This window comes from Neopelma chrysocephalum, unplaced genomic scaffold (genome assembly GCF_003984885.1).
Source record: "Neopelma chrysocephalum unplaced genomic scaffold, ASM398488v2 Primary Assembly neopelma1_274, whole genome shotgun sequence".
Lineage (NCBI taxonomy): Eukaryota > Metazoa > Chordata > Aves > Passeriformes > Pipridae > Neopelma > Neopelma chrysocephalum.
In genome coordinates, this window is record NW_020897936.1 from 2,196,555 (window position 1) to 2,267,493 (window position 70,939).

Genomic DNA, 70,939 nt, shown 5'->3' on the forward strand with positions numbered 1-70,939 from the left:
TTGGGGAAAACATCTCTTTTTCCTTTGTTTTCCTAAGAGGGAACTGAGAACTGTCGTAGTGATTTATAGCGTTAGAGAGTTCTGTTTATAGCTTCTCTAAAGGCTACAATATTTAAATTAAATTAAAGCAGTAGCTCTTTGTTGTCATTTTGAAGTGCTTCAGTAGCACTATTTATTTTTATAGCGCCTCGTGACATCCCATGGGGAACACAACATAATGAATGTGTAACAAGGCTGCCTCACACCAAGGGATAATTATTAGTGGGGGAGAAAAAAACCAAGATGGGGGAAAGTGTTTATTGAACCGCTCTAGACACCTTGTTCTAGAACACCCACACTGTCAGTGCTGCTCTAGAGCTCCTTGTTCTACAACACCCACATTGTTGGTGCTGCTCTTGAGCAGACACCTTAGAATCATAGAATCACAGAATCAACCAGGTTGGAAAAGGCCTCCGAGACGATCGAGTTCAACCCTTGATCCAACCCCACTGTGGTTCCCAGCCCACGGCACTGATGCCACATCCAGTCTCACCTTATACATCTCCAGGGATGGAGAATCCACCACTTCCCTGGGCAGCCCATTCCAATGGCTGATCACTCTCTCTGTAAAATTTTTTCCTAATATCCAACCTAAACCTCCTCTGGCAGAGCTTAAGACTGTGCCCTCTTGTCCTACTGATAGCTGCCTTGTTCTACAACACCCACACTGTCAGTGCTGCTCTAGAGCTCCTTGTTGTACAACACCCACGTTGTCTGTGCTGCTCTAGATCAGACACGCTGTTCCACAGCCCTGCGTGAGCACAGTTTTTCTGTGCTGTGCACAACAGTTTCTGACTTGCCGTGCCCGAGGCGAGGTGTGAGCGCGTGAGGTCTCACACTGGAGTCGCGTTTGTCCTGTGCTCGCTGGTGACCCGCAGTGTGCTGCCACTATTTAATGTGCCGCTTGGACACATAACTCCATGACTCCTGCTGGTCCCCAAAGGAATCTGGCCGGTGAGAGGCCCCCCGGTCGCGCGGTGCCAGCGCCCAGAACCACATCCCCCGGCGGGCCCGGCGGTTCCGGCGCTCGCTGACGCGGCGCTGCCGCTTCCCGTGCGCGGGCGGTGCCTCCCTCGCTCCTTCCCTCCTCCCTCCCCGCCGGAGTCCCTCCTTCCTTCCCTCCTCCCGCGTTCGCCCCCTCCTGCAGCGGCGGCGAGCCGAGCCCCAGGCGAAGATGGCGAAGACCTACGACTATCTGTTCAAGCTGCTGCTCATCGGCGACTCGGGCGTGGGCAAGACCTGCCTCCTGTTCCGCTTCAGCGAGGACGCCTTCAACACCACCTTCATCTCCACCATCGGTGAGGGGCAGCCGCCATCCCCGCGGGGACAGAAGGGGTCGTGCCCGGGGCCGAGCGGGGAGGGAGGGAAGGGCGGGGGCACCGCCCGTGTCGCCGCGGCCGCGCTGGGGCCGCTCCGTGGGCGGGAGCCCCGCGGCCGTGAGGGCCCCGCGCTGAGGGGGAGCGGGGGCCCGGCCCGGCCTGGCCGGACTCGGGGTTTTGTACCTGTCCCGGGGCCGCGGCCCAGCCGGACCCGCGGGGTTTGTCCCGGTCTCAGGGCCGCGGCCCGGCCGCACTCGGGGGGTTTGTCCGGGGGCCGCGGCCCGGCCGGGCCCGCCCGGTGCGGCCGCTCCCCCTGCGGCAGCAACAGTTGTGTGGGCCCGGGCCCGCCGTGCGAGCGGGGCCCGCCGTGCGAGCGCTGCCCGGGGCTCACGGAGGGCAGCGTTTCGTGCCCTCCGCTTATCGGGCGGCTCGTGTTTGGGTGCAAACCTTCCGAAAGTGGGAGCGCTGGGGCGGCTCGGGCTCGCTGCGGGTTGTGCTGCGCAGTGACAGCGCCCGACCCGCCCTGGGCTGGGAGTTTGACTGCCCTTCTCCCCCCAGCTCCTCCAAATGCGTGTGTGTGTCTGCGTGTGTGCGTGTGTGTGTGTGTGTGTGTGTCTGCGTGTGTGCGTGTGTGTGTGTGTGTCTGTGTGTGTCTGTGTGTGTGTGTGTGTCTGCGTGTGTGCGCTCCTGGACAAGGAGGTCACGTCTGTGAGATTTGGAGGAGTTCCCTTCGAGCTCCTGAGTCGACTTAATTTAGAAGCTCCTTAGTAACTGGAACAACCTCCTCCAAAAAAGTTGGGGTTTGTTGGGTAAATTTGGTTGTGAAAAGGGGTTTCCAAAGCTTCACTAACCTTTTTTAATGACAACGAGATGTCATATATCAAAGCACTGTTGTGACTTGTATCTCTGTCAGTTTTAAAATGCTATTCTGCGGAAATAAACATAAGCAAAATTTTCAAGGTCTTCACCGAGATGTTGAATTGAAATCTCGATCTGGCAAGACTTGAGATTTATGGGTAGTTACTTGTAGCTAAAGCCACTTTTCAAGTGAAGTCTACTGGTTTTGGGATGAAGGGGTGAACTGCAGTGGAGGTTGCTCATGTTTAGGAGGGTAAAACTAATGCTGGCTTTGAAAAATAACACTGAGAGAATGAGTAGAGTTTTTATTGAAAGGAAATGGATTTAAAGATGGAGTGGAATAGCATGTGACTTGTTTTATGTTACCCCAATGCCCTGTCCTCTTCAGACATTTTATTGTGCTGAACTTGGTGCACAAGGAAGAGATAATTTTTATTTAGGCCGATGTGATTGACTAAATGAGGTGTGGCTGGCATTTCTAATGCTTTAAGAACAGTTTTTCTGCATTTTTCTGGCTTATTTCTTTTCTCTTTGCAACCGTTTTCAAAATGCTGTATCAGTAACACCAGCTAATTAAGGCCTGAGTAGCATTTTACCTTAACAGGTATTTTACTCTACTTATTGTAGAATAAAAGGCTTAATAAACGTTTATAAATGCTGTATCATCTAAAAAAAGCCTACGTTGGTACTGTGCTTAATAGAAAATATCTCTTTATACTTCTAAAGAGATCATCTTCCAACGAGTTTCTTGATGTTTCTTGAACTGCTGTAGCACCTTGATATTTTTTTGTCTCACTGATTCACTTTGAAGTCTTGAGGATTGTGAACATGATGCTGTTTTTTCTTACCTTATTCAGTAAACATAGGATTTGCTCTCATTTCCTTCCTTTTTATTTGCTTTCACAAGGGCCTTATTTTCAAAATGAATCAGCTTGAAGAAACTTACTGAGAGCTGGTAGTACTTGTGATTTCACAGATACATTTCCCTTCTTGTCATTTGTTTCCTCCAGTCCCTTTTCATTTTGTAGCAAAGGGCCTCCAAAGAGGGGAGTCGACAATGCAGGAAATAGTGAAACTGTTCATAAAGTGCTGATGTAGCTGGAATAAAAATACTTGGGGTTTTTTCAGCCTTCCTCATGTGTTGCATATATTGCTTTTGGGTCAGTCATGTGGATCTAACCTGTTTGCTCTTGAAGATGTGCTCACATTCCCTTTAGCTTTGGGTGAGTGCATGGGGGTTTTTCAACACTGCTCAGTCTTACAGTCATAACTGGTCCTTCTGATGAGCTGAGGGGATGCCATTTTTGACAACTCTGGTTTTTCCCTTGGCTGATAAAGCGTAGCTAACACGGTGAGGAGGGGTGCAATGCTTTCCCCAAACGGGCTGCCCTGCCAGATCAGTATTCCTCCTTGAGTACACTGAGTTTTCCTGGGCTGTGAGCTGCCAGGCTGCTTTGTTTGTGTGTTCTCCGTAAAGTGGGTTCTGCAATATGGTGGTGCTTATGATGTGTGTTCAATTAACAGTGATTTTAATTAGTATGTGTGATATTGTGTCCCTTAGTTCTCCTCTGGTCTCTCTGCTGACAAGATCAGGCTTGGTTTGACTGCAGAAGTCTGAGAAGGTGTGTGATTTAGATGTGTTGACATGAAATTTTATCAAAGTTTAATCTTATGTACTTACATGCTCTTTTTGAGTGAGGTGAGTAATTTAGAGGGTTTCTTAACTATATGGGGTTAAATTTTTCCCTGTTTCAACTTTTTTCCTGGATTCTACATCCAGAAATAGAAACAAACTTTGTTGCCATGATGGAAGGGTCGACATTGTAGTACCAGATAACTTTCTTATAATGTCCCACTCCTGTTGTTCTTTAGTAGTTTAACCAGGATTAAACTACAACACTTCAGTTACCAGAGCAATGGGAATTCTTTCCAGAAGGAAAAAAATAAACTAGGAGGGAGAGATGGAAATGCTGTTTTATTGTACAATATTTGTTTTACTTCTCCTCAGAGTTGATATTATAGAAGTAAGTCAGTAATGAGTTGTAGTTACTTTGCCATTGTGCATGAGACACTTGTGTGGTACTTTGCAGGTTCCCTTCTGTTCTGTGTCATGCAGAACATGCCTGCAAGGCTCCATCCTTGGAGATTGCTTGGAGGTTGGGAAATGGGCCTTTGACTTTTCTCCTCAAGACTTTGGTCGTGCTGTAATCAACATTGTACTGATTCAGGCAGCAGGGACTTCCAGCCCGTGTCCTGTGGCCAACAGTTGCATAAGAAGTAGGATAAAGGTGCTCTGCATATGTATTGATAATCCATCAGAGTTTTTTTTATTCTTTGTTGGGGTGGCTGTTGGCACAAGAGTTTTTCTGATCTTTGTTTTGACTACCTGGCATAACTAATACCTTCAGCAAACTTTGCTACCCGTTATGAGAAGTGAACCAGGGATCTTTCTCTCAGATGATCCTTTCAGTTGTTCTGAGTGATGTTTTCAACCTGTGAAAGCACAGATTAGCCTTAAGCAGCTTTAGACACAACAGGTCCTTGGCCTTCAGCAACTTTAAATTCACTATACGGGGCTCTGTAGCTGTGTTTGGAGAATTTCTAAAAGGGCTGACGAGTCATAACACCGCTGTGGTCCTTAGTGAGGATCAGCTTTTCACTGTGAACATGGGATCAAACTTTTTTTTTCAATGGGTGTTATGTAAGGTTAGGTTGTTTCATTTGCTTCCTGAGTGGAAACTTCTGCTTTTGCACAGTTCTTTCTACATGGAAAGTAAAATGCAGTTGAGTCAGCTCATTTTGCTTGTTAACAGCTCCTAAAGCAAAACTTAACTTGGAGTATCTCGTGCATTTTGCTCGTAGTTCCATTGTGATATACAAGAATAGGAAGAATTAATGGAGCAATCTCCAAGTATCTTAACTTGCTGTTCAGGTAGTGCTGTCTGGTAAAACTGGATTTGGTTTATCATTAGAAATAATAAGGTTTATTCTTTGCATTCCTTTCAACTTTTTGTATCGACTGGTTTCTGTGAGAGGGAGGTTGACTCTCTTTAGCTGACAGCATTTCTGACTCCATCCAAAGGCTTGCTGACTGGAACAAAATTGGTCGTATTTATTTTTTTAATCCAAGATGATATCAGCGTTTGGCAGGAAGTTGCCCATGAGATAGGACTGGATCTGAGAGCTGAAACCATTTGTTGATTTTTGCAGAAGTAACTTTTCCTTAGCTTACATCTTCCAAAATAGGACACTACTCTGGCAGGCAAGCACGTGTGTGCTGACCTTTGAACACTTAGATGAAAATCCTTTGTCAGGCAAAATTATCAACTTCCCTTTTGCAGTGAAATTTCCATGTCTGTAACGCGTAATGGAAATTGTTTTAGTGTATTCAAGTCAAATTATGCCTCAGTAAATATTTCTACTCTTCTTCCCCACGGTTACTTATTTGTGTGATAGATAAAGGATTGGTTGTTGGGTTGTTGGTTTGGGGTTTTTTTCCACCCTGCCATTAAGGTTCAGCATTCCCTATCCTCATTCACTCGGTTTCTTTGGGCTTCTCCAGATGGTGGGAGCTGTGGAAGAAAACACATCAATGATAGATGAGCAAGGGGAGGGAGGCACCAGGAAGGCATTGTCAGTAATACTTTATTAATGGTCGTTACCACAAACGAGTTGTCAGGGAGACTTTGAAGTGATTGAGATGAGTTTCAATGTCTCAGGTGGCACCATTGTAGGGATCTGTGGAATGGGAGTGTGTGTTTGAGGCTTGTAGGAACTGGGACTGCGGTATCTCTTCAGCACAGAGTGAGGAGGAGGTCAGGGGTTTACAGGGAATAGGGGCACACAGGATTATGGAGGTAAATACCAAACTGGAGCAATGATTCTGTTTTCAGGGGCTGTGGTGGGTGTTCAGCAGGGTTCTGTCCTGATCTTGTAGCTGGAGACATCACAGGTTAAAAGCATTAAAGTTTGTGTTTCTTATGACCTTAAATATGATACTAACACCTGGTTGGTAACAAAGGACATCTTAGACTTTGGTTTTCATCTGCTGCAGAGGTTGTGTTACCCTCTGTGTCCTGCAAGAACGGAAGTGAAATTGTTTGGCTTTTATTAAAAACGCTGCTGCAGCTTCGTGGTGGTGTTGTGTGAAACACTGACAGATGTCTGACTGTTGATGCCCTTCCTAACTGGCAGATGGGGGTCTGTCTTGGTTATGTGTTCCTGGGTATTTGAGTGACAGGAGGGCAGCTTAGAGCTGCTTTTGTGACTTAGTTTGAATGCAAAGTTAAGAGCACAGACAGTGAGTAAGTGTAGGAAGAAATGTGTTGGTTGAAGACAAACAGCTTCTGTTTGGGAATTTTTTGTGTACTTTTTAGGAAGGATTTCCTAGTCCTTTTGGAAAAGGTCATCCTTTTGGTAGAAATACATCTTGAACTGTCTTATTTCAGAATTTAACTGACATTATTAATAATAATAACATATGCAGTATTTATGGTGATGCTTTATTTCATATTTTGTGGTAGAAGGTAGGTGTTTTTAATTTGAAGGATATGATATTGCTTTTTACGTATAATTGGATGTTATGGTAGCTGAAGTACCAAGTCATCAGGCTGACTAGATGTGTAAAATAGATCCAATGCTTTTCTAATGTGAATAAACTATGAATAATAGTAACATTAACAAAGTTGCACTCTGTGAGGCTCTTGCACAGAGTTAGAATCACAGAATATCCTGAGGTGAAAGGGACCCACAAAGATCTTTGAGTCCAACTCTTGGCCCTGCACAGGATACTCCAAGGATCCCACCCTGTCCCTGAGAGCATTGTCCAAACACTTCTTGAACTGTGTCAGGTTTGGTGCTGTGCCCACTGCTCTGGGGAGCTTGTTCAGTGCCTGTTCAGGTGCAAAAACTTTTCCTAATATCCAACCTGAACCTCCTCTGGCACAACTCCAGGCCATTCCCTGGGTCCTGTCCCTGGTCCCAAAGAGGCTCAGGGCCTGCCCTCGTCAGGAAGCTCTAGATTGCTGTGAGGTCTCCCCTCAGTCTCCTCCAGGCTGAAAGAAACCTGCTGCTGACTGTCAGTGGCATTCTCTTTTATGTATGGCAGCATCTGAGAGTGCTTCAAGCAGACTAATCTCTAGTAGGAGTCTGGCACCAAATCTGGAAATTGGGAAAAGCACGTTGAGTGTAAGAAACTGGGCAAAGCTAAAGTGGCTGCCAGCCAGAGAGCTCATACGCTGCTTCCAGCCCCCACACCCCCCCCAAAAATTCTCCTTTCTTTCATCTGCCAGAAAGAAATAGCTTTCCCTTAGTGATTCAAAGTATCTTGCCTGTATGGTGTGACTTCAGATGGGATTAAAGATGAGGTGAGGTGTCTGTGTCAACCCAAGCATGGAAGGAAAGAGGAAGGTACAGTCAGAGTAACTGCCTGGGAGAACTTCTCTGGCTTAGCAGAAGTGACTTAGAGGAGAGTACTGGAGTATGCAATGCAGAAAAATGAGCTGAAGAAATTAAAGAATTAATTCAAGTTAATTCATTAAAAGAACCTTGTGTGATGTAGGAAAAGAAAACTATTATGTGCCAGAAAGACAGGTATGGCCTTTGCTAATAAGTTATGTGGTTTTGCCTCTTAATCCAGGTAGTAAAAACCTTTCAAAAAGACCTATTTCATCATTCATGTAAGAAATTAAACAAAGCAGCCCTTCTTTCCTCATGTCCTTTGCTTCCCAAACAAACAAACAAACAAAATCAAACCAAAACCCCTACGTGCTTACTTACCTCATGTTAAAACATGGGTTTAAAAAAACCATGAGAAAAATTATGTTCTTGGGCTGTTGAGAGTGCTGTCTGTAAAAATAACTTCAGGAACTTTAAACCTTCTGCTTTGACTTTTCAGCCTGATTTTGCTGCCTCACTATGTACCTTCCACACTTGCTTCTAAAACACAACTGTATTTCAGGCTCTAACTGAAATTCCTAGATTAGATTATTTCTCGTAACAAAGATAATTCTTACTGGATGAGACATTTTGATCTCCACAGATAACCAAGATCCTTTTGGACTGAGTACCAAGTTACAGCTGAGAACTGTCTTACTGCCGTTGTATGTGTGCTGGGCTTTTTTGTTGCATTTTTATCCCTGTTTATGTTCCTGGTAATACCCATATTCTCTGTGCTTTTTCTTCCAGTGTTAGCAGGTCTGTGCCCTCTGATATCTCAGCTGTTTAATGAGTGGGGTGTTCCCGCATTCCTGTAAAACTTGCAATAAATTGCTCACTTCTGTCTTTACAGTGGTCGTGTGTAATTTATACCAGCTCTAACATTATCCAGTTTAACTTGTTGTTATCTCTACACTATTTGGTGTCCCCAGACCTCTCAAGGAGATGCTTGGCAGTCTTGTTGGGCTGTAGAGGTGTTTGCCTGTACACACCAACTGTTCCCATCGTGTCCTCTGTACCTGTGTCAAACCTGCAGCTGGTGGGATTTGTGTGTGGTGCCTGTCACAGGCACTGTTGGAATAGAAGGTACAAAGTGCATTGTTTGTACTGTGAGAGGGTGTTTTATCTCTGAGTGATCACTGACTTACAGCTCTCCCTTTGCTTTGTCACTCCTGGGACACTCTGTGTGCTCACTTTTCATGTCGTAGCTTTTTTGTTTTAAACAGATCATGTTGTGGCCCCTCAAAGTCTTTATTTCTTCACTCTGAATAACCAGCTTAGTGTGGGCATCCAGATCAAGTGAGAGCCCTGAGATTTTTAAGAGGCTTTTTAAAATACAAGTGTCCATTTCTCACTGGTTCATCAGGACCAAAAATTACAGAACAAACCCAAACCTAACCTTTTTTGGCCTGTTCTTATTGTCACAACTGGCATGGTATGTCAATAGTAAACAATGGACTTTAAATCATGGTGGCCACGTAGTATTGATTGCAAAGGAATTTTTTAATATACCATATTTTTTACTTTTTGGATGCTTAAGATGCTAACTTTGTGTGAAGTAAATTTTTTTTTTCCTGACAGCAATATTCAATTAGAGTTATTTTGGTTAAAGACAATGTTTTCTACATCTACAGATATATCTGGTTCACAAGCAAGAGATTTGGGATAAGTTTTTCCTGTTCTTGGGGTTTTACTTCAGGGTTGTTTTTTTTTCTTGCCTATTAAATGATGCTTTTGATATGGACCAATCATATGTTATCTCAAACTAAGCAGAAGAATCAAATACCTGTTCCAGAGGTGTTACTGGTCATGACTCTTGCTCATGGCAGGGCCTACCCCAGTTCCAGCTGGCTGTGAAACTGTACCCTCAGCTCAGTCTCTTGGCCAGTTACAACCTTTGCTGCTCTCCAGTTGCACATTGGCCTGAGAGGAGCATGTTCTCTAAGCAGCTCAGTGAATGCATTCCTCCTAGAGACAGGCAGTCTATAAATAATCCTCCAAATAAACAAACTTCGCTGTCTGTATCAGGAGCGCAATTTTAAAAGTTATTTTAGATGAGACTGAGTTACCATCAAGTGTAGCTTGTCTTCCATTTCAAAGGGAATGAGAGGTAGACCATAAGTTAGTTTCTGTGCACTTTTACAGAGCACAGTATCTACATTGTAAGCTCTAAAACACATCCTGCAGGGACTCAGTCCCTTTTAAAGTTGGGCTGTTTGTTGATAATTTCACTCATGTCAACCAGTATTAAGTTTCTACTATTGTGCTGTTCTATAGTCTTGTATTTTATATTGAGTATTTTTGATGCTTAAAGTCGTGCATTTCAAAGGTTGCTCAAAGCAAAGGTCTCAGGAGCAGGAAACTGCCTTATGTTGTATACACCCGTTCTTTATTGCCTTACCTACCTCAGTCATTTGTATATATTTATTTGGCCAGTGTTTAAACTTTAAGGACCTTACAGTATTAATAACTTCCAAGGTGCAAGGCACTGCTCTGTGTCTCATTGTGTGGTGTGAGATTCATTGTGGGGGTGAATAGTTCCATGAAGAAAGGCCAGTTAACCTGAAGGAGCCCATTCAGCTCACTCGAGTTTACCAGTGTGCTGTGGATTCCTATGGGCTGTCCAGAAGGAACAGAATACAGTTTGTCCCTTTAGGTTGTGAAAGAATAACTAAAGCTGGTTGCACTTGTGTTTAATTCTAGAATAATTTATTTTACAATGTTGGAAAAAAATGTTGACCTTTACCCTGGTGTGTCGCTTCGTGTTCATCTGCTGTATTTTTGAATGAGTGCAATAGAAGACTACTGCCTCTTTAATTTACATAGTGATACAAGACATTGCTGAGATCATCTGAAAATTCCTTGCAGATGTTACTAGGGACTAAAGCCAAACGCTCAAGTTCAAAATGATTGGACTTTGTTCTTTTGTGTGAGGCTGTGTGACGCACTGGTGTGTTGCAAGTGTTCCCCACCCTGCCTTCTACACTGATCTTGAGTCCTACTTCATCATTTTTTATTTTTACTGTTATTCTTCTAGGAAGATCTAGTATAAGAGCAAATTTCTGAAGCTTCATTTATCTACCTTTATAGAACGAGACAGTATACAGGTGTAGCACTAGAAAATATTCTGTTAAAAACCACTTAAAACATAATTGTGTGGGTTTTTTACTGTGAGGGTGGTGAGACAGTGGCACAGGTTGCCCAGGGAGTTGTGGATGCCCCATCCCTGGCACTGTTCAAAGCCAGCTGGATAAGGCCTTGGGCAGCCTGGTCTGATGGGAGGTGTCCCTGTCCATGGCAGAGACTAGATGACCTTTAATGACCATTCCAACCCTTAACATTCCACAATGCTATAATTCAGTGATCCAAACCCTGCAAAACCTACTGCTGAGAACAACAAAATGGGAGTAATCCTTGGGTGAGCTTGTGGGGAAAATATATGGTTACAAACTGATGTCCCTCAGCTGTGGATGTTTTCCAAGTAATTCTCTCCCGGGATTCACCAAACTGAGGGTGAAGCACATTGATTTTCAGTTATGTGCCTCTTCTCACTTCCTTTTTTGAAAGTAAGTTACAGATCTGCTTGCTCGGTTCAAAGTTGCTTTTAATTCAGCGATAACTCTGAGTGGCTGCAGAAATGATTTCCTTTCCTTTTGTGTCTCTTGAAGACTTGCATGTCTTGCAATAAAGAAGTTGCAACATGTTCTCCTTTTCCAGCTCAGCCCATTGAAACACATCAGACCCCCACAACCCCACACATAAACACAGTAGCATAGGAAGGACCAATGCTTGAAGTTGGAGTCAGCCCAGCTTGAAATTTGATGCAGCAATTCCAGTTGTTCTGATGCTGATTTGCTCAAAAGGGTAATGAGACTTTGTACTTTGACTCCTTCCCCCATTGCTTTTTATTGTGATCCATGTCTAGTGGTGGTGAGTGCCACAAAGTTTGTGTTTTATCAGGGAATCCCAGGGAAAAAATATTTTAATTTAATTTCACTTCTTCCATTCTTACTTCAAAGGAGTAAGATAAGATTTTGATAAGTAGGAAGACAGCTTCTCTGAGAGGGTGAGGTTTTTATTACATATAGGTCATGCAAAACAGGTCCTTATTTTTAATTTAATAAACTGTGGTGCATCTCTTATGTTCTTTGATAGATGGGACTAAAATGAGACTCTTTTCTAATGAGCAAATCAGTGTTAATTTTTTCACAGCTTCTTTGCCAATTTGTGTTGTTAATCACTTTTTTAAATTCCTTTGGCTTATATATTTAAAAAAAGCTCAGCTAAACAATTTAAAATGCTAGTACATTGAGTACTTGTGTTTTGTTTTTTAAATGAAGTATTGCTTTACCAGAGCTGGAGAAATACTGTACTGTGGTAGGTATAGTATATATAGATGGTGTATGCTATCAGAGATTGATGTTTATTTGCATCCTGCAAGGTGCTGATTTCCTGGCTGATATGTTGCTACAGCTGCACATGTAAAGTCCAGCTGCTGCAAAACTAATGTTGAGCCACATGAAAAATTAACTTAAAATACAGGTAAATTGTGTAATAAAGGTAAAAGTTAAGCATTCTAATATTTGCCTGCCAGTGGTTACTGATATTTCTTTGCATTAATTTGTATATGTTTCTTTTCTGCCTGTCTTTTACTGCTTGTAAGGAACACTGAGGAACACGACCCTTTTTGCTGAGCTGTCTGAAGCCCAGAGAAACCTTTACCTTCAGGAGGTATTTGCTGGTGCTGCTGTAACAGCTGACTTGCTCCAGCCAGAATACTTGGGTTTGGTTTCTTTGGTTTCTTTGTGCTGCAGCATTTTCTGCAACAGGAGTTTTGTTGAAAAGAATAAACCAGCCGATCTCTCAGTCCAAACAGTGGTTCTGTGTAGGGGAAAGTTGTAGTGGAGTCCAGGCTGGAAGGGATATACTGTAGCACTGCAGAACCTGAGATATTGGCCCTGATGGCTACAGGGTTAAAATCGGGGTGAGGACAGAACAAAAGAGTAACAGTGATGCCCTGAGTAAGCCACTGTTCTAAAAACTAAAGTAACAAAAAGAACTGTTCAGCCTCCCTGCTCAGCTTGTCCTCACATTCCTGCAGGAATTGCGTCAGGCTGGTTTTGTTAAGGTTCATGGTAGGAAACCATCGGTACTGGAGCTGGAAAAGGAGCCTTTGGAAGTGTCCTGTACGTTCAGGATGTTTAGTATTGTAGTGTTGTGAGCTCTTTGCAACATTTCACAATGTCTCTCTAAAATTAATGCATTGCAGCTTAATTACGGGTCAGCTCTGCCCAGGTGGGTTGGAATAAGAAGGAACATGTCTCTAGGGAGTGGAGTGGGAGAAATGGTGACAGAAGAGCTTTTGGAGCGTGAGATGGACGTGACTTTTTGGCTTAAGCCCAAAGAGGCCTTGGTGAGGCCAGTCCCCCTGGCCTCTGACACTTGGCTGTGTGGCACTGAGCAGTGGCATGGCCTGGATTTCCTTAGCTCTGCCCAGCAGTGCAGGGTAAATACAGCAACGTGCAGCTCCCGTGGTTTTCCATGGAAGTCCTTGTGTGGCACTAGTGACACTGACTTTTGGTATGCAGATTTCTCTGCCCAGTGTATTCTTTGTCAGAGTTTTATTGGAAGCTGTAGAAGAAAATACCCTCAGTAAAGTGAGGAGTGAGGATGCATCCCTGGCCTATAGTCAGCAGGATCTGGAAAGGATTTTGAAGAATAATAAGCCCTCAGCAACTTTCACCCCATGCTGCAAGGGAAGTGCAAGCAGTTACAGTCCTAAGTAATACACAAACTGCAACTTAGACCTCATCCTTGCAGTCTGCAAGTTTGTGATTCCTGCAGCAAATGCTCCTGTGTCACTCTGATCTATGTTTACTGACTTGCTAGTTGGGCACCAGTGTGTCACACCTTTGTGTGACAACTGCACTTGAGCAGTTAAAAATAATTATCCTGTTAGCATTTGCACTCTAAGAATTAATCTGGGTGTGTGTTTTCTGAAAGCTTCTGAAACTTAGCTTCAGATGGACGTCCAGATGTTTCTGGGCTTCTTCTCCACTCCATGTTGCATTTTAAAACTGCAAGCTGTGTGATCCTTTGCAATCAAAGTCACAAATGACTCCTCTTTATTAGACTCGAGTAACTTTTCAAACTTTTGTATCCCATTGTGTGGCTGTATGAAAGAATTAAAGGAAATTTTCAGTCCAGAATTACTGCTGAAATGCTATAGTTTTGGAGGGGTTTACATGCTGTAATTGAAATGTAGCTGTAACCAGCTCGTGGCCATGCAAGTACACTTGGCAGGAAGTGGTAGCACATGTCGCCAGCCTTGCTCTACAAATGTGTGCAGCTCACCACTTCCTGACACTGAACTGAAAGCACAAAAGAAACATCAGTTTCTGGTTCATTTTAACCTCTAAAAGGTTGCATTTGTTAAACATGGTAGTGTCATAACAGAGGTACTTGTGGCCTCTCCCTTTAGATTCTTCTTTTAGCTTTGGAGTTCACCTTTAAGAATTCTGGTGAAGTTCATACTAGAAATCCTATGATCGGAGAAGATACTTTTTGTGGAGATCCTGAGTTTTAGAAGTGGTGAAAGGAATGGTTGTATAAATCATTTTGGCAGTGCAAGGGAAATGAGTAACCACAAGAAACCAGTCTGTGCAAGACATGGACTGGTGCTCATGGGGAGCTCACACTGCACTTGGGAGTCTCCTCGGAAAACCATCCCTCCAGGAGTCTGTCACTGCTTGTGCTGCTGTGTCTGAGCTTCAGGAGTTCACAGCACAGGCAGAATTATCTCTAAACCACAGTAGTCTCTGAACCTGGTTTTCCTGATTGTTGTTACACTGAAGCTTCAGGCCAAGACACAAACGAGCTTTTAAAACTGATTTAATTTGCTGTTGCCACGGAACAATACCCTTTGCAGAGAAATCCGTGTTTGTGCTTTATAACTTTTGAGGGCAAAACAAAATCTATTCAGAGCAAAGGTTATTTGTTTTCAGACCTGAATACAATTACCTGTGGCTTCAGCAGCTGTGATTGCACCTAGTTAGGAGAAAAATCTTTACGAGAGAGGGAAAATCCTGACCATTGTTAAATAAAAAAACTTGCCAAACTTCTATTACATATAATAGGGATTTTGAGAAAATACACGTAATTCTCATGTCGTTTTTAGAAAAGTGGGAATTAGTGGAAGATCTTTTTGCCTGTAAATCTACTAGTGAATCTTGGGAAATTGCAATTGGAGCAGTAGCCATAGCATTTTAAATTAATGCAATTAATTTCATGTGCTGTTAAAGTGCTGATGTGATATTTCTTCTCATAATTTGTATTCTAACTAATGAGCTGAACTGTGTATCCAGAGCACATTAAGATTAAGTGGCTGAAACGTGGTATTTTCAGTATATTAAAACAGTAATATTGCATGTGAGAAGAAGGGAAGTCAAATAGTTAATGAATGTCCATATTTCATATTCAGATTCTACTGTGGTATATTAAAAAATCCCATAGCTTCCTGTTTAAGTGATGGATGACTTCTTGAAGCTAGAAACAGCATTTTTTTCCATTAAGGTACTCTTGATAATTGTCAGTTAATTTGCATCTTAAGAAAGAAGAAATTAAATAAACAAAATAACTCAGCCCCACCCCTATCTTTTATGAACTAAATATCAAGTAACTATTTAAGATTCAGTGAAGAGAAAACAGGCCATTAGTTTCAAACCAGATTATTTTGGTGGGTATGCGGGGTTGGCTGCCCAAAAATCTGTCAGTCACATAGTGCAACTTGAATAATCTCAATTTGACCTATGTTATGGTATAGGTTTAGAGATGCCAAAGTTAAAGTAGTTAATAAAGGCTAGTCTGGTTGGAAATCTTATGTTTGACTCATAGATCCATTTCATTCCTCTAAACTTTTAAAAGACATTATTAAGCCCCTCTAAATTAATTTTTTTTTTTTTTTTGCCCTTGGTTTAAAATCTGTCTTGAAAATTAATCTGAGAACTGATGGGTACCTTGGTACCATGTGGAAGTGTAAGGGGAAAAGGAGAGAATTTGATGCCTTTGATTGATACCTTTCAGAGCTTCCTAGAAAATCTAAGTTCTTGAAAAAGTCCCATTCATGATGTACTTGAGCCACCTTCAGTACCTATCTGTAAGCCTTGTCTGCTGTGTTGTTTTACCATTTACTGTGATGTCTGATTAGACTGCATTAAACATCAGTTTTCAGAAGTAGATGCTGGCTTTGAGAAGGAACTCAGGGGTCACCTGAGGGGTCACGTGGATTTTTAGCTCAGAGGTACCAGGGAAGTGACAGGGAATTGAATGCAGGGGCTGCTCAAAAGTTCAGGAAAAATATGTGTTCAAACTGGTGACCTTATTGGTGTGAAGTGGAAGGATTTGGAGATCAAATCTTCTCTAATAATCTCGGCCAGCTGGTAGCGAGGGTGAGTTTAGTCTGTTTTTGTTGTGCAGAATAATTTATCCTTGCTGTGTTGGGTGCAGCTGAAAAGCTCTGTGTGCTCTGAGCACTCCCCAGGGTGTGGAAGGGGGGACAACTTCAGAATAACTCTTTTGACCGAGTGTGCTCTGACCAAATTGCCAAAAGGAAACCGAACACTTCCTTGGCATTAACTGCAGAACTGAAGAGTATCTCTTTCTCTGGCAGGAATCGACTTTAAGATCAGAACAATAGAATTAGATGGAAAGAAAATCAAGCTGCAAATATGGTAAGTATTCCAAAGGAATTTAAGTTTGCAGTGAATATTGTATTCATTTAGAGAAGAATACTTCAGAGCTTTTGAGCTTCAGAGTCCCAGAAGTTTCATACCTTTAATTCATTGACTGTCCCTGAGGTTTATGCTTTCCTCTGGCTTGCTCTTGGGGTGGTTCTGCTTCAGGAGCACAGGAAATGGCCTGTTCACATGCAAGCATTTCAGCAACTTCCCATTTTGTCCAAAGCTGTCCTCTGAAATGTGCTTTTAGCTGTTCCCTGTGGAGGAGAAATATTAACTCCACAGCTGTAAATTAAAATATGCAGCCTAATAAAATGTAATCTCTGATACTTTGATACCTGGTTGTACTCAACAAGGCACAGGGGAGTGATAATGCTCCCACTCCCTGCCTGGGGGGTGAGTAGAGACTGAGTGTCCTGGCAGCAGCAGGTGAGTATTTCTGGAGTAGCATTGTTACTCTGTTTAAAAAGACACCTCTGAGTCCAGATGAGTGTAAACCAAATACCTTTTCCCCCTGAACTGCAGGGATACAGCAGGCCAGGAGAGATTCCGCACCATCACCACGGCGTACTACAGAGGAGCCATGGTGAGTGTCCCACTCAGAGTCACCAAACACAACTGGTGGAACTGGTTTGCTCTTCTTAGGGTTGTATCCTGTAAGTCTGCAACTGCAGGACTGGATAATTGTGGCTTGAGATGTGGGGAGTGAAGTTTGTGGTTTGGTTGGGGTTTTTTTTGTTTGTTTTTCCTTTCTTAAACCTGCTGGTACTTTGTCTAGGCCTGTTTTTGTGATGAAACTTCAAGCCCTATTGTCTTTTTTCATACAATTAACATTTCAGCAGATTATAATAAAGTTGCCAAGCTTTAATCAGACAGGTTTGGTGTTGGTTTTTTTTTAATGCAGTCAACCCCTTTAAACATTTGAAGTGTGTGAAAAATGGGTAATGAATTATTTTAATATTAAAAGTGTGTTTCACTGAATTGCTTTTCCTTAAGCCAGTAAAGTATGCAAAATCTGGGCTAGAAATACAATCACCTGCAACAGCTACTGTTATTTTTTCTCCATTGGGAATGACTTGAAGCCAAATAACTGGCTCCAGCCTTGCACCCTGTGTGCTACAAGTGCTTGTAATGGCTCTTAATGCTGTGATTTGAGATATTTTATGTTGGAGCACTGTTAAAACTTGCTGATTACAAGCTGTGCTGCTGTTACATGTTCTTACTGCTTTGTATGAACAGTGGCAAAAGATGTTAAATAGTAATATTTGGGGTAAATTCCTGGCCATGGCATAATGCCTTAAGAAAGGATTATAGGTGAATTAAGTCTTATGTTTAATTTCTTTGCAAATATAATTAAACTTACAACATAGATCAAAACCCAGCCAATAGTGCTAGCTCATCTAACTAGATTTTCCTAATTTTATTTAGGGAATTATGCTGGTGTATGACATCACAAATGAAAAGTCTTTTGACAACATAAAAAACTGGATAAGAAATATAGAGGAGGTAAGTGCTTCGTTCCATCTTAGGATTTCCCTGGGACAAATAATAAGTAATTATTCACTCTCATTATAGTAGCCAACATTTATGGCCAATTTACTGGGCAGTGAATGCAGCAGTGGTTGCTAATGGGGCAAATATTATTTTGTTCATTAAAGGATAGAAGGTAGAAAACTGAAGTTTAAAAAGCAAGCACAGGGTGTTTCAAAACTGCTCTTACTGTATGACTTTTATTGTTCTTTTTATACTTTGGGTGTGTCTAAGGAATGGAGGAGCAGCATCTTAAGGTGTCCACCTGTCACTTAGATGATGAGAGAGATGTCTGATTTCAGTTCTCACTGTGTTCTGTGTGTCTGATTGGAGAGTTTTGAGTTTTTCCTTTGCTCTGGGGTGAGCTTCCTTCCTGCTGACTTATTGTAAATTCTTTGATGGGACATGCTGCCAGGTAGGGATAGGTCCTTCTGAAGTTAGAGGAGAAATCTTAATTTTAGTGAAGCTGTAATTAGGTAACAGAATCTTACTGTTTGTGTTTCTTAAACATAAAATCCATGGGCTTTTCTTTAGTATTTTCTTTGGCTCTTAAAATTCCTGTATTAGTGAGCAATTTCATCCAAGAGTGACTGGGCTAAAAAAGTTCTCTTGCTGAAGTGATTATTACTTTAAAGGGACTTTTATTAATAATCTATTTTAAAAATACAAATGCATTCCATAATGATACTCCAACCAAATCCCCCAGATGTCCAAGCACCCCTTGGAAGTGAAGTGTGTACAGTTATATTTCCAGAACAGCCAAATGCCTGTGCACGTGTGCAACCTGGTACAGAGCTCATGGCACAGACTTGATCTGTAATGTAATCTAGGAGTATTTATTCCAACCTACTTTAATATTTTAATTGCTTGCTTCAAAATCAGTCTCCCTCAGTAATGCCTTGACATTAGATAATTTCGTTAAAATAAAACAGTCGTGGAGGAGTTTGACGCAGAAGTTTCTTTTAAACCATGGTGCACTTTGTTTCTGAGAGGTTCCTTTTCCTTCTCTCAGCATGCCTCTTCAGATGTAGAAAGAATGATCCTGGGTAACAAATGTGATATGAATGAGAAAAGACAAGTCTCAAAAGAAAAAGGGGAGAAGGTAAGATTTGATGACTTACCCCATTCAGAAACCTACTTCTCTTAGGATTTTAGCTCCTGGATGTTTGGTGTGTTTTAAGCATATGAGACATAATAGGTCTCAAATCTGTCGTTTCAGAAGCTTACAGGATGACAGGTTTGGGGGGTTTATCTTGAAATAGCACTTGATTGTCTTCAGGTTTAAATAAACTTCATGGTACTGTTGTCTTGAGGGCAAGATCCTGCTAAGAATGTTGGCCTTTGCTATGGTGTGAAGTATTTTAGTTCTCAACATAAATTTTGTGTGTAGTTTGATCATGTTCTACTCAATTCACCATGGGGGCGAATTACTCTTGTCATGAGTGCTGTTATTAAAGCTTAAGTAATTAGTTGTTCTGCAGAACAAACAGGTGAGGAAGAATCCTGTGAAATCTCTCACGTGTGCAGCTGAAGTTGTGTAGATATGATTGTATGATTATCTGGCCCATAAATCCATATCAATAAAGGTTCTGCCTTAATGTTCTTTTAGAGCCTAAGTAATTCTTTTTGTGAGAAATCAATCTGGTTTTCGTTTGTTAGTTGGTTTTGACTTTATATGATGGTGTGTGGCCTGTTCTAATACTTTGTCTAATTGTTCAGTAACTTTAATCTTATTGCAAGAGAAAAGCAGTGCTTGGTTTTGTTTTTAAAGCTTGCTGCAGCATCTATTCTGTTAGGAATCTATGTGAAACATTCCTTTTACAAAGGAACCTCAAAACCACTGAAACACTTTAACCTCTCTTCCAGTTAGCAATTGATTATGGCATCAAATTTTTGGAGACAAGTGCAAAATCCAGCATAAACGTGGAAGAGGTAAGAGATGGGTGTTCTGCTCAGGTGTTTTTTGAATTCCTGCTGGGGGGGGTCTGTTTGATCATCTGCTGGGCTTTCTGACCTCATCTGGGACCTGAAGTCCCAGCTGTGCTCCTGGGTCACCAAGCTTCTTATATTTAGAGAGCCTCTGTTAGAATCCAGCTGTTCCTTATGTTCTGGTAATGTCTGGGATTGTTTTTTAAATGGGTGGTAACACAGTGGTTTACTATTACTGTAGCAAACAGTTGCTTTAGATGTCTGCCTTGCTACTTAAATTTCAAGTCCTTTTGGACAGGGAATAGGTGTAATTTTAGAGCACTGCTTTGTGCAGGAAATTGGATTCAGGATTCTTTACTTTCAGGATAAAGAGCCTTTAGGTTACTACTAAGTACGTGCTGTGCAGATGAGACTGAAAATTTGTGTGTTAACCTGGGACACCAGGTCATAAGCTGATGTTAGAGGAGGAAGAAGACTTACAATACTATCTAGAGATTTGTAATTTGTTTCCTGCGAATAAATTCTGTGCTAAAAACAGACGATCCCTATTTATAAGAGCATAAGGAAATGGAATTGGAAGGAAGAGTTGGCTCAAGTCCAGTCTGTCTTACTTGTGTCATCTTGGGGAGGGAGGGGGAGGATCTTAACTGTATGAAGTGTGGACAAAAAATAGTTATGTCTGAAGGCAGTTACATTAAGATTTATTCATCCAGTAAGGTAGACTTGTTCTTAAGTGTTGTTTCTGTACCTAATCATTTCAAACCTTTCTATGGGATACCCTTTGAAAGTCCTCCAAACATGTACTTAACTCTGATCATGCAGCTGACAAATTGACTACAAACTGAAGCCATTGTTACTTTAAAGCAACAGGAGGGCTGTCATGCCAGCCAAGCGTGTTTTTTGTGATTGCAGGATGGTTGTTGTCATCCAGGATAGTTAGAAGGGACAGATTTGCATCCTGCTGCATCTGGAGCAGTGTTTGACCCCGTTTCAGTGTCCTTGCGGTTCCCACAGCAGGCACTGGAAGTGTGACCATGAGCAGCAATACCAGTGGTGGTGGATAGTTTAGTCTCCTGATCAAAAGTACCCATCTTCTGCTTGAGTTCCTCTGGAGGGTCCACTTGGCCTTTCATGACACACCTGCAGGTTCATTTGAGCTCCTGCAGGTCAATAAATGCACGGCAGTGGTTTGTGTTTACTCCAAATGATTTGGCTGCCTGAATATTTTTTTAAATTGTCGCATGAATAGTGGAGAAAGCATTAAAAAATGCAGCTGGTGTAGGCATTTGGCAATCGCTAATTATTTAGTCTACTTTCCACCAAATGCTTCATTTGTGGGAAATTACACAATCTTGACGTTCTTGAGGTCAGAAATGAATTTATTTATTTATTGTGAGTGATTTGCATTAAATGAGTTTCTGTCTTTGGATATGTTCTGAACACAATGAGAGGGGAAGTGATTACACTCTTTACATTCTCGAACTGCCCTTGGACTGTGAAAGTCTCCAGATACCTTTATGTCTTGCTTTTCCCTGCTTCTGGAGAACCACAGAATTATTCTGCTACAGAAGTTATTTTGCTCCTTCATAGTTTGAAATCTGGGATGCTGAGATTTGCCAGAGTCATTATTTATGGGGTTTTTTTTGTTGTTGTTTTGGGGTTTTTTTAAATAGCAGTGTATTGGAAGCTTAAATAACCTTAGAGATAGCCCAGGAGCAAAGGTTTTGGAGGACAAACACAAGCTGACCTTACTGAGAATTCCCAGACATCCATCCTCAAACCTCTCTGCGTTTCTAGTTGTGATGCACAGTTAAGCTGGAGGGGGAATAAAAAGAGCATTAGTATGTGCAGCCTTCCAGAGGTATGCAAAGGGAAAGTCTGTTCAATTGCTTCAAAGACTGGCAGAATTGAGTCTAATAATAGAAAGTTTTTTCTTCTCAAGCATGTTTATTGAGGTTTTAAGTTTACAGATATTGTACAGAGAGTGTCTTGCAGCTCAAAGTGCCATTAGTGGCCTGCAGAACACTGTACTGTTCATGTGTCTGGCTGTTCCAAATCTATCATGTCCTTAGTGTATCTTGGGACTAACTCTTGTTTGTTTTTTCTTTGTTTCCACTCCTCACCAGGCGTTTTTCACACTTGCACGGGACATTATGACAAAGCTCAACAGAAAAATGGTTTGTATTTCCAATTAGCATACAAACTACATCCAGTGAGAGCACAGCTCTAGTAGTTGGCTGAGTAGCAGCCCTGCCAAAATCTCCTGGGGATTACAGTAGTTGCTGGATCAAATCTGAGCAAACAGTGATTTCTCACACTTTATTACACATCAGTGCAGAGCTGGTCCTTGTTTTGCATGAGCATTAACGTTGGGCAGCCTGGAACTGATGTGTTCTTCTGAAATGGAGTAGTGGGATCCTTGCTTTATTACATAATCTCTTCTGCAGCTAATGCTTGAGCTCTGGATTGTTAGGGAAATGTTATTTTTACAATTGACAGTTTTATCCAGTAACAGAGTCTGGGTGACTGAGGAGCTCAAGTTGCAACAACCCTCTGCTCTGGTTATTGCCTTGCAAGGGGGGGAAGTGGGGAGGGAAACATAGGAAAGCTGGACATATCGTTTTCTGCATTTTATGACATTGGTGTTCTTTTCTCTTTCAGAATGACAACAGTTCATCGGGGGCAGGTGGGCCAGTAAAAATAACAGAAAATCGATCTAAGAAGAGCAGCTTCTTTCGATGCACGCTACTTTGATGAACTTCTAACGATAGACTGCAGCACACTTAGAACCTTTTCTGCTTCTTTGAAAGCACAGGGTCACAAAGCCTCAGAAATAATACCACCAAGCTGCTGCTGAGAGCTCCATTGAACGTAGACTGCGATACACAAAATACCAAGTGGATTTTGCTCACTAAGCCTATTGACCTGTCAGGCTTTCTTTCTCAGATATGGAAGCTATGAAGTGGAGACACAAATGCAAGAGTTAACCTGTTTTCCTTTTTTACTTTCTGTTTTATTGCCTGTTGCAAAAGCTGCTATGTTTCTTTTAACTTTGCACATCCATATTGGCCTCTTACTACCTGTTACAGCACAATCTTACATTTGTATTTGCACAGTTTGACTTGTAAGTAAATTCTTAACAGATTTGTGCAGGGTTTTCTTTCTGTTTTTAAACAAATTTATTTTCAAGCAGAAGAGCCAGGGGAAAATTGTCTCACTTCCATTATTTCTATGCTGTATACTTGTGGCCATGCAGTATGGATGTTGTCGCTCTAGTGATGAGAATTACTGTAACAATTGGCATTTAGCAATTTCTATGGATTTTGTTCTCTTAGATGCACAAATCTGTTCATGCAGAAGCTGGGGCTTCTATTCTGAATGTAGTATGTTGCTTTTCTCTCTTTACCAGACTTAGCAAAGTTGTGTTCTGAATTGCCAGTCACTGTCTGATTCACAGATGCACCTTTCAGTTATTTGAATAAACACAGTGTCTTTCCTCACTTCCGTTTGTTAGCTCAAACTGCACCTTTTTGTGTTTCTGATGAGGAATTACACTCTGGAGGTAAAATCATCGTCACAAATTGGCCTCATCACTATCACTTAAGTGGCTTGTGGAAGCTGAATGCATGAGTCTTGAGTAACCTCTTGGATTCACTTATTCAGAAATGACTGCTTCTAAAGGTGACTTCCATTTCTACTGTAACTCTAAATAGTTAGTTAGTATCTGTAATGACCGACCCTTGGCAACAGAGGTGTCCAAAACCAGCTTCCTGGGCGGTGTCTAAAGGGTACCCAGCTTTGGCCCCGGGGAAGCCTTGGCATTAGGGCTATAACGTACTCCTGGTTCTGCAGTAAATGCTGAATGTGTGTCTGGTCTGCTCAAGCAGTTATTTTTTTATCACTGGTACAGTGACCTAGACTGTTAGAAGCAGAGGTGAAACATAGTTGCCTTTTTTACTCAACTGAGCATTGTATAACTTAGTCTTTGTTCTACTACTTTTTTATTGTCTTCTGGAAAAATTTCCTCGATGAGCAATTAAAACAGGTGCTTTAGTTCTGTTGGTGTGCCAAACGTGGACCATTGTAAGCTTTAAGTACAAGTTTGTGTCCAGCCTGGTTGCTGTTGGGGGATAGGTGTGTTCTGTCAGCGTCTGCTTTTGCTTCACTTCTTGACTGGAGTTGTAAACAGTGAGTTGGTCATTCCCACAGATAACCACTTCATTTTGTTGTGTCAGATACTGGATTCGTCATCTCTGGGTCTGTCCTGAATATTTTGGAAGTGAACAGGCCAGTAGTATTAGATTTAAAGCTTTTGATTTTTAAAAGGTTTAACGTTAGTAGCTGGTTCCATGAAGTTCTAAGTGGTTATTGACCTGTCCCCATGTGTAGTTTGCTAGAAGTAGTTATTGGAGCTAGATGGTGGATCTCATAAACTGCTGTTGCTGCACTAGAACAGAGAAACCTTCATGGCAACGAGGTTTAGTGGAAAAGCAAAGCAACCCTAACTGCTCTGTTGTCTACCCTTGATGTTTTTCTTGGACAGGCTAAAGCAGTTATGTTTTCTGTATGGTTAAAAAAGTGCTTCTATACAGAAAGTGTTGTGACACCAATTATGAATGTTGTTTATTTTCAGTAATTTACCTCTGACTTATTTGGTGTCGTAATACTTTGATTTTTATCTCAGGGGTTGTCTGCAAACCAAAACTGACATGTTCTGTGTTTGGCACTGTTTACAGAATGCTTTGTATTGTTTTTTCCTGTCTTCGCTGTGTGGTTAAATGTCCATTCAATTATTAGTCTCCATGAACTTCCCTTTGAAAGAGCCTGTAAGTAGTAGAGTCTATGAAGTGCTTCTTGAAGCAGCAGCGAATTGGGGTATCTGCTCTGTATGGGGGAGGGTGGGAGGGAGAAAAAAAACTTGCTATTTTCTTACATTTAGCTGTGCTAAACTGTACATAAATGTGAGGTAAGACCATAGGAAATTCACTTTATGCATGAGAAAGTACTGCAGTAAATATTTCACTTTGCTTATTGTTCATGTACAGTTCATCTTTTTCTATTTGTAGAAGAATTTAATGCAATTTTGTTGTCATCTGCTGAAACTGAAGAATTCTAATTTCATGTGGTCTTATGGATAAGGTAAAACGCAGCTTGCTTTCTTTGTGTTTTTGCCCCCACCCCACTTCTCCAGCAGTATTAAATGGCTGAGTGGCTGCACTTTATCAGTGTGCTAACTTGGGGTCAGTGTAGACCTTCCTGTGTCCAGTCTGCCCTGCCAGACGTGGACAAATGTGCTGTCCCTTGGCGTGGGGGCAGCTCTGTTGGACTGGGATATTTTAGCTGTGTTTGCCTTTGGAAAGCGGGTGCTGATGATGGGATGTTCTGCCTGTGCATCAGATGCTGGGTATTACAGGCTTTTCTGATATCACCATGATTGTTCTGTGCGGTCTCTGTTGCTACTTTGCTCGAGACTATATAATCTTAAGTTTTGAAGGACTCTTAACTATACCTCAGTCAACTAGTCAGTACTCTAATGCCCATTAGAATGAAAGTCATATAATAATTACTTATTAAGCAGCAAATGTATTTCTGTTTTGTTCCAGAAATTGCCATTAACCTTTCAGGAAAGCAGACATTCGTTGATGGATTTCAATAAAACAAAAATGCTGCTTGTGCTTTGGAGTTTTAGGAAATCTTTCCCTCAGCCCCATGTCTGTGCGCTATATCTTGACCAACATTTTTCTAAATGGTTTTAAAAAAAAGCCAAATGCAAAACAAACTGGTCTCAGTGCTTTGCAATTTTAGCTTTCAGTCTGTGCTCGGCAAAACATGCACAAGAGGTTTTTGTTGAGTGTATATAGAATATTTTATGTACTTATTGTCTGGGAGTTCTATTATTGCTAAAGCTTAAACCACTCATGAAACTTAATGCAGCTCACTTTTCTGTTTGGGGGACAGTCTTAAAAGTGCTGAGTGACCTTTCAGACCTGTAGTTCTTTTTCCAGAAAGTATTTCCCATTGTAAAAGTACCTTTCCCATACTCGTCTGCTGAAGTCAAGTGAATTTCGTGGATCATTCTCACAAGTGGATAAAGGAGTCTTGAATGTACATATCACATTAAACTATTGTGAATGCATAACGATTTGAAAGTACATGAATAATATGTAAAATGCCTAAATGTGTTATTTGTGAAAATGCATCTGTTATTTGGTTATCTGTTAATGTAATGGAATTTTTGCAATGTTAAACTTGTTAAGGATTGGTCTGTAGGTGATAATAGGTCTTTTTTCTCCTCCATTCACTGACCTGCTTATACCATTCTCATTCTTATAAATAAAAAACGTATTTCTTTCTTCCAAAAAAGCAGGATTTACACTGATTTTTCTTGTTCCTGGTGAATTTAACTATTTTAGTGCATTCCTATGGCCTTACGGACATTTTTGCAAATAAAACTTCAATTACTGTTATTTTAATGCTATATAGCCACTAAATTGAGAATAAAAAGTATAGTCCTTGAGAAAATGCTTAATTTTGAAATAGAAGTGTTCTACTGTGTGTTTTTAAGCACATTTTACCTCTGATATAAAGGTGTAATGTGAAAAGCTCCTGCAGATAAAAGTGAATTTGTCATGTGGTTAACTTGTAAACCTAACCATTAATTGTGTATTGATGTATATAGACAAAAAACCCCAAACCCATCCCCTAAAAAAACCTTCATAGTCCAATAGTTTTATTATTTCATGTGAACTTTTTTACAACGTGTGTCTCAAATAAAAGTTACGTAATGAAAAGCACTTGGAGTATTTTGTATGAAATATTCCACGTAGTTTTTGTACAGTTGGCATCTCCACTCCACTTTTGATACCTTTGTTGTGGAAAGGTGTCCAGCTGAGCTGCATCTGTAAAGCTTGGCTCAACTAGTAATAAACCACAAGGGGTTTTATATGGCTTTGCTTGTTCCTAAACTTGACTGTTCTTTAGAGTTGTCCTGAAAAATCCTTTATTCCTGTAGTGATTGCTTAAATCCATTATTTTGATGACCTTCAGTTTCATAAGAAACCATTTTTCCAGACATTTAGTGTCATGAAATACCCTTTCAAAGTCACTTCTGAGCAGAGACCACAAAGGTAACATGAGACACAATCTCCAGTTCGATTAAGAATTATCTACTGAACTGAGCTGTTAAAATTTTCCTTTTTGATGTTGCTTTAAATCTGCACTGTGTGAAGGGTATGACTGTGAAGTACCCTGAGGCACAAGTATCATGAATCAGTACAGCAAATATTGTTTGTCCATCTTCCCTCAACACTGAATAGTGAGGGATTTGACAAATATTTGTTAGCTGTTAGTAAAATTACTGTGGTTTGGCAGTAGCTACAATTGGTACAAAAATCAGCCAACCTAAGGAAGGAATGGTTTTGTCTGCCCAAGACAAAAGCAGAGTAGTATCTGAGACATCCGAGTGGGCACCCTGAGCAATGAGAGGAAAACACATGGATGACAAGGAGTTTCTAAAATGTGTTCTTCCTACACGTTCCTTTAATAAGCTGTATTTAGCTAAAAGGATGTGTTTGCTTTTTACCCTAAGCAACAGAAAGCTGGAGTTACATTCTCGTTACACCTTACTATTTCTTGGGTTTGGTTGGGTTGGTTGTTGTTTTTGAGACTGCTTCAGGCAGACAAGTTTGCTGCGTTAGGACCAGTTGTTTAAACGTTGTCTTGCTTGATCTGAACTGGGTTGAGATGCTCAGCAGTCCTTAGGTTCTCACAGTCGTTAGTGACATTTTAAGTACATTTGCATTCTGCATTTGTTAAAAGGAAATAGCAGGCATACTTACGCTACATAAAAATGGTGATTTATTACAGTTCCTGGGTCTATTTTTGGTTGCAGACTAGCAATTATGATACAAATACTGCACACTTGTAGATCAGAGGCAAGTTGTTGGTACACATGTTGAATGTATCCAGCTTTAAATGGCCAGCTTCATAAATTACTCTTTTGCCAGCTTGGCTCTTTAGAGTTCTTGAATTATACCAAAGTCATCAATACAAGATTTCAAAATACTTTTTTTTTTTTTTAGAAAGATTCTGATCTTCAGGAGATACAGAAGTACAGCTTTTATCTTGTACAAGGTCATTCTTGCCATCTGGAGGTTTAAATGAAGGGCATGGCATGGAATGCAAAACGTACTGAAAAATTGTAGCACTCTTGGATGTGTTGTTGTTGCTTCAAAAATTTTTTACTATCTTCAGCAGAGCACATCAGCAGTAGGCTGTTGGTGTGAACAAATGTTCCACAAGCTCCTCTGAGCATATATTCAGTACATATTGTTAATTCAATTTGTGAAATAAAGTTGAAAGTTTAGAGCAGGATATGAACATTTTCCCCATCTGAGGAATTAACAGGTTTAATGTATTATGGAAAATGTGTGTAACTTAAACTCTGCTAGTGAATACATTGTACTGCCTTCAAAGTGACCAAGAACTCTGTAAACATTCACTAATTTCACCCTACTTAATCTTAAATACCTTCCTTGAGTAGATGACTGAGATGACTTGCTGCCCTTGTGACTTTTTCTGCTTTTGCCACCACTGCGAAGGCGTGTCCATGACACAGCCCTGACTGGTGTCCCAGGGCCTTGTGTTGGGCACTGGCATCTCAGATGGATGGACTTGTTTCAAAATGGGGTTTAATTTCTCAGGGGCACGTTACCCTCGTGCTCACTGACCTTTCTGCCTTGGTTTAACACCTCTGCAGAGCAGCACCAAGAGGTGATGCTGCTGTGACACACCTTGGCCAGAAGCTGGTGGGATTGAGGGCTGCCGTGCTGGCGCTTCTCAGTTGCATCCTTATTTCCAGACATACTTTCGTATGCAGTGTGCTCGTCTCCAAAGAAAAGTTGAATGTTTCATTTATTTTCATGTTAATCCTTATTATACTTCTTTTTTTCTCTCTCTCCAGGCACCATAGGAACTAACTAGCTCTGCTATGTGTTCTAGATGAAGGACAGAACTTCTCTAGGAAGGCTGAACAAATTCTGTCCCTGTCTAATGCTGCCGAACGCTGCTTCTGAGCTTCCTCACCCAAAACTTTGTAAACCTCACATTTATGCGCTGAACCAATAAAGCACAGGGGGAAAAGGCAACCACGTATGTCTTAAATACTGTTTGTGTGTAGCTTTCCTGAACACCACTGGTAAGTGTACTTGAAATTAGGGACCGCTGGGGCTACTCCGTCTGTCTGAGGGGAGGAACAAACCCTGGAGCCCTTTACCTGCTCTGTGTCCATGCTGAGAGATCAGCAAGATCCCTCAGCCTTCACAGGGGGATCTGCGAGATCCCTCTGCCCTCACAGGAGGATCAGCGAGACCCCTCAGCCCTCATGGGGGGAATCTCATAGTGAGATCCCTCTGCCCTCCTGAGGGGAATCAATGAGATCCCTCCGCCCTCACAGGGGGATCAGCGAGATCCCTCAGCCATCCCGTGGGGATCAGCGAGACTCCTCAGCCCTCCCGCGCCCTCCTCGCATCCCGGCGGCAGCCGCACACCCGGGGCAAGGAAGCCCCGCAGAGGCGGCCGTGGCTGAGGGCGCTCCTGGCCGCGCCTCCCTGAGATGGCGCCCGCAGCTCCCGCCCCGGCCCCTCCTCAGACGCTCCTGCGGGGCCGCCCCGCGGGTCTCCCCCCGGCCCTGGCGAGGGCTGAGGGGGCTGTGGAACATCTGCCCCGGGAGCTCGGCCCGGGCTCCCCTCAGCGATCCTCGATGGCCATGGATGTGCCCAGCGCCGTGTCCCGCGGCCTCGGTCACCCCTGGGGCGGTGCTGGGGGTGCCTGTGCGGGCTGTGCCTGTGCGGGCTGTGCCTGGGGGAAAACACAGGGATCTTCCTGTGGCGGCCGCTGAGGTTCGGGTACTCCCGGGGCGTTCCCGAGGGAGCTCCCAGTGCTGGGTCACAGGGAAGGGCAGGGCCGGCAGCGCTCCCGGGGCTGTGGGGGGAGCTCGGTCGGTGCCCTGCGGGGTGACCGGGATGTCCCACCGGGGTATCCCACAGGTATTCCCAAGAACCTTTAAAAAACCTTAGAAAACACACTTAACCAGAGGTCCTTTTAGAAGCTGGCCCTGCTTTTCTGTGTTTTCTTACACGGTGTAATTACGCTGGTAGTCCTTCCTCTTCCACTTATAATGTAGTTTGCATAAATGGCCAGGGTTATTGAACTGGTTTTTAACCACCCCGTCCACATCAGAGGTGAAATTGCTAGTTTAAATTTCTCCTGAAATTAAAAAACACTTTCTCGCCATGGGAAATGCCCTCTTCTTTAGCACATGCTTCTTTTGTGGTATTTGCTGTGTAAATATCTAACCAATTCATTTGCCTCATGGAGATCCTTAGGAGGAATTTCAAATGCGAGTGGAAAATGCAATATGAGTAACAGTTTTTTGGGGTTTTCCCCTCCCCTCTTTGATTCAAGGGCTTTCATCTGGCTGCTTTCCCTGCTTTCCTCCTCTGTGTGGATTCTTGCTGTGCAGGTTGGTGGGAGCCATTGAGCACCAGTGTGGAAAAATGTGCTCGTCTTTGGAGTGGTGTTTTCTGTGCTGCTCCAGGAGCTATTCTGGTCTACCTACGACAGATTTGGAAGTAAGTCATATGGTATTTCTTATTCCCTGAAGATTGCTGAAGTGTGGAATCATATCGGACAAACAGCTAGCACTATTTAATATCAGCAGTTCTGCTGTGGCAACATAACTTCTCAAGAATTAGTTTCAATAATAGAAAATAAAATAATTGGAGTCTTAAAGGAAATAATAAAACTTACGAACTTCAATTTTAAAATTTGTTTCCATGATGCAAATTGGAGGTCAAAGACAACTAATAGGGTTTACTCTATTAGTTAACCTTTGAACTTTCTTCCATAGCAAGGGCCACCTTTTGGAAAGGAAGAGAATTTAAAACAAAGTTTATAATTAATTTATCAAGTTTTCCTATGAAATTTCCTGCTATTTTTTTTTTTTGAGACATACAGTGTCCTGAACCTTAAATATTAGTGAAGTCCCTTATTATTAGGTTTTAAGTAGAAGAAATTATCTTTTACCCTTTAAATTGTAGGGAGCAGTTTAGTTTATCTCTCTTTAATTATGTAACCCAGTGAGTTGAATATCTGTGTTTCAAAAGTTTAGTGCAACCAACTTAAAGACAAATTACAGCTACTCCTACAATGGCATATTTGTTCATGTTTTCTCCTTGGATTACTGGCGTGCCTTTTCCTTCAGGGTATCCATAGAAAATTTTAGAATGGAAAGATACATGTCTTTATTTTACTGATTTTCATTAGCAGAAGTGTTTGCTGTTTCACTCCCATGACTGTGTCTGTAGCTGAGATTGGAAAAGTCATAATTTCAAATGGGAGTTTGTGGACTTCCACTGTGTTTGTATTTGTGATTGCTGGAACAAATGACAATTTTTATTAATTATATCCCTTGTATTTGCAAGTGAAGTTCTTAAAAAAACCCACGTTTTGAAAATTGTACAGGTTTGTGTAAAAAGTTAAAGTGAGCTCTGCAGGTGTTCTCAAAAGACTGGTTACAGGAGTCCCATTTCTACTGTGTCAGCCAAAACCTTTCTTGCAGGAAGAAATTTCAGCTTGGGCTGAAATCAGTTTTGAAAGAGGAAGGGCAGTCTGTTCAAATACATCTTTCTGTGCTCTGCTGAAGGTAAAGCAGGTATCTGTGTGGTGAAGTCATTCATAGAAAGAGAGAAATAATTTGATCTGGGCCAGCTGCACTTGTTCAAGTTAGTGGATGCAATTGTTTGAGCCGGTGCCTGTCCTAGAAATATCCAGAAAGGATTTTATCCATATGTTCTTGGAATATGGTCCATACCTGTAGGAGCTGGTAGCAGCTTGCTCTTCTGGGATTTTCCTGATGAGGTTTTTTCCTTGTCCTTGCTGAAGGTTGCAGCAGCACGGAGCAACGCCAGCTCTCCTGGCTGCTGCTTTTCTTGGTGGCTTTTGACCCTGCTACAATGAGCAGTTAACCTTGTTTATCTTGATTTTATTTAGGTCCTATTCTTTGCTCTGCCATGGAGCTATAAATGAGTGAGGAGCCAGCAGAGCTACAGATCACTGTCATGGTGTTCACAAAGTGTTTTCAGTCTCTCAGTGTGTAAAGAAATATAATTCTCTGATGATGTAATGTCAACATGTCCCACTTTTTAGGGTGAGACACCGTTAAAATGTAGAGTAGTGGGGTTTCCTAGAGACCTAGCTTTTCTAGCAAAGCAAGAAACTGTTCTTTGCATTTATTAAATGCACACAGAAAGCAAAGAACGAAAGAGGAAACTGGTGAAAAACGTCTGCACAACTTCCTTTGCTCTTTCCCTTTTTGTGTAGCAATTCCGAAAGAAAAAGCCCTCTTCGATAGTCCTGCAGAGGGCACATGACTTCGTGCTGAGAGAAGGATTACTAAGGGTTTTTTTCAATATATTCCCTTGAGAAAATCACAGAGGAAAAAATATAAAACGTAGCAAGCATGTTACTTTTGTCTGTATTTTTCTAGTGGGTGAATTCCTAGAGGATTTTATAAAATATACGTGATCTGTACAGAAGGAGCTAAAGTTTGGTGCTGTAAAAACAGCTTAGAAATGGTCTGTGCTGGCAGATTTCAGGCAATCTGCTGGAAAAGTGAATCAGGGAACTTAAAGGATGATGGTGCCTGTGCAAATATGATGTGTGATTATTAATTGAAGGAGATGCTGCCTTACTTGATTCTATCACTGAAGAATGAGGTGCATCCAAAGCGACTCGATTCTTATCCATAAATTTTGACAGCTGTGTGTGTTATCATTAACTCCTTAATAAGCCATTGTTGCCATTGCTTAAAAAGCGTTTGGCTTTCCTGGGAAGACATTTGGGTCAGTAGAATGTGCCTATTACATTCATATTGTATGTGCCTCCAGAAATATTTTAGTTTACCAAAGACAATAGGTGAAGAGTTTGGTACAAAAATAATCCCTGAGCATAACACTTGACTTTCAAGTCCTTGTTCCATAGTAAGTGTTCCAGCATTCATGTTTATTTTTACATTTCCTTTTGCTATTGTTTCCAAACTTCACTCTATAGTGTTGGGAGGGAGTAAAAGAAGTGACAACTTTCCTGACTTGGCTTTCTCATATATAAGTCACTAGATGGTGCCATTTCACTTCTATGGATTCAGAATACTGTCTTACATATTATTTTTGGTAACAATTATTAGCTATGTTTTTAAAAGAAAACAATTGGACTTAGGAGTCCTTTTTTTGAAACTATCACCTTTTTTTCCTGAAACTGTGCAATATAAATGTTTTGATCAAATAAAACAAATGTATTAATAATAATGTGCAAATATTTAAACTTCTGTTCTTTTAAATTGTCACCAACTTTTAGTTTTATTTCATTTGCATGTTTTACTGACGTGACAATGGGACCTGACTTGATACAAACACACATTTTAAACGTAGAATTGTTGGTGTGATGTGAATTATGAGACACACATTCCTTCAGCTGAGGCAAAGTGGTTTCCCTGCACTGGCAGCTGCTCTGCATTTCTCTGTGCTCTCAGAACTGAGAAGAAGAGAGTCAACAGTGGCTCCTTTGTGTCCTGGGATACCACAGAAACTTTGTGCAGTTCCAGGTAACACGTTAAAAGTTGTTCTTGGAACTGCTGTTTCCTAATTTCACGTGAAAAAGCTGCATGGTCATTGAGTGTATTGTCACAGCTCGTGTTCTGATTAAGAGTCAGGTACAAGTGATGGGCATTATTTCCAAGTTTAACCACTTCATTTTCTGTTTAGCTGCTCAGAAATAGGCTTCCAAAACCATTTTTTGCAAAATGGCTTTGACACTTTTTTTGTGAGAATGGCAAAGCAGAACTTAACATTCATAGGAATGTTTTTAATTAATAAAATCACTTATTTTGAGAGATCCCAGTATTGAGTTTGACTTGCTGGCCATCAGTGAGAAATGATGTTCTAATTAAAGTACAGGGAATTTGAAGTGTCTCTGTGAATATTTCCTGTTGAATATGCAGCCAAAACTGAAATAAGGTGTCAGATTTTACTTTTCTGTAATATTCCTGATTATGTGACATTTTTGGAGTGTAGAACATATAAATATTGCCTTCTTTTAAGGGTGTGTGTGGGAGGTTAAGCTCCAGTCTATGTTTTCTAGTGATGAAGGAAAATGTCTTTTTTTAAGTAGAATGAAAAACCAAGGAAAATAAAATAAAGTGAAATAAGATTTAAATATTCCTTGCAAAGTAATAATAAAACCCTTCCAGTGTCCTTTTGAATTTTTATGTTCAAGCTGTATTGGTGTTTAAAAATGCCCACACCACAATAAAGCCATAAGCTGATTTTTCAAAATATGCTCATTGTATAAGAATAACTATTTACAGTTTTCTTGTAGAATTTCAGAAGTTTTGATTACTTGCAGATAATAAAAAAGCAGTGGTTGGTGGTGGTGCTGATTGTTCTGAGCCACTTGATGACATCAAGTCCTGTGAGTTCACCAGTTTAATTTCCTTAAGGTCTTGACAGTAGGGGAAGTGAAAAATGGGGCAGATTATAAAGCCCCTCCACAGTTAGAGCAACTGGTGCCTTCTTGCATTTAGGGGAGGGGGAAAAAAAATCAATATTTATTTACTTTATAACTTGGCTTTTGTCAGGCAGCAGTTTGAAATGCACAGTTCAAACCTCCCCACGGGTACCACACATTTGGGCATCTTAATTGTTCACTTGGAGCTTTCTGCAAGGAAGACAAATGATTCAATATTAAATTTATATGCTTTATAAACAGGTAACAGGTTTAAAATTGAGGACTAGGCTTTAAACTGAGAATTAGTGTATTGATCTTGCTGTAGAATTAATGAAAATAACATTCTACTTCAACACCTAGAGCTTTGCCATAGCAAAACTACTCCATTTTCTTTCCACCATTTTAGCTGAAGTCAAGAAGACTTTTTTTTGTCCCCCAAAGCTTCTATTTTTAATATGCTTTGTCAGAAGTTAAAATTCGCTTTTGATGGGCAATAACTTTTAGGTGTTTATATTAAAATAATCCTTTGGGGTTTGTTGTTGTACATCAGAGATGATACGTGTGGAACTTTTTTGTGACTCGGTGCTCCCTCAGCAAGTTCTGAAACACATTTAGTTGTCCAAGGTGTGTTGTACCCCTACACTGTTCACAGTGGAGAAAATGCAAAAATAAGGTATTTATCATGACCCCACTGCACACACCTTTTAGCAGAGCAGCCTTAGGAAGGGATGGAAGGAGAGCTGTACACCCTTGTGCCATCTAACTCCTTCGCTTTGCTGGCTTAAGTTATTTATTCTTCATTTCTGCTCTTGGAGGCTCAGAAATGTGTCATTCCATTTGAAAAGAAGCGAATTGAGATTTTTGTGACTTGGTTTATTATGGTAACATGGTAACTGCATCTGTCTTTCTGATCGTGCCTGATTTTTTCCAGACATCTCAAATATTGTGCATGTAAGAATGACACAAGGAATCTCCTGGAAACTATTAAAAAATGTGATACTTCAATAGGGTTATTAAATGACAGTAGCTACAGAGCCCAGAAAACACATGGGTTTGGATTCTTTCAGCTCAGGCACCACTGGCAGTGCCAACTGGTAACACAATATTAAAGAAAAATAAAACTTCCCCTGCGTTTGCATTTTCCAAGGCAGCCTGGATTTCATAGGAGGACTCCACACAATTAGAGGGTGTTATAAGTGGGAGTAGCAGGAATATGATTTGTGTGAATCCCTCTTTTGCTTAAGTTTGTTCTTTTGCTCAAGAAACAATTCTGAATGAGACATTTTCCCCCTGGTGCGTGGTGTGTTTTCTTTGCTGGCACTGTGAGAATTTGCTTTGGCTGAGGTTTTGATGCTTCTTTTTACAGGTGCCTGCAGAAGAGAGTGATTGATGGATGTTTCTGATCAGTTGAGCTGAAGATTAAAATACACAATAAAATGTTACTCTTCAAGAAGAAACAAGAGAAACCAAAGAAAAAGCATAAAAATTTATTATCTAATCTTGTCTTTGAACACCTTTATTCAAACAGTAAGTAATGCTCCCCATAGCACACAACTGCTGCTTTTTAAATAATTTCAAACACTTCCACAAGATGACCTTTATGTGTTTTGTTTATGTGAGATAAAAATGCTGGAATATGCAATGTGCTTAGCTGTAAGATTGTGCTCCTAAATTTCATGTACAGTAAGTAATGAGTTATTTCTCCTGGCACTCAAAAGCTTGCTTTTGACAGTAAACAGTTTTCTTGGGGACGGAAGGGGAAGAATCTAAAACATTCTATGCTGAAACTGTATGCATCTGCCTTTTTTAAATGAGAAAACACACGTTATAAGAGTTTATTTAATTAAAATCACAACTGTGGTGGTGCTGCTACTGAATGTAAGATGGCCCTAAGTGTGAAGTTCAGGTTGTGGTGTTTAGCAGCGTTCAGACCTGGAGTTATTTTAGGAATAACCTGTGCTCTGTCACTTCCTCTGTGTGTATTAAGTATAAGCATTTCAGATCCTCACTTTCAATGTCCAATTCAAGAGGAATTCTGTATGCACTGGGGCTGGGCTGGCTCCACACTTTTCTTCCTGATGTCAATGACATTCCACATTGTCTTCAGTGGAAGCATAGTCAGATTTATACTTCTCACCTTCAGAAATATAAAATGAGACTCGAGTATCTAGCTTACAAGGTCTGAAAAGATAATTTAGATTATTTTCTAGGAATTAAATTACTAAAGTCAGAGAACTAAATCAGCAAAATCATCTACTGTTTAATTGCAGCTGTAATATATACTGTAAAATCAATCAGGATTTCACGATTAAATGACAAGTCTGCTTAAAAGCAGCAGCAACTGCATCATATATACAGACACTATAAATAAGAGCAGGATAATAAGACAGGATGCTTCTCTCATTCCAGTGACAGTCAGGGCTGGCCTCCACAGTAGATTTCTGAGGCTGTGTGATGTCTGGAAGGTGAGCTGTTCCTCTAGCAGTAGTGTTTTTTTCAGCACTGAGTTCCTGGGTTTGAACTCCATTAATAATCCTTGTGGCTCCCATTGCATTTACACTTTCCTTTTCCTCCTTTCCAGTTCCACTGGTGAATGTACTGGCATCATTTGCTGTGCTTCTAAAAACTGTATCAGCTGAACAACCCAGTTCAAACTCTTATCTCAAATACAGTTTGCCCTTTATCTTGTTTATATTCACGATGCTGAAACCAATACCCTGATTTAGCAGGGAAGACTTTTTGTAGCTTGATGAGAGTATTCAGATTGGAACACCTGTGGGAAAACCTGTGCTAAACAAACCATAAAACTGGAGTTTAGGATTAACTGTAAAATCAATTTAAACACCCAGACTCAGTGAGCAGCAGACATGAAAGGAATGGGGTGAGGAATTCAGTTCATGGGTATTCACTGATCATATCTCTCTGGAAAACAAGGAAACGAGGGCTACACAAAACTTTCAGCTGGTACCTGTTTTTAGAACTCTCTTGAGGCTTATCGTTAGCCAAGAACAAGAGATGTGTTTCACCAATCCAAAGTAAATCAGTGCTATGAATGAAAAGGGGCTTTTGTGACAGAGCAGGGCATCACATTTTGGAGAGGTCTTCTTCCTCCTTGTACGTGCCTGGTTTGTAGATGACTCCTCTGTTGTCTTGCCCTTCCTTTTTGCAGCTAAAATAAAATAAATGTATTAAATAACTGTAATCCCAATGAAGGAAAAGCACCATTAGTTACTTAAGATGGTCCATTATGCAGGCATGAGGTTATTTTTCTCTGTACCAGTGCAAATGTTGCAGTAGTTTATTGTTGCAAATATTTCAGGAGAACACATTCTGTGTGCAGAGTCAATGCAGGATGCAAAGGGGTCAGGCTGTAGGAAAGTTTGTAATCTTAGATTTTTTTTCCAGGATTTGGTTTTGTTGGCAAACAGTGGCTAAATGATCTTTTAACAATACATATTTCTTCCCCTAAAATGATGTGAACTTTGGGAGAGGTTTTCCTAAAATTCCATTATCTTCGTTTCCCTTACTGTTCTAGGAAATATTCCGGGGTTTGTGTTCTCCCTGATTCATCACACACAATTCTCTATTTCCTGGCCTTGCATCTTTTAAGGGTTTACTTGAGCACTGCTCCAGCAATTATTATTTTGTGGAAAAACAACTGTATATGTTTGCTTTTCACAAAACCCAACCGCTCCTACAATGGCAGAACAGTGGCCACTGTGGCACAGAGGTTGCAGCATGGAGAGACCTTTCAGCCAAATAAACATATTTTGCTGGCAATAAAACAAAATTGCTTTGGAGTGTATGATACAGGGGAAATAATGTCTACAGTGATAAAAACAAATCAAATTTTGTAGGAAGAGATCATGTCTTATAAAAGATCAAACATTGCCGGTTTTGGACTCACAAGCGCTTCTTTGCGTCAGAGGAAAAATTTGGTTTGGCTTCCTTTTTTTGTGATGTGACAGGCAGACATCTTACCTTCTCTTCCTCAAGAGCCACAAGGCTACTGCAAGGATGGTGAGGACTGCCAGGATGCAGGCTATCACAGCAGAAACAACAAAACCTGGCAAGGGAGGGAAAGCATCCAGAACTGTTAATATCCTTGATTTGAGAGAAGAAGGTCAGTGCCTAAGGTGTCATAACATTTGCATTCTGCATCTGCAGCTTTCCTGCAGCCTGTTTTGTGATTATGGAGTGGATAACTTTGCACAGCTGTGCCCTGGAAGGTCCTGCTCCCACAGCTGGATCCACAGCTCACCGTGCTGGGAAGTCAGACACACACTGGAGTCACAGCACCAACATGCACAGGCAGAGAGGTCAGAAAATCTTGATTTTTGTGCTATAATGCATAAGAGATCATAAGCAGAACTAAAGAAGTAAACCCAGGCAAGTAAAGCTGTTAAATTCGATGCCTTTTGCTTTTTCAAGGCAGAACACCACTGAGTGTGGAGAGCTGAAAAGTGATCTGCTTTGCTGTTGAGAACATTGCTTAAAGGCACTGAAGAAGGTAAGAACTAATTCAGGATAGTGGTATGAAGATCTGAGTGTTCCCTTGTTTTCATAGAGATGTTAAGTTTGCTAGTGACCTTCATATACACATTTTGGCAATAAAGTATTTTTATTTATTTTGGCCTCCCCAAAGATCCTGAAGGTGAGCTCTCTTAACTGCATTTTCTTAATTCATTGTTTTTTACGTTTTATCCAATGACTGTTTCTGTCTAAACAACATCAGAACTCTTTCAGAGTCAAACTGACAGGTTTCATATATTCCATCTAAATATTTTCTATTTTTAAATCAGCTGTTGAGAAAACCGAAATGTAAAACCTGGCATTTAATCTTATCCCATTTAACCCATTATTACTTTTAAGTCCAACTGAATGGAAGAAGCTCAGAATCCATGGAGTTGAAGGAGAGCTATTTTACAAAAAGGGAGTTTTGTTATAGTAAAGGTGCATCAAATGGACAAGAAAATACAACACCAAATAGATAAGATAACTGTAGAAAAGAGAACTTGTAGTTTGAAGAGGAAAGTTGGGGAGCATTTCTGTCTGATGAGACAATCTTCTTACAAAATTTGCTTAGATAGAATTCCAGCATGGTACCACAACCAAAACTAGACACCAGTTCCCACTGAGCTTGTGGGCAGTGGAAGGTTTGAACATCATAACAAATTCCAGCTGCGTGAATGTGAAGCTGATTTCACTGGAGTAGATTGCTGACAGCCAGAATACATTGTGAACATATGTGAGTTTTGCTGCATAATCCTTCAAGATTAGAGACCTTTTGAGATGTATTCTTGTTAAGAGTGAGCATGAGTTTAGATATTAATTATTGGCATCAAAAATGTGGATGACTGAGCACTTCAGTCATTTGCAATTTGCATGCCAAACACAGGCCAGTGGCCTCATCTTGTGGCCTCTGTGCTCAGGTGGAGGTGGCAGCCTTGGCACTGAAAGGGCAGAAAAGTTGCTCTGAACATCTGCTTAGTTGGGCTCTAGGTGTGCACAACGGGACTTCTTTCACAAATTTCTGGGGTTGCCTGGCCCAAGCCATGATTCCCTGGGTGGCTTTTCCTTCCCTTGTCTTCAGATGTGCTCTGTCCCTACCCATGGTTCAGCTGCATCAGGCTGGGCACTTACAGCCCCCAACCAGCTGGACTGAACTGTGCTTTGATGGCGACATTTTTTTTCTTCTTTTTCTTTGTCTTTCTTTTCTTTCCCTTTAGGTGAGGGGCTGCACCTGTGGGGGAGCCTTTGTGACTGTGGTGAGCGGAATGTGAGATTACAGGGGCCGTGAATACCTTTTCTGAAATGGGTTGAACATTTTTTCTATGGTTCACTGATAGAGTCAATGAGCTTCTGTAATTAAATGTTGTTGGACTGAATGGGGTTTCTATTCAAGGAGCACTGGGCAGTGTCTTTCATAGCCATAAAGACCAGTTCTTGGGTAAGAACAGCAGGATGGGCAATAAGCCACACCATTTAACTCTGCTAAGTCATGCCAGCTTTAAAGAGACATTGAAAATGCTTTTGTAGCTGGTGTCACCTCTTCATGGGAGCCAAATAATGTGGCTTAGCAGAGGGGGAGCCAAATATTGTTATTGGGTTTGGCACTGGTTCACAGCAACAATTTTGAGAAAGTCACATCTGGGTCAGATTTCCCCCCAGGGATGGAAATACTGCTTACACTATTTCTGTGAAGTGTTTGGAGATCCTGGATGAAAATATAGTGTCTGATTTTTAGTTACTGGGATCATGGATTGTAACTCTCTACCTTCTACTTTCAAGTACTGAGTGTGATTTACAGAAAGAATGTAAGTCAGTGCTGAAAAGTGAATGTAAGGAGCAGGTGGATAAGTGCATTTCTCATTTCTGACTGACCAGTCTGACTCAGAAAATCACTGGCTCATGCATGTGGTTAGCAATCAACAACATATCCCTGCCAAGTCCACCAGGTATTGAATTTTGATAAATTTTGATAAACTTAAGTAATTACTAATTATGTGCATTAATTCCATAGAAGGCACTCAAAAGAAACTTCATGGTGGTTCCTCTTAAAGGAAGCTTTAGAAAGATTTTAAAATGTTGTCATGAGAACTGAAATGGTCCCCAGCCACAGGAGGACTTCTGAAATTGTCTCTGGGTTTTATCTCAAAGATGGAGATTTGCTCCAAGTAAGGGCCAAACGCTGCTGATGCCCCACACTGCTCTGGCTGGGAGTTTGGTGCAGCTGAACTGACAGGAGATCAGCCACCTTTGGGTGACAAGGCTAAATCATCTCTGATTTCAGAGAAATGTTCTGCCTGGGTTTTTTTTTAGCTGATCTCTGATTTTCACTCTTCTTTATAGCTTTACATCAGAAGAGATCTGTTATGAGGTGGTCTGTCTGCAGGGGGGAATGGCAAGAACAGTTACTGCAGTGTGTCTGCAGGGAACTGTCCCTGCAGTGGCTACTGTGTGACACTTCCCAATATACACAACTCCTGTGCTTTCTGTTCTTTCATCTAAACAGTGAAGAAACTGGCAGGCAAAGGTGAAATGATGTCCTAACACATTTTATTAATTTGAAAGTTTAGTGCTTGGCCAATCTTTTTTGTACTGTCTCCTTTTTCTTTTAGAAATCTTTTAGTCCCCATTTCAAACAGTAGAGGGGCTTGCATAGACTCCTCTGCCCTCAGTGTATGTGCCACCTTCACAGACGCCTGAGAGTATTTATTTGCGAGACAACAAAGAATTTGGAACAATTCATTTTGCACAAACAATATACTCCAATGCCTTCCTGTGGGTACAGCTCAGCACCTCACCACAGATGCAGACTTTTGTGCAAACCCCCCACCAAACTTAAGCATTGCCATTGAGTAACCCTGCATAATTAAGCTTTTAAATCAGTTTTTCCTCATAAGATGACCTTTCTTTTTTATTTGTAACGCTGGATCATACAATCCAGTGTTATGAATTATTTTTATTTGTCAAGTTTGAATTCCTCAAGGACCTCCTCTGATTCTGTGTGATTTCCCCAAAACAGTGTCCCTGAAAGGCAGAGTTGTGGTTCCCTTTAAGCGTGTGGTTTGCTTAAAACCAAGCCTGACACTGCTGAGAATCAGCAAATATCACTGGTGAAGCAAGGCCAGCTTAAGCTGTTCAGTGTTTGTAGTGACAGCAAATACTTCTGCTAAGCATGAGAAGGCCAAATATGTTTTTCTTCTTTTACCTCCTTGCCTTTGATCAGAAGGGTTGCAGGTCTTGCCTGACACCCACTGTGGAAAAAATAATTCTTATGTACTCTGTGAGCACCTTATTCTTGTACAGCTGCCCATGCAACAGTGCAGTAAGAGAAGAAAAGGGAACAAAGGGATCTGCTGGAAAATGAGATTGCTGTATTTCTGCAGTGGTACAGTGCAACAGCACTGCCACCTCAGTATTTCAAGTGTCCCCAAATGACTGGGCACTGTTTCTTTGCACAGAAGCATTCACACAACTTACCTTCACGGAAGGAGATAAAAACCAGTCTTTCGTGAAATTCCTGAACGTTCCTGAAGTTATCCACCATTTCCAGGGGCTCTGGGTCATCACTCTCCGTGCAGTACATGGCTGTTTCCAGGGCCAGGAGCTGGAAAGGGAAGCACCCTGTTCAGCTCCCAGGATCCAGAGAAAGCAGTGCCAGGGTGTGATCACTGGGAGTGTGTTTGAAATCAAAGGGAGGAGGATAATTATCAGGAACAGTGTGGCCAGCAGGAGCAGGGAAGTGATCCTTCCCTTGTACTCTGCATTGGTGAGGCCACACCTTGAGTATTGTGTTCAGCTCTGGGCCCCTCAGTTCAGGAAGGACATTGAGGTGCTGGAGCGGGTCCAGAGAAGAGCAACGAGGCTGGTGAAGGGACTTGAGCACAAGTCCTATGAGGAGAGGCTGAGGGAGCTGGGGTTGTTTAGTCTGGAGAAGAGAAGGCTTAGAGGCGACCTCATCACTCTCTTCAACTACCTGAAGGGAGGTTATAGCCAGGCGGGGGTTGGTCTCTTCTCCCGGGCAACCAACAATAGGACAAGGGGACATGGGCTCAAGCTCTGCCAGGGGAGGTTTAGGTTAGATGTTAGGAAAAAATTCTTTACAGAGAGGGTTATCAGACATTGGAACGGCCTACCCAGAGAGGTGGTGGATTCACCATCCCTGGAGGTTTTTAAAAAGAGATTGGACGTGGCCCTTAGTGCCATGATATAGTAATTGGAGTTGGATCAGGGGTTGGACTTGATGATCTTGGAGGTCTCTTCCAACCCTACCTATTCTATGATTCTATGATTCTATGAATTAAGTGATACTTAAGTCTTATGTGGCCTGTGAGCCCAAATACAGAATACTGTGTAAACAGTGAGGCATCTCCAAATGCATACCTGTGTTTTGTTTACATCCTGATAACACTAATCCTGCTTAGTGATTATCTGCCAGGAAAACTGAAGGGGAGGAAATATGGTGGCCTTTTCCAGCATGTTCCCCCTAGCACAGTCCAACTCCTAAGCAGTATTAAAAGCTACTCTATGAAAGAACTCTTTACTCTGCTAAAGACATGATCTGACAGAGTGGACAAAGGTAAGAAGGGATTTTCATAACGAGGAGCATGCAGTGATTTAATCAGAGACTTTGATAATAACATTTTCCCCTGTGTCTATAATTAGATGAATCAGAAGATAGTGATTGTGAGTTTATTATAGTTTGTGTAAGTGGCCACCTAAGAACAAAAGAAGTTAATCAGATGAGCACAAAAAAGTCAGTTGGGAGAAACACTAGGGGTTCAAGATTGACAAATAACACATCACATGCTTTTTAGAAAATTAACATCTCCCCAACCTGTCATACCTAAGTCAGGATTGAAGTAGCACTGAAATGCTTAGTGAGTGGTGTTCAGACATGGAGTGTGAACAAAGTAATCTGCAAGTAACTCATGGAAAGTCTTTACTCAGGGAGTAAGGACACAGTGAAAACAAAAATTAATCTCACTTGACTGTGATATTTTCAAGCTGATACTGTACCAATGGCTATGCTGTTGTCTGTCGTTTATTTAGTCTGGTCAACTGAAAACATGCTGGCTCCAAACAGAGTGAGGTACTGATTTATGTCACTTCTGTGCTGTTCTTCCCACTTGAAGGCTCTTAGCAATGGCTCCCTTTCAGTTTTACAGGAAGATAAGAGCAATCCAGGAAAGAGAATATGCATTTACTCTTCTGACCCCACCAGGGAAACGTGTGCTCTATTGAAACTTGCCTGCTCCTGTGAAATTGTAACGGGGTGTCTGAAAACTGTCCAGAGAACGCTGGGGTAGCAGGGAGGAGTTGTCAGGGATCCTTCGTAGCGATAAAACTCATCCAGCCTGGCAGGGAGCAGTTCTCGAATGTTGAAACCAGGCACTTGGACCTTCTGATCTGAAAAGGGGATTCATGTAAAATCCTGCATCATTCCTACACATGCAGTGCACCAGTGAAGTCAATTTGCTTTTCAGTAAGTAGGATGTTTTTGGTGTTATATCACTAGGATAGGAAAAATACCTTTTAGCAGAGATAGTCCCGGTTTAATAAGGAACACAGCTTTTTAGGGTTTCTATGTACAAATCTTGTCTTAGATATCAAATATGAATCCTGTAAGATAAACTGAAGGCCAGATTAACTAAAAGCCACTGTGTGCAAGAAATAAGGCCCAACCAGGAACACGTGGTGCATGGCAGCCATACACTTCTCCAGAAATGCACTGCATTTGGAGGTCTCACAGTTTGTGACAGGTTTGCCTGAGGTCTCTGGGCTGTTTCTTCAGCAAGTTCAATCCCCCTCAGGGTGGAATCTGATACCCTCAGCCATTCTCAGTGTGATGCAGCCACTCACCCTTGTACTTCACCTTCCGGAAGTGCCTGAAGATCTTTTCATAGGAGGGGTTGAAGGGTCCGATCTGAAATGATCACACTGTTAAACAGCTGTGCAACCCACTGCAGTCTGAGTGTGAGCCTGTGCTCCTCTGGCACTATTGGATGGCCTGTCACAAGGCAAGTGTCCCCGCTGTCCAGATATTCATGTACCAGAATGGCATAAGGGATTTTATAACTCAAAACTCTAACACTGTCCTCAGAGCACAGTTATGCTCCCACTGAGAGCTGTCGGAGCTGCCTTGCCAGGATGCTGCCTTAACAGCAGCAGTGTAGACTTTAGTGTGCCCTTGAAAGCCCCTGTTGCCCTTGCCTGTTCAGAATGCTGAGAAAAAGGAGGGAAACCATTTCCTCTGAGAACCTTGCAGGCATAAGTTCTCAACTGACAGGCTTCTGAGATTGTCTACTGTTTTCTCATCAAAGCCATAGTTTTCCACCCACAAGCATTTCTCAGTCTGCTGCTCCTCTCAGTCCAGGAAGATAAAGAGTGACAACACTGGGTACCACTGGCAAGGGCTATAACTCAACTATCAACAAAGACCATCTTTTTCAACTGCTACCAGCAGCTTTTCTGTCTAATAATCAGTGTCTTTTTTCATGAATTCTTCAGAGTTGGTGCTTAGCAACTCCTCTGACAACCAGACATAGTAAATTGGTGTCCTTAGATCAACTGCAATAGCCACCAGCTGGCTGAAAGTCTTTCAAAGATCTAATCTCCATTGTTCCCTAATTTGATTTTTAAATACTATTGCTTGGAAATAACCAGAATACCAGTATTATTCCCTAGCAAAATATACAATACTCTGAAGCTTTTCACAGCTGCAACTTCCAAATTAACTGAAATGTAACACAAAATTACTGTAAAAATCTTAGAGCTGCTAGGAAGTGAGCTGGGATAGCATTAATGAGAGCTTTGTCTGCTAACTAGAACATTTTCACTTTTTTGATGGAAATGTGAAAACCTGGATGTTTGGTTTTCTGTGCTGCAGTAAATCCTCACATTTAAAAATTATCTTTACAGTTATCTTATTGAGGAGTTTTAATCCTCAAGAAAAGGGAGACATACGTACAAGGTACTAAAAAAAATCTGTTTATGATCATTATTATCCTTGTATGTGGGGCTTTAGAGAGGAAAATTGGAAAGTTGTCCTTCTATCCTCTTAAAAAGGTCACTGAATTTACTTGTTTACTGTAAGCTGTGATTCAAAGAATCTGGGAAGAGAGCAACATGAAGACTGTGGTTAAATCCTAATTACATATGGTGGTCAAAGGCAGGGCTGTGCCTGCCTGTGCCTCTGCTGGGTCAAAACTGCTCCATGCTCCAGCAGTTCTGAGGAAGTGAGCTGGGAATTCACTTTTTGATAAACCCTACCAATCATCAGTTTGTAAATGAATGCAAAAATGGATTTAACATAGCTGAAGTTAATTTACTGAAAACCATGAGTCAATATTCAGAATTCCTCTTTTCTCAGGATGTGTTCCTGTTTTGGTATGTGCTGCTGGAATCTGACCTTTTATTGGTGAGAGGGGAAAGGAAAAACCTTTATTCAGCCACTGTATTGTTAAATGATCTAGATAATGTTGTACATTGGTGACTTAATGATTGAAAGCATATTCTAAACAACAAAACTCCTAAACAACAAAAGGATCCTGCATCCTACCTCGAGGAGAACAGCCAGAACTGCCAGTCCATCCTCTTTGTCCATTGCTGCTGTTACATCTGGATATTTCTCAGAGTTGTAATGCACAATATGCAGCTACAAAGAAGGAGATACTTCGTCATAGTAACATGTGGGTCATGCTCACATTTCTGTTTCACGGCTAAAAAAGGACCAACACAGCCACCTCAGGATAAGACAATACAAGGGGGTCATTTAGTGATTTCTGGGTGTAAGATCCTTTTAGAGAAAAGCAAAAGGTCCTGGGAGTCCCACCCCCAGCCCTGCTGTAGCCAAGTTACACACACCCCACAACCCCCATAATGAAGGGGGGAAGAGGATCAATGACTTCAGCTTCAAAGCATCTTGACTGTAGTACTAGGAAATTTTCGTGATAAAAAAACCCACCTTAACTCTTCAATATTTAGAATGCAGAACTCACTGTTAAATAGAGAAGAAATGGATTCCTAAAGTGCTGTTATGCAAAAAAATTATTCTGACTGACTTCTAATAATTTTGAGGTAAATATCTGATTGGTACTTCCCATCAAAATCTATTCCCAAGTACATCATTTAAGATTAGGAAAGGTAGCAAATAGTTCTTCACTGGATAGAAGAAGGTGAGTAAAGGTAAATAGAGCAGCAGTGCCATGCAGCTAAAAGATATACCTGGTTTACAGAGAAGAACCAAGGTACCAAATATCTTGAAATGACTCCAGTGACCTTGTTCCAGCTCTGAGTTTGGAGCCTAAGTTCTAACTCCCTGATTTAGTGACAGTACATCAGAGTCCATCTTTTTTTGCAGTGCACAATCCATTTTTTAGTATGTACCCAGATCTTAGCAGCCTTTTACAGCCTTATCCCCAAGACACAGGTCCCACTTTGAAGCAGTGGGACCTGCCCACCCTTCTTTGCTCTTTCACTGACCTGAGCTTGTCTTACCTCTGCTGCAAAATGCTTCCCACCCACAGTGTGCTCGGAGCCTTCGGACTTGTTGCGGTTCCCCCAGTGCAGGTGGAGTTGAGATGCAGTGTATTCAAAAGGGAGGTTCCTGATGGACATGGTGGGTGACAGGTACATTTTCACTGCAAGCAGACCAAACCCAGATGGGAGCAAATGATACCACAGCTCTCGAGAACAGGGCAAATAAAAATACTCTGTCTAAGTATGTTACATAGGGAGCATGAACAAAGCAGATTCTTAACTCAGACCCATCTCAGTCTGGCGGGGGAGATAAACACTTCAGTGCTCTTTAGTCCTTTCTAGGTAAATCAGGAGAATTTAGAACATATCCTTTTTCTACTTTCTTAAATAAAGGAGTTGAGTGTGCGAATTGTTGCTAATGGAAATCTCTCTTCTCCCTGAAGAACGCAAATTTATCTCAGACTTATTGAAGAGACAATTAGTGATATGTTGAAGTAAAACTTAGGCTCGTGTGCCTTCTTTCAATCCCCTTATAATGATTGAAAATGTCTTAATAAATTAATACTTATCAGGGTATTTTTTTGTCTCCTGTTACATTGAACTCCTCTGCTTCTTAATCTTCTTTTAGGAGCACATGGTAAAACCAAATAAACTTCTCCCTCTCCTCACTGCTTCCAAAACCCAGAACATTGATGTCAAGCAGCAAGATAATCCCAGGCCTTAAGAACTAGCATTTCCTCTCTTGACTGGATGGAGATCTTGGCATGCATTACCCTCCCTTCTGCTCACTAATGCTCTCCAGTGGGGATGACAGGCTGGGTTTGGGTGTTTTTTGACGCAGTAATTCTTGACTCAGCAGAAACTTCTCAGTTGTTCACTTGAGACTTTTGGTTCTCCATAAAGCAACAGCTTATGTCAAGAACAGATTGATTTCTTTGTTACTTTCTGGTGTGAATACAATTTGTTTCTGGAGTGTGCCAGATACATTTTTCAGGGGAAACAGGGCCCAAAACCTTAGTGAAGGAACAGCTGCAAGGCAATGGCCCTAAAAAGCTTGTTCTGAGCTCTACTGTTTTTAGTCTGGCTGAAGTAGGTGATTGTACCTGGATGAGCTGGCTGGTGAAGCACAATAATTATATGTAGGAATGACTGACAGCACAGTACTAAACATCCTACTGGTTTCCTCTCTGGCTGAAAGAGAAGGCAGCAGCAGATTGTGTAATGATCACTTCAACAGAGTCTAATTTTTTATTACTCAGAGCAATCAATTTGTACCTAAGTGAGGTTTCTAGAGCAGGTTGCATCTCCCCTGCTTTCTAGGAGGGCACTGAACTTAGAAATGGATTCCCATTTTTACTGGGGGGGAACAAATTTTTGTCTTGGCTTTCATTAGGAAGTAGTCAAACTCTGTTTTAGGGGTGAGATGTGACAATGACAGTGGCAAAGGCTCTACCAGGAATTTGCCTGTACCTGAGTGACTATTACATGAGGGACAGGCTCCCAGTGATGTTCTTTTGCCTTCTGGCACCGTTAAAGCCCACAGTGACAATGTTTCCTTCTCTGCCTATTGCCTGTCACTCACATCAGCCCAAAGCATTCAACTGTGACAGTGCAGTCTTTCACTCAGGACCAAGAAGGACTTTTAGGAAAAGAAGGCTCACAGGGAAAAGGAGTTCCAGCCATTCCTAGTTTAAAGCAACCTGGTTTTGATGGAGGAATTGATTAAGAGGAAAACCAGGAATCATGTCCTGAGAGAAGACTGGGCTTATGATGTTCAATAGAGCAGGTTTACCCCACTGAAAGAATGAGAGAAAAAGAGACTTTTGCATGTTGAGCATCTTTTAACCAAACATGCCAGAACAGAGCAGAGGCCATTTTATAACACAGGTTATTTTGATACTTATAAAAGTATAAAAGTCCTATGTCTTCAAATGTTTCAGGAAGGAATGAAAAATGGTGGAACTAACTGATATTGTATATTGTGTCAATATAGTAGATCTTTATAAGACTGCATCTTTTCTGCTTTTACCTGCTGTAGTGACATTTTGTTTAAGTGCTACAGTGGGGAGGACATGTTTGTATGCTATTTCTAATTATTATTCTGTCTTCTTACCAGTTTTATCTTACACTAAAGAGGTTTCTGTCTGAAGTCAAAGGAACAGAATGGTGCTCCTAGCTCTTTTTTTTTCCTTCCCTCCCTGCCCATGTAATTCAGTTGAGCTGCTTTGATAGCCCAGGATTTCAGAGACCCACTACACCCATATTTTATCGGTTTGTATATCTTTAACAGAATCACAAAGTCTGTTTCTGCTTCAGAACACCACAACCAAAGTAGTAAGAAAAGCTCAGGAATTAATTCTGACATGCCTAAAGTTTATTTTAAAACTCTTTATTCAAAACTCAGCTTACTGGGCATGCATTTGTCCTTAGTATGTTCCCAGGTTTCCCTAGCCTGTGCTGTAGATGTGAAGGCTTTATCATCACAGCTTAATTTCATCTGATAACCAAAGTAGTTCACCCATGAAGCAAAAAACCCATGAGTTCCTGCAACTCCCAGCTCCTGCTGTCACTGAGCTCCCTTACCTGAATGACCATTATTGGTCAGTGTAAAATGGTCAGTGGAGGACACGTTGTAGCCTATGAATTCTAAAGGCAGGAGATTGGAATCATACTGGAGAATATCCTTGTGGAAGTCAATTGGAGATTGGAACACTCCTCCACAAAATGGGTATTTCTTTGGCCAGGCCTTCTCTCCGTCAGGACCTGTGCAAATCAACAGAGACACATTTGTCAAGCCTTAACTCCAAATTTGGAAAGGAAGCCTTTTCTGAATTTTTAATCAGGTTTTTTTTTTAATCTCAATTTTATCCTTCCATTGGATAGAAAACTGGATATTGGAAAATTGCACCATTGGATAGAAAAGGGCCAAATGCCAAAAAAAAAATCTGACATTGAGGCACTTCACTGCCTTCACTGCCCCTCGATTTTTTGACAGTCTCAGCTGCTGCTGATGTTACACTCCTGGGGAACTGCAGGGCGGGCAGCTCGTAGGGTTTAGACCTGCAGGAGCAGCACCACGGGCAGCCACAGTGCCCCTGAGCCTCCCTGATGGCATTGTCTCTTCAGGGTCCATGAACGTTTGGATCCGTGACAGTATTTGGATTATTTACTGACATGAATCTCACTTTTCCCTATAGAAGTAGCAGGCACATGCCCAGGAAGGCAGCTATTCCAGCCTTCTGAAGGGGATTGCTGAAAGAAATGACTTCATGTTGACAGAGTTCAGTGCACAGAAAGACAGCCCCTCACAGACTTTTCCTCACTGTACAAACTGTCTGGCTCTATCCAGCAAGACTGCATAACCCACACTGAAAAGCTAACTTGCAAAAATGGAAGGTGCTATGATAATTTGACCTGCAATAACTTGCTCAGACTCTGATGAAACTTTTCTGCATCACAGTCTTTTGCCTGAGGTAGGATCTACAAAGAATAGATAATATCAAGAGAATTTTAATTGTGCCTTTGATTTAATTACACATTAACAGCCAGCAGCTGTTCACAAGCTGTAAGCTGAGACTATTTGGATTTAAATACCAAAAGAAATACTTGCAACTTGTGTTTCTCCTTGTCTCTGAACATTAGTCATGATTCTTTCCAAGGCAGGAAGGTCTTTTGGGATCACCAGCCTGGTCTGGATAACACAGGACACTGGGCCTCCCTGCTTCAATGAGGCCACATCTTTCAGAAGGGAATAAACATCTGCTCTTCCTTTAAGCTTTTCAAGTAAAAGATACTTCATTAGTGCTCTCCTCAGCAGCTTGATTTTCTCTGTGGGCCTGTTGTCACCATGCTTGTGTTCCTCACTGAAGTACTTATAACACAGAGGATATAGTTTCTTACTTCCTTAAACAAAGTCCCTTGAACCTTTGGTTAGAAGGCTTCTTTTCCAAACCTGTAATATTCCTTGTGGCTTCTTTGAAGATGAGGTCATAAGTGGCAAAGCAAGTTCAGATCTTTTCTGAAGGAAATTAGCAGTCAGGAGGATATTATTAGAGGCTCACTTTATTTACATGCAAGGCAGTTGCCAAGTATATGGATAGTGGAGGTGAACCTGACTTAAACAATGTGTGTGACAGAGGCAAGTGCAATTCTGGTGCTTAAAGACAGACTTACTTCATTGTCAAAGCTGTTTAAAATTATTCAAGACACAGGTTAACAGATAACATTGTTTGCAGTGTGGATACTCAGACTCAAACAGTGCTTTTCAGTATGAATAGACCTTGATGTTGCTGCAGCTTAAATCTTTGACTCCAGTTCACTGACAATCACATTAATTTCTCTCCTCCTAGATCCTAAAGTTACTGAAATTTCTTAAAAAAGCTAATAAATGTTATGCTGACATTATAGAAGACTGCATACTATCCTCTACCTATTTTTTGGCAAATAACAAATACATCCACAAGAGCATAAATTCCATATATACTCAAGAATATTTCCCAGGAAAATATACATTAGGATATACCAGGAAATGATAATTTCTTAGGTTGAAACTTGATGTGCAAGACAATGACACTGAAATTTAATACTTTTCAGGGAGCTAAGACTACAACAGTGTCAGAAAAACTGGTGAGAAGCCCTTATTGTAAAAAGACTCAGTCATTTAAAAAAGATTTTTTAGGGTAGTGAGTTTGCAAGAAGACTTTACTACATATCACAGGTTTGGAGACTTGATAATTAAATAGCTAATTGATGTATAAAACACAAGTCTAGTCCCAGCCAGTGAAAACCATGTCATGAAGTACAAATCATTTTTTCATTACTATGTTTGGATAAACTGAATACCCTAAAGAATTGGCAGCAGAAGATGGGAACTTCCACACCTACATCACCAGTTCAGAAGGAAAACTTTTGTGTTTTCTATAAAATGCTGTAGTTATCACAGTCTTTATGTACCTTGATCTTTAGTAGCAGTTATCCTTTTCTTGACATAACTCTGCAACTCACTCACAGGCCTTTAAGCTACAGCAGTTTTTGCTTGTTTCTCACTCCTGCTCAATTAAGAAAAACCCAACAAAACCAAACAAAAACCCTTTTTTTGGTACAAAACCGGTTTTTATAGAAATTCTGCCTTTTGTCACGTAGTCTTTCTAATTTCAGTGCCTCAAAACTCTTGTCTCAAAGAGCTGAGCTCACTGCATCTTGAGTTTGCATATGTGAAATTGAGATTTCCATGGCAGATAAACCACACAGCTGGAAGGCATTTCTCAGCTAGGTCTGTTGAAAATGAATGATTGATTGTGAACCAGATTTTCCTTTTTCTGTGCCAGCGCATTCAGATAAATTCAGTGGAAATCACATCATGTTTACAAAGGCTTTGTCTGATCACTATTGAATAAAGAACAGCATGTGGATGTATTAACATTGGCCTATGCTACAAGTCCCAAAAGGTATTAACATAAGAAGTATTGCAAAATTATCTTCATAGTTAATTTTCTTCTTTTGTGAAAGACCCAGGCACTTCAGAAGGTGTTTGCTGCTCTGAGGATCCCATCAGCACTGTCAGCAGAGCAATAACTGTGCCATGGGTCTGTTCTACCCACTCAACACTGTTAATCAGCTGTTAGAGTGAGCAAATGAAGGCAGGGAGCTGTTGGTGTGAGTGGAAGTAGGACCCTCGTGCTACCACTGCTCCCAGTGCTGCCAGGAACGTTCCCTGGTGTAGGGAGTGCAAACTCAAGCTGCTCAAATCCAGCTTGTGGGTTGCCTTCTTTTATTTGATTTTCCAGGACCATGTTCCCCTACCACACTGTAAACAGCCCTGAGCCTGGCTGTGCCCTCGTGGCTGTTTTATAAAAGCTGTCTGTAAATAAAGCAGTAATAATTCCCTGGACAGTCAGGCTGCCCAGTGAGCTGAGCAAACCACCCTCAGCACAGAGCTGCCTGTGCCCATTGTATCATCTCCTCTGACAGCTTTAGCTTGGCAGCCAGCCCCACAGCACCCCAGTGGGGTCTGCTCCCAGGATGTGCACATGGGCTCATTTAAAATAAGGAGAAAATAGGCCTATGAGACACCAGTGTTATCAGCAGACTTTTGCTCTGATGACCAATTAACATTCGTGTTGGAGGGAGGAATCACACGGTTTCCATTGCACTCAGAGCTCAGGCACAGCTCAGTCCCACCATTCTGGACACGCAGAGCCAGGGTGTGGATACCCAGAGGGAAACTTGTGAGGCAGAGGAGTTGCCAAGGGCTGTAGCTGTCCCTGCTACTGCATTCAAGTGCTGTATGAGAAATTTGGGGCGTGTTTTAGTGTGTTCACCAAAGCTGACATTTCCTAAGGGGAACTGGAGGAGTCTTAGCACAGGTTCTCAGCACCCCACTGAATTGAAGCAGAGTATTTGGCAAGAGGAGAATGAAAGAGTGTGCAAGTACAATTAGCCTGCTGTCTGTTAACAAAAGTTCTTGTGTCTACATTGCAGCATGAGGTTGTCTCCTCATATGCTAAAGCACATTTATAATTCTGTTGGCACTATTACTACTAAAGCATGTTAGTAATTCTGTTGGCACTATTACTTTGAACCTGTCTGTAAAGCTGGTTTTCTGCATTGTAGCTGCTTGTCCACTCTGAAGGGATGACTCTGGTTCTGTGATTTCGTTCTGACCCACTTACATTACAGAAACAGAAAGCCAGAATCCAAAGAATTGAAGCCCAACATCCACTTTTAGCAATTTTCTTCTGGGGGAGAGGACTTCAGGCCTGCACCTTCCAGCCACACAGCAACACTGCCAGCAGCTGTGTGCACATGCTGTCCTGAGCTATGGGGCATTAGAACAGTTCCTTCAGTTCTTTAACTGAGAACACTTTTCTTACAACATGCTTGATGTCTTTTGTCCATTTTACAGAAGGTGAAGCAGCCCATCAGAGAACACAGAGCCAACCTGTGCCACGGGGGCTGAGGGCTCGTGCCTCAGCTCACTGCTCTGTGGTGTTTCCTTCAGCCACTTTTTCTTGGGATACATACAAGAGGGTTGAAAACAGGAAGAACAAATAGCATTGCTGCAGTTTGGCTGAGGAAGAAGCAAACAAGAGAAGAGGTTTAGCCTTTTTATTTACCCTATCTAATGTAGTAGTTTCCATTATAGCCAAGACAAATGCTCATTTCTTTGGAAAGCTTGTGCTGAACAGGTAAGGCCTGATCACATGCTATGTCATCTTGCTTTGCCAATATGCCCTGAGCTGCTAACACTGTATCCACAGTCAGCTTTACATATTCTCCTGCTCAACAAATCTACTCCTACTCCACCCTTAATCTTATACCTTGACCCTCATCTTGGCATCGGTCTGCCCTGTCATTATAATTGGTGGATTTCCTTTCCCTTCCTATTGACTTAACTGTAGTGAGAGGCATTGCAAAGTGCTTCAGGGATGAAGATAAATGGTGGGAGGTTTAGGCTGCCACAAGGAACCAGGATCAGCAGAAGAGTATGGAGAGGCTCTTCTCTGGCTTAGTGCAGCCTCTCTAATATCTGGTTTTCTCTGTACAGATCAATGTTCCACCTCTGCTTTTCTGTACTACCCTGTACAAGTCCAGTTGCAACTTTAATTTTTTGAAGTTGCTTTTATATATTTTCTTTTATATGTTTTTCTAGATATATTTTGAAATCAGTAGTTGAAGGAAAAAGATAATCTGTTTTGTGAACCTTCCCTCTATCCTCCCGTGTTAGAAAATAGAAATCAGACTGCAGTATGGAAGAGCTTAACAGGAATTGATGAATTTGGGCACTGAGAACAACATATTTTGAAATAAACACTGGCCCTCAAATTCCCAGAAAGGGAGAAGTAACTAATTGAAACAAGCACTACCCTGGGATGGAGGGCAAAACTTCTACTTTGACAGTAAAAGGAGCAAAAGTAGTCTTGTTTTCCTTACTACCCAGCAGGGTTAGGTTTGTCTGATGGCTGCTGTCAAGGTGGAAACCCCAGGCTTTTGTCAATGAAACTGTGTCAAATCTTTTCCCTGATGAGAGTGGGAAGTGTCTGTGTGTGCAGGGCAGTCAGACAGCACCTATGCACACGCAGCTGAGCGTTCTTCCTCTGCTTACGTGAAGCCAGTCAGGTAAAGTGGAGCTCAGCCAAAGAGAGGAGTTCTGAGAGGCGGCTTCAGTCTCAGAGGTTCTTTGTGTTGCCTTGGAGCAGCACCAGAAGCTTAAGAACAAGCATTTTTCGGTGAGATTCCCAGTACTGCTGCTTCTCTGTGGGCATGTGGCATGTAAAATGCTACTCTGAGTGAGGAAATACCTGGCTAGAGGATTTGACCAATTTAAAGAAAACATCTAAGTAAATCTTCTTTCTGAGCAGCCACCAGGTCCTTCTGGGTCAGTAGCTGACGAAAAGGACTAGTTACAAATTAGTTCAATTAGTTACAAATTAACACTGCTTTCCTGAATATGATTTATTCTGCTTTGTCACTGCTGGGATTTTTGGGGACCCGAGTCTTCAGTAACATGATACAGGCAGTTTGTGAACTCTGACTCAAAAATGAAGACCCATGTGGGTAAGGAGAGGAATGCTCTCTGCAGAACTGGGTTCAGATGTGCTGCTGGCCTGTGACTGGTGAGGAAACAGGCCTTTGGGGAACCTCTGCAGTTGTAGGGCCAACCTCAGTCTGCTGAAGTTCCTGTCATTCCACGAGGCAATTTAGAACTCAATAACTGGCTCTTGGCCACCCAGATGTGAAACCTGATGGATGAAGAACAGATTTCAGGACAATTGACCAGATCCAAACCTGGGTAAAGGTAGTGAACCCAGTAAATACCCACCAGAATACATTTGGCATGTTATCCTTAAAACACAGAAGAAAGCCACAACTCAGTATGTATGAATTATACAAATTAATACTTACCAAGATAAGACCACTTTGACCCTGTTAAAGATAAAGAAAATATTACTGTGAATGTTTGAAATTGAAATTACTCTGTAAAGAAACAAATTGCTACTTAAACCCATGTACTGAACTGTGCAATACTTTTATCTATTTTCCAGCCCCAACTGTTGAGCAAACCATAGACACTTCAAAAGATTATGAACCTTTCTTCGCCCAAATTGTAATCCTAATTATCCCTGTGATCCTGCCCATAAACTGTTGTCAGTCTATTTTTTTTTTCTCTTTGGTGGAATATCCACAGACTTTGTATGTAGGTACATCCCTGATTTTTTTCTGGCTAGGAAGGTAAGGAATTTAAATGGGGTGTAGCCACAATGAACCCCTTCATGCCTAGTTGAGGAGTTTGAAAAACATCAGTGAATTACCAGTTGCTACACTGGGAAATGATGGGCAGTCACTTCTGTACAGCTCTGGGATTTGCCAATTGAAACAGGAATTAATAAACAGACTTTGAAGAAAGGGAGTGTGATACATGAACCCATAGAGCTCAGAGAACCCTGGGAGGGTGAGTGAGTGTTGAAATGATCAATACTCACCCACTGCTTAAGGAACTGAACTTGGGATAGTGCCTCTACATGTCTTTGGAAATGTCTTGACTTATTAAATGCTCTTTTTAATTATTTTATTCCTAGTCCTGAAGCCTACAATCATACAGCTTGCTGTGTAATTAGAGGTGCTTGTCCTGACAGACCTGAACGGTTTTGGTTATTGGGCTCATGCAGATCTTCGTTCTTTGCAAATTTAATTTTGCTTCTGCTTAGAAAGCAGTCCTGAATCACAAGTCTTGCAAGCACCCAGTGTGCCTGTGAGTGTGTGCATGCATGCAGGCAGATATTTATCCTCACAGGCACAGTACATGGCTCTTGGCTGCATTTCTTGTGCTCTGAAATGCGGTCAGAGCTCTTCTCCAAGGAATGTTGTGTGAAATGTTTGGGATTAATTTGTAGGGAAGTGTGAAACAGCTGCACTTGGCTCTTTTGTATTGATATTTTGTATCAGCCTGGAACACTGAACTCTCTGCTTTCAGTTTGTTAGGACCAGTGTGCCTTGTTCTTTTACACTGAAATTTTCAAAGCTGTGTAATCATCCTGGCTGAAGACCTCAGGTTCCTCTTGTAGAAGAATTCATGCACTGTCTTTGATTTCAAGATGGGAAATCTCATTTTCCTCTCCCCTTCTCTCTGCAGGGGATTATCTCTTAGTGAGGTCTTTTGGGGGTTCCTTGTGTCTTCTGCTCAGAACATTCTGTAGGTAAAACTTGTATAAAGACACCAACTGACTGGCAGCAGGTTTTAGAAATATCCTCATCTGAGCAGAGTTTGAAGAAATATTGGCTTAACTACAATAGCCACTCTGTTCATGCTCTTACTGACCCTTGAAATGTGTATGGAATGTCAAAACTATGATTTTCATAATCTAGAATAACCTTAAAACAACCAAATATTTCAAATATTTTCAATACCATGGCCAGTTACACTACTTGACACAAAAATAAATGAAAGCTTCAAGTCTTTTGCCAAGTGAAATATTCCTTAGCCTGTGAGCATTTTGATGACTTGCAGTTCACTACCATCATGACTTTACTGGTGAGCACAATCACAGCAACTGGTGTAGACAGGGCTGAGGCACATTAATACTCCTTTCATCCAGCTTAGGTCAGGAGATGAAGAGGTGACCAGCTGGCAGAATCTTCTTGATCTTGTCTGAATGATCATACAGAGCTGCCAACCTCAAACTGTGAGCAAGGTTCTGATCCTTACTCTGGCTGATAATGAAATGAGGAGGAGGCAGACTGTCACACCGCCTCCCAAAATTAGAGGCTTCCCATCTAGAAGGGAACAGAGAACAGCTCTGTGAGCACTCTCCTGCCTCTTTGTTGATGCTGGGATGAGTGTTGGTGAGTAGCACAGCTAATGCCCATGCAGGGCAGAGGGACTTCCTGGAGCCAGAAAATCTGCCCTTGGCTGATCAATAGACAGGGAAAAAATACCTTACCAATGTCACTTGGGAACTGGGAAAGTGGGAATGGTTGTAGTTGTGATAATCTACTTGGGTAGATGTCAGAGATAGGCAGATACTGTAGCTCTTGCCATTCCTTGGTACTAATTCTAAGATAGGAGCTCTCCAGCATTCCCTTCAGGATGTAGGATATGTAAGACATATCTTTTCAACACATCCTTTCAATCCCAAATCTTCTGTGTGGTCACAGAAAACACCCAGAAAGCATCAAGTTTATTCTGTTATTTTGGAAAGCACCTCTGCCCTTCGGGTGGGAGATTCTGCTGGAGAATATTGGCATTTTTCAGAGGATATATGAACAACAAAAGATGAGCTTAAAAGTTTGAATTCCACACCTTATTCTGCTCATATGCAAAATCTAAAATACTTATCTTGGCAGAGCTCTGCATGGAGCCAACAGCTCTGGATCATGTTTGAACCTTCAGGATTTTGGTCCCATGAATATATGTGCTGAGCAAGTCCTCTCACACAGTCCTTTATAATGATTCTCCCTGGTATCCTATAACAACACTAGGTGGATAATAATTAGCTTGAAAGGGTGAAAATTGATTGTAATCAGCTTGAATATATGAACATTCACTCCTAAAAAGAACTAATCCTATTTAAATATAAGAGAATGAGGTCTAGTGTATGGGATGCTTCATAGGGATTGCCTTTTTCCCCCTCCAGTTTAAAAATAAACAGGGCAGGGGGAAAGGTGTGATGCCTCCACTAACTCTGAGTCTCTGCTTCATTCTGTGAGAAACAAAAAGATGACAAAGCAAGGCATACCAAGCATGAAAGAACTCTATAATGCAAACTAAACCAGAGGACAAATTTCTCTTTCCTGTATATGCCAGAATACCTATGCTGAGAAACTGAAATAAGGATACTGACTCCAAACAACCACAGACTGCAACAATATACAATAAACTTTGAGCATGGTATTAAAGTAGCACTAATTAAAAGAGGCCAGTTTTCTGCACACACAGCTGCCCTAAGTTACAACAAAATAGAAAGCTGAAAGACTTTACCATTCACCGGCGCTTGCACTGAGAGTTGTATCTTTAGGAAGAAAATCAGCACAGTAGCCACTGTGACTGCACTGAAGCTCTTGGCTGACATCTCAAGGAAAGACTTACAATATTCCAGCAGTTCACAAGTTTCTCTGCACTCTGAAGAAATTCCCCTGTAGACATGTGGCAAGTAGCAGAACGCACACACACAGAGCTTCTGCTAATGAGCTATTGCCCTCCTCTCCCCTTTTCTCTCTCCTTGCTTTTAGGACTGCTTTTTATAAAGCTCCTGAGACTCAACCCAAAACAAATGATGTAATCAGACCTGCCTCTAGGTCACAACACCCTCAGAAAACTGATCATATCCTTCATTACCTCAGTTTTAGTGAGGTGCTCAGAGGGCAGACTCCAGCACTTAGGGAGGGAATTTAAACCTGGAACTTCAGAAAACCCTTTGGCAGAGACACAAATGCTTTAAAAAGCTGTGCTCTTGTGGGCCATACCACAGTAGAGTCTTTCTAGCCTATTTGAGTGTCTCCCTCAGCTCCCAGGTTTGGATCAGCCTGGTGTAGCATAATGGCCCACTGTAAGGTCTGGAGGGAGAGGAAGAGAAGTGAGGCTCTGTGTGGGACTGGTAATAACTCAAAGGGACCATGGACACTTCCCACGAAAACTGTGCAAGGAAGTGTATATATTAAAACCCCTGAAATTAGAACTCAATATTTTTCTTTATGAAAAGGTGGCTTCTCTTTTCTCTTTTTCTTTTCTTTTTGTTATCTGTGGATGTAGAAGTCCTTAGTAGTCTGTAGAAAAACAACAGTTTGCTAATGGAATAGACAGTAGTTACTCTATGTTAAAAATAATATTATTCCAAAGTGGTTGTTCTGAAATGTCTTTAAATCATCTCTATCTTATAAAAGAAAGGAGTAATAAAAATGAAGTCCAGTAACTTGCAGTTAAAGTAAAATTTCCTGATGATATAAACACAGCCAATTTCCATGTTTGCTCCTCAGTCTATTTAAACTTTTCTCATTTCATATGCTGTGTAAAAGTTAAGTGGATAAATAATCCTGGAAGAAGGAACTGTAACTCAGAACTCTCCATCTCCAGGTGAGGGAGGGATTTTTTTTTAAGCTGAAAGCTCTTGGAAGCAGGAGAAGACATGAAGCAGGGAGGAGTGAAAATTCATGCAGAAACAGCCACAGAATGTAATGTTATGTTCAGGACATGGAAAGGGGTAAAGAGCAGCACAGGGTAAAAGTTAATGTCCTTTTCTGAAGGACTGAGGAATAAACTGTTAAACTGAGTGCACCATGGATAGCTGAGGAGCAGCAGGTGGCATTGAAGAACTACTGGTTTTAGCTGTGAGTACATTATTTTTTATAATTGTTATTAACTGCTTACTACATCTCAGTAACAGCTTTGTAGCATGTATTAGTATTGATTAGTCAAACTTGATTTTCAGCATCTTTGCTTACCAACTACTTGCTCAATGTTATTAGACTTGATTATTTTTTCCTTCCATCATTCATGAGGTTAATAAAGGGAAAGGGGAGTTGACTGGGCTCATTTCTGCCTAGATCCCACGTAAAGCACCATCCTGGTCTATGGCTGCAGTTCATCCCTAGCCCTATCCTCCCAATCCAGGTGGAGGGAGGCTGCAGGGAACAGCAGCAAATAGTTAATGTCTTGTTGCCTTTCAGAAAGCAGCTGTGGTTGAGTTCACTTCCTCTCTGGCATTTTGTAAACCTAGATTGTAATTCTGCTTGTTTTGGTTCAGCCAGATGTAATTAAGAGGAAGAGAGTGTCAGCTATTGAGAAAATTATTTTAACAAGACTTTTCAAGTGCCATTGTCCAAAAAAGAGGGTCATTGTCTCCTGTGTTTGTACAGAGAGGCCTGCTGAGTGTGTTGAACCATGTGAGCTCTCAGCACACAGTTGTTGCTGCCTGCAGGACCTTCCCTAACCTTCCCCAATGGAAGTTTGGAAATACAGTTTTGTATGTTTCTGTAGAATACCTGATTTTTGTCTTCAGCCTTCACAGAACTGGCAACCTGTCTGCCAAGCTGCTGGGGCTGGTACCAACAGCTGAAAGTTGCCTCCTCTACAAAGAGGCCGTGCTGTGTAGGACGGTCTGGACTGACCTGTCTGCCAAACTGTGTCTTCCTATCTCCTTCCTTCATCTCTTCTGCCAGTGTTCTTGAAAAGTTCCCCATGATGAAGTATGCTCTGATTCTTAGAATCTCCCTTGGATCTTTTTTGCATTTTCACCATCTACACCTCTCCCTCCCCAGTTTCTGCTGTGGCAGAAGCCATAATTTGGCTTCACATCTGTGGGAGGAATTCCAGGCAGTGCTTGTGCTTTCAAGGCTAGCTGGATAGAAAGCTCTTTGCTTCTAAAATACAAGCCCTAAAAAAGAAAAAAAAGCTCCCTGACACAGTTGTCTGCCTGTGTTCTGCACAAACTTCTTAGGGCTTGCTATTTTATTCTAGGTTTAAGAAATTTGAGGTTACTAGCAATTAGTCTTCATCTCAGCACCAGGCCAAGGCAGGGACAGAGCAGGGTTTCTATAGGCTGGGGGGGCTCACGGGAAGTAGCAGATTTGGATCCCCATTGTGAAAGGTCAGTTTGAATTCTGTGGTGTGGGTTTATCAATCTTAACTCACACTGTCTCCTGCTGCCAAGGCAGTAGCAATGCACAGACTAATGTGACAGTGGGAAGTGTGCAGGACAAGTCTAAGGCAAATGGAGGAGAGGAGGCATTCTCTTCAGAGAGCACATCTGGAGTTTTCTCTTGCAGATTTGTGATGATTTGCCTGACCACCCTCACTCCCTCTTCCTGGTGTGTTTAGCTTCGAAGAAGAGGCTGTAATAAAACAGAAAATAAGGTTCTGATGTGAGCAATGTCAAGGGTCAGAGGAGATGCTGATATTGCATTTCTTCAAAAATATTTTAGCAAACATATGGATAAGTGGCCATAACAAACAGACTGTGGAGCCCCTTGCATACTGTAAAGAGAAAGCAAAGGCCAGTTGGATCCAGAGGCAGCAATCATCTCCCTGCAATCATTGGAATCAGTCTGGGTCACAGGGCCTTCTAGTGGGGCCTCACCCACAGCCCGGTTTGTGGGGCTGGGCGTGCTGGGGGCCCAGTGGGAGTGGCTGCATGCAAGGGTGGCTGCAGCACCAATCACCCAACCCCAGGGAACCTGCTGCCTGTAAGCACAAAGTGTAACCCCAGAGCTGTCTGAGGAAGGGCACAGCACTGACAGGCAGAGGGAGTGTAGCTGTCCCAGGAACCCTCACAGTGCTTGAGGAGCCTTAGGTGTCAGGCACTTCACAGCACTGACACAAGACAGAAGCCTTTAAATTGAGCCCTGCTTTCACATTTGAACAGTGCTGGAATATAAACCTTGATGTCTTTGTTTGAAATGTTAGTGCACACTGCCATCAAGTCCACTCTCTTGGAGTCTCTAGTTGTGCAGATAAAACATATTGTTCAGAGCATCAGTATTTGTTGTCTTTTTTTGACACTGTTTCCAAGAAAAGACACTCTGTTGTTGAAGTGGCCATTTCCAGATTGTGGGTATTTATGAGTGGCATTTGTATCACAGGCAAGTTCCTTGTTTCCTTGACATGATCTTCCTGCAGGCCTTTCAGTCTCTCAAAATTCCTGTGCGAGGCAGGAAATTGTTCTGTATTCTTGCTTATATCATATCTACCCTACTGAAAGATCACATACTTACAGTTAGTTGTTTGACAAGTAGATGAAGCTGAGAATAAATAATCCTTCTAGTTATTCCCTGCCTGCCTTTCACAGCCAAACCTTAGCACTAGGAATGCCTTCCTGCAACCCTGTGCACAGACAAGGTGAAAACCACAGGACCCTCCTGCACCAGCTGGCTCCAGCTGCAGGGCTGGTCACAAGTGCTTCCCACAGGTGATCCAAGACTGGCAGAAGCAATTTGTAACAGGCTTCGTGTGGCCACAGATCTGTGCATGTCTGTCTGTCTGCAGTGCAGTCACACTTACATAAAGATGAAACCCAGAGTCCTGTGGGGACAAAAAGGAATTTTAGTGGGAGTCTCAGAAATTCATTTTGAGGCTTGCAACTCCTTTTGAGCCTTGCTTTGCAGTGACAAACCATCAGCCTGCAGGAACAAAAGTGTTCTGCACTGTTCCAAAACTTGGGTCTTGCTGACATCAGGAGACTCTTCAAAAGGCATTCAGAAAGTAGGAACTGAGGATGTGTGCTGGTTTTGACTGGGATAGAGTTAATTTTCTTCACAGTAGCTACTCCAGGGCTGTGTTTTGGATTTGTGCTGAAAGCAGTGCTGATAACACAGGGATGTTTCAGGTACTGCTGAGCAGGGATGAGGGGACATTCAGAGGGGTTGTGTTTGTCTTCCCAAGTAACCCTGAGGTGTGATGGAGCCCTGCTTTCCTGGGAATGGCTCGTAGTGAATGAATTCCTTGTTTTGCTTTGATGCAAGTGCAGCTTTCGCACAACTTATTAAACTCTCTTGATCTCAACCCTTGAGTTTTTTCACTTTTTTTCCTGATTGTTTTCCCCCATGCCAGCTGGGAGGTGGGAGATGTGTGTGAGCAAGTGGCTGTGCCATCCTTACTTGCTGACTGGGGTTAAACCACAGCAGAATAGCTGTAAGTTCATCCCTGGAAATTAGTATTTAGTCCTCTTCACTGTAGAACTAGGATTTGCACCTTAGGAGTCACTAGGTGAGGACAAAGAGATCCCAGAAAACATGTGTATGAGACAGAGCCCTTAAAAAACCAACTCATTAAAAATATTTTTGGTGTCTCAGAATAAGAATATATAACAGATATGTAATAAAATAAATAGGAGGAGATGGACATGTCTATTTAATTTTTTTGAAGGGACACATCAAGACATATTATCATTTTTTGCTGCTGTGTTCTCACTTTGCTCTTGCCTCATTTTCATTACATCTGCAAGTTCTCAAGGTAAGAACCGCTTTTTAAAAAGTTGGGATGATGCACAAAACCAAGATACTGATCACTGGTCACAAGCTACGAGTTAGAGCAGGAATTCAGGGGTTCTTGCATGTTCTGAAGCCTGTGGTAGATGGGCTGGGGACTGTCAGGCTGAGCAGAGCAGCACTCCTGGATTTCCTGAGGGAGCAGGCCAGGCACTGCCATGTGTGACCACTTGCACCAACTCAAAACAATTTCCCCCACCTTTCTTTTCTGTGCAAACCAGTGTCAGATGTAGAGCCTGTCTTCCCTAAGCCAGCTCTCACACAGATTTACAGGAGCAGGTAAGATCACATCAGGCACAGAACTAAAGCTCCCTCTGACTCCATATTTTGGGTTGTTCAGAGTATGTCTTCAGAAGGATTAAGTTGTCTTGAATTTCTGGACTGAATGTTACCTTTTTACTGTGAAGCAGCTTTACTTCAGGTCCCAGCTGTTGGGAAAACCCAACTTGTGTTTAAACTCTAGACTAAACTGTGATGCTTAGAATAGGTTAAGCAGCACCCATAAAAGCAGCAGACAGAATGCTGTATTTACAGTGCTGTAAGTATAACCAGTCAGAAATATTTCTAATCTTGGCATGCATGTGAGTCAAAAGTCCAAATATATTGCTAGTTCATTGCAAGGCATTACATTCAGTTTCTGGGAAAAAGATCTGCCAAGTATCTACCAAGTTGCATGTGGGGAATACATGTAATAAATAACAACTGATTATATACAAATATAACATTAACCTTTTTGGGGCTAATAGATAATGCTGGTAGATAATTTGACTTAACAAAGGTGGATGTGCTGCTCTGAGCTGCAGGTGTAGGGACTGGTCATGGTTGCTGTGTGCTGGGCAAGGGCAAGGCTTATTCCATTTAACTTTTAGGACGTGGGGATCACCTCAGATGCAGGGGGGTTCCACTCAGGGGAGTGGGCTGTGTTGTTCGCTGTGATGACTGTGTATGAATGGTGTGCAAGAAGAATTGATACCCAAAATAGGCTCCACCAAATTTCCTTGTCACCTACCAGGATGGTGACCCCGGACACCACATGAGAGGCACAAATGGAACCCTATGTCAGGAAAACCTTTTCTGTGGTCACTGCTGTGACTAACAGGGTTTCTACGTACTCATTTAAAAACATGCTGAGGAGCTGCTCGTGTGGGGGGATGAGAAAGGATCCCTGCAAGGTGGCAACAGACCACAATGAATTTCCAGTAGAAGTTTCCAGAAACCTAAAATGTGAATTCATGGTGTGCTCAGGTGGGCTTTATATAACAACTAAATAATAGGTATACACTTGTGAGTCACTATATTTGTCCTGTTTGCACACACTGGAAGGCCCAACAGCGTGGTTAAAAAAAGGCTCGAGCAAACAAGTCATGAAACAGAGTACAGCAAAGTGATGCTTTCTGCTAAAGATGGAACACAGCTTTCTCCTCACTGCTGTGCCCCCCTGGATCCTGCCAGAAATACTCCTCAGAATAACAGGACCGTTTTTGTTGCTGGCCCCTGCTGTCTGCTTCATTCACCACCCGTGGTTGTGGTGTTGGCTCAAGAGCTTAAATGTGAGACACTGAGGGAGCAGCCAGACATATGTTGCTATAGGGAGGGCAGAGGGATTCAGATCCACCACCAGTTCTCCTTGTCTGGGTTCTTGGCAGGAAGGGAGGGATCTGGACAGGGTGTCAGGAGTCCTCTTGCTGGATATCAGTTTCTGACTGACTGAATTACTTCCTTCTGCTTAACTTCTGTCTCTACACCTCTGTAAATATCTGTAGATGTTGCACACTTCCCACATTGCAGCCAGCCAGGCCCATAAAGCAGCATGAACTGGGGAAGTTTGGAAAAATGGCCTCACTGCTCAGTTCCCTCCCTCCAACTGTGCCCTTTGCTCTGAGCACAGAGGTTCACTGCAGGTGATGCTGCCGCACAGAATGCAAAGGCCCCTTGTCACCACTCCACTGGCTTCATCAACACAGGATGGATGGCTAGAGTCCAGCCAGAAGTCCTCTCACTTCTCTTGGAGTGTCTGTGTGGCTGAGGGATGTTATGTGCTCATTAACTTCTATGCAACCATAGTTCTCCTTCTATTACAAGAGAAAACCAAATAACAAAGCCAAGTCTGCTTGTGACTGGGAAAAAAAAATTAAAAAAAAAAAAAGGAAAGGAAAACAAACCCCAAAATTCACTTTACAGCTTTTTCTAAAATATCTTTAAGCTGTCTGGAGTGACTCACTGTCTCTGCTACACATCAAGAGATCTAAAGGTATATCTTAAAATAAAACTAGAGAGATGAATATTAACTCTGCTTCAGCCTCAGCTCCAAATGTATTTCTGGCTTAGTGTTCTGGGTTGAGAATGTTCTAAATCAACAGGAGAACCTATGCTTAGGCAACTCCAGGATGATTAAAATAGCCATCTCCTTATGTTGACTCCATGCAGAAACTCCAGGGGAGCTGTGCTCCAAGCACTATTTTATTATCTTTGGAGACATAAAAAGCTTGCTTGGTTTGTCTGCCTGGTAAACACTTTGCCAGTAATATGCTGGCTTTAAAAGCCAATGTGAAAGAAGTCAGTGTTGTAGTTTTCCAGAAATGTAAATCCCTTAGTAGTGACTGCAGAAGCCAGGGAGTTAGAGGTGAGGGGGAGGGAAACGGGGCCCAGTTCTTTGCATGAAGGCGTGAAAAAGTTTTAAATTAAATATACTCTGCTTATATTTTAATAATATGTCCCAAAAATATTTCAAAATATTAACTGTCATCCAGGAATACAGGGAGTCCACATGTGCTGGCCCACACTCCCTTTGGGAAGGCAATGCACCAGCACTGCAGCTGCTGCTTTGAAACCTCCCCACAGGGGGATTTTCCGGGCAGCCCCTGGAACTGTTGGAGTTCTCCCACCTGTTTGTTTACTGTGTCCAGAGCTGCAATATGATATTTCACACATAGTGATAACCACATTATCACAGCAAATAGGGCCAGAGGGGACCAGAATAACCCAGCACAGGGGACTGGGAGCATTCCTGAATAGCCTCTCATTGCAGAACTGGGAAATGCTGCAAACCCTTTGCTTACAGAGGTGAATGGGAATGACTTCTTCACCAACAGGCAATGCATGAAGTGTTTTTCCACATTAGCTGCACACATCTGTCCAGATGATGGCCAGTCAGATGTGTTTTTAATGTCACTTTTCATTTCAGCCCTTAGTGATGCACCTTCACAACCCCCGATGACTTGTAGTCAGCTGAGTAAATATAACCCCAAACTGCTAAAAGCCTGAAATGTTTCTAGGTCTCTCTAGGAACAGAACAATTTGCAAACAATGTAAGTAGCATGTGCCAACAAGAGATACAACAAGTACACAGTGCACCTACTTGCAGGAAGAAGGGAAGCCTGCAGGTAGTCCCGAGTCCCATGTTTCTTGTACAGAAATACCTTGTGGTTTTACATGCTAAATACTGAAATACTGACAGCAGTGGTGTAAAGCTCACCCTGAACCTGTGAGCAAGATTCCTGATCACATGCCATGCTTACAAATAACTCAATGCTCTGGCTAGTTAGATCAGCCTTTTGATCTAATACAGCTGTTACATTTACCCATCAAAAGAAAATTATTCTGTGTTTGGCAAGCAGGTCTTGGTTAACCTGCACTTCAAAACTTATGTATCTGAAAGATGCTGATCCTTGTGTGAAGTGGCATTAAATGAGACAAAGGAGAACTGCGTGTCCCGAATTAAAAGTCCTCTTTTAAAACTACACTACACACCACACAAGTTTAATAATTTCTTGATCTTGGGTACTCAGTCATGTTTATAAGAGTAAAATCTCATTATGCTCTAAATGGAGACCTGGCAGTCTCTACCTACTTTATATACCATGGTTAGCTAGAGGGACATTAAAGAGCAAGGAAATCTCACAATGCTTGGGCTTTTTAGGACATGATGGAACATTCAGAGTGATTTTCTATTGGAACAACAAGAATTTAATGGAAGGACCACTGTGATGAGATCCCTGCATCATTTTCCCAGATGTTTGCTAATTTATAAAACTATGCAAGCATGCAATAGGGAGAGATCGTGATTAGTCATCGGGTTTCAACCTATTTTACATTACTTGTGGGTTTGAACCATGGGCAGGGGTTCAAATGAAATATGAAATGATGTTGACAGGGATGTGTGAATCAGTGAAGATTGTAACAGATTGTAGTTATGCAGCTGCTGCTCCACTATCTGAGGGGGCAAAGAGGGACCACAGAATGCAGAGGTCTTACCAAGCTCACTCATTTACTGACTGGAACATCTATTCCGGTCCCTGCTGGTCCCTGAATCATAGTAATGGAAGGTTTTACTGCAGTTGTGTGTCATCCTAGGTTCTTTTAGGCACACAAATCTCAGAGCATACAGCAGTGCCTGTTAAATGGTGCACTGACACAGTGAGATGGGGATGGGTGCATTATGTGAGTGTGGACCCCCCACTTCCTGAGGGGGTGACAATAAATTACTTTCCATGGTGCACCATAAATTCCTGGCCACACAGGCATTACAGGAATCAGCTTGGGTAAATTCTAGACTAGCAGGTAGACAAGTAGGAAATGGATCTGCGGATATTTTTAAATTTGGTTACATTGAGTCTAATTGTACAAGGCTCTGAGGGAAAGAAATAATAGGCATTGCAGATTTTAAATTCTATAAAAGGTTTTCAAACAGTTTTCCTGAATGTGAATTGTATCACCCTAGGTACTAACTTCCTGATGCTCCCCATCTATAAAATGCCATGTATTTAAATGATCAAAAAGATATTTGAGTGATGATCTTTATTGTGAAGCAAGACAAAATACCAGAAAATTCAGCTACATCCCCGTTCCTCAAAATTCAGGGCAATCTATGCCAGCAGTTCATAGAAGCTCTTTAATTACAGCACTGAGTAGCTACTGGCACATTCCCCTTTTGCCATAATGAGTAAATCAGTTTGGTGTTTGGTGTTTGGTGCTTGACAAGACAGCTTTGAAAGGTTTAGTTCTGCTCACAGGGCATCCCGGCAGCTTCCTATTTCAGAACAAGCTGAATATCTCCCTCTCACTGTGTTTTGCCATCTCAAGTTTCAAGTTCCAGCCAGAGCAGAAAAATTTCAGAGGGCCTTGTTCAGTCCTTGAATTCCCAGATGTTCAGTGAAGGGAGAGAGGAAAGGAAATCTGGATCAATGGTCTCCTATTTCCCAGCTCAGATTGCTACTCAACACTGGGCCTGAAGAACATAATAACAAATAATCTAATCCTAGTGACAAGGCAAGAAAATTCCCATTTCCCTGGTAATGAGCTGGTCTCCAAACAGGATGCAATGCTGCCATTTGTGAGCTAACACAAGTCTCATTCAACTTACTTCTCAGTGAAAGGTATTCACTGCCCTTGTGTACAATGGGAAGTTTTCCCAGGGATACTGTGCTTTGGAACCAGAATGCTCCAGAACCAAAATGCTCTGAGACATTGGTACCTCTCGTGTTAGTATTCACAGTTCTCTGTGGCAGTAAAGCAGAACCAAGATCTAATATATGTGCAGTACAGTACAAAATTCCTGGTGCAAACCCAGAGGCAGCAGAGACGGGGGGATGCCTTTGTAGCTTACAGCAAACAGAAGCAAAAATAGCTTTGTGTACAGTGTTTTGGATACCAACAATCTCATTTAAGGCAGTGGGAAAAGTGACATCATTTGTGTACAGTCACAGTTCACAGACACATATGATACTTTTACTGTAGTAATATTCTACAGATATAGTAGATATATATACAGATATAACAGACACATACATATAATATAAATATAGATATACTAACAGAGGTGAAAAAAGTCATACTAGTTCACCCTGGAACCATTCCCATCATACCATTTTTAAGCATTTGGAATGGACTTTGAAAATTGATATATTTATTTTACAGCAGTTTCTTTCCACATTCCTTTCCCTGGCAAGTAGATTCCACATTCTGATTCCTGAATTTTGTCTGAAATAGTATAATTCTGTACCACCTCATTATCTTCCCAATCCTCCCAGATTATCATCAGAGTAATACTTATAATTTGTGTGACTATTGTCCTTAGATTTGTTAACAAGTTAATCCTAGTGGTGAAATTGAAACCCCAGCTGTCATTTAAATATGCAGTGTTGGCGGCCTACAAACAGCTGTGGTTTGGCCCCTGTGACACTAGAAGTAGTATTAGTGAGTTTTATGTCCTGGAGCTACTCAGGTACTTTTGAACAGTTTTCCCCTCCTAGATCAAATGGATGGGTGGACCCAACTATCACATTTTCCAGGCAAATAGGTACTACAAGGTTTTCTTTCAACAGGATGCTTGGAAGTTCTTTTCTGTGCTCTGACACAGTATTATTATTTTTTTAAATATGCCTGTAGCTCCCTTGTTTGCCAAAAATTAGTGAGTAAGCCTTGTTCAGTTGTGATAAAGAGAAATTAGTGTTGTTGGTTATAAGATGTTCTATTCTGATTCAGATGGGATGAAATAAAGTCTGCTGATAGTAAAAGTAGCTTTAAGCACAAGCACAGAATCAGTATGTTCAAGAGTGCATTTGGAAA

At 41.6% G+C, this 70,939-nt stretch overlaps 2 protein-coding genes and 1 long non-coding RNA gene across 8 annotated transcripts in view; 2 read left to right on the forward strand and 1 right to left on the reverse strand.

The window, feature by feature from the left end:
- Positions 1-1,023: 1,023 nt before the first annotated feature.
- RAB8B (RAB8B, member RAS oncogene family) lies at positions 1,024-28,992 on the forward strand. Of its 5 annotated transcripts, none has more exons than XM_027704374.1 (10): positions 1,024-1,337; positions 16,321-16,381; positions 16,913-16,973; positions 17,816-17,893; positions 18,930-19,019; positions 19,784-19,849; positions 21,973-22,023; positions 22,508-22,532; positions 24,913-24,985; positions 28,809-28,992. In XM_027704374.1, the coding sequence occupies exons 1-9, from the start codon at positions 1,214-1,216 to the stop codon at positions 24,960-24,962; spliced, it is 606 nt and encodes a 201-aa protein (XP_027560175.1). In that variant the 5' UTR covers positions 1,024-1,213; the 3' UTR covers positions 24,963-24,985; positions 28,809-28,992. The 5 variants fall into 5 exon arrangements, with proteins under 5 accessions (XP_027560175.1, XP_027560176.1, XP_027560177.1 ...); XM_027704375.1 differs by lacking the exon at positions 28,809-28,992 and adding an exon at positions 27,738-27,763; XM_027704376.1 differs by lacking the exon at positions 24,913-24,985 and having other exon boundaries at positions 1,025-1,337.
- Positions 28,993-35,906: 6,914 nt separating this feature from the next.
- On the reverse strand, positions 35,907-59,597 carry CA12 (carbonic anhydrase 12). Its single transcript, XM_027704408.1, has 10 exons — positions 59,373-59,597; positions 56,300-56,320; positions 49,979-50,158; positions 47,414-47,556; positions 46,476-46,571; positions 44,777-44,840; positions 44,166-44,323; positions 42,395-42,521; positions 38,390-38,474; positions 35,907-37,577 (listed from the first exon to the last, which is right to left on the reverse strand). The coding sequence occupies exons 1-10, from the start codon at positions 59,461-59,463 to the stop codon at positions 37,493-37,495; spliced, it is 1,050 nt and encodes a 349-aa protein (XP_027560209.1). The 5' UTR covers positions 59,464-59,597; the 3' UTR covers positions 35,907-37,492.
- The window catches only part of LOC113977886, a 38,177-nt gene continuing 5,646 nt past the window's right edge, over positions 38,409-70,939 (forward strand). The window contains exons 1-3 of one of the 2 annotated variants that reach the window (XR_003537432.1): positions 38,409-38,531; positions 38,624-38,727; positions 38,844-38,979. This is a non-coding gene — a long non-coding RNA (uncharacterized LOC113977886). Of the gene's footprint in view, positions 38,532-38,575; positions 38,728-38,843; positions 38,980-70,939 lie in introns of those variants that run through there. The other variant, XR_003537433.1, reaches the window with a different exon arrangement.

Coding starts and splice junctions, on each gene's coding strand:
- RAB8B (XM_027704372.1), top strand. CDS start 1,214: ATGGCGAAGACCTACGACTATCTGTTCAAGCTGCTGCTCATCGGCGAC. Junction 1,338..16,320: donor CACCTTCATCTCCACCATCG/GTGAGGGGCAGC, acceptor TTTCTCTGGCAG/GAATCGACTTTAAGATCAGA. Junction 17,894..18,929: donor GGATAAGAAATATAGAGGAG/GTAAGTGCTTCG, acceptor TCCTTCTCTCAG/CATGCCTCTTCAGATGTAGA.
- CA12 (XM_027704408.1), bottom strand. CDS start 59,463: ATGTCAGCCAAGAGCTTCAGTGCAGTCACAGTGGCTACTGTGCTGATT. Junction 47,557..49,978: donor GACCAATAATGGTCATTCAG/GTAAGGGAGCTC, acceptor GTCTGCTTGCAG/TGAAAATGTACCTGTCACCC. Junction 37,578..38,389: donor TGGCTCTTGAGGAAGAGAAG/GTAAGATGTCTG, acceptor ATTTTATTTTAG/CTGCAAAAAGGAAGGGCAAG.